Source organism: Nothoprocta perdicaria, unplaced genomic scaffold (assembly GCF_003342845.1).
Source record: "Nothoprocta perdicaria isolate Ctin4 unplaced genomic scaffold, notPer1 scaffold_19, whole genome shotgun sequence".
In the NCBI taxonomy this organism is placed as follows: domain Eukaryota; kingdom Metazoa; phylum Chordata; class Aves; order Tinamiformes; family Tinamidae; genus Nothoprocta; species Nothoprocta perdicaria.
Window position 1 is genome coordinate 2,673,311 of NW_020455093.1, and position 69,497 is coordinate 2,742,807.

General features: G+C 39.0%; 1 protein-coding gene across 1 annotated transcript; it reads left to right on the plus strand.

Moving 5' to 3' along the window:
- Positions 1–2,403: 2,403 nt before the first annotated feature.
- Positions 2,404–48,039, plus strand: NOL10 (nucleolar protein 10). Its single transcript, XM_026037097.1, has 21 exons — positions 2,404–2,483; positions 3,535–3,580; positions 4,331–4,429; positions 5,175–5,252; positions 6,810–6,847; positions 9,847–9,983; positions 10,710–10,775; positions 12,209–12,269; positions 12,767–12,852; positions 13,209–13,287; positions 14,339–14,488; positions 16,944–17,010; positions 21,072–21,124; positions 34,559–34,685; positions 35,702–35,781; positions 35,905–36,003; positions 36,844–36,933; positions 38,762–38,935; positions 39,315–39,562; positions 44,532–44,634; positions 47,610–48,039. Exons 1-21 carry the CDS (start codon positions 2,418–2,420, stop codon positions 47,727–47,729), a joined length of 2,067 nt encoding a protein of 688 aa, XP_025892882.1. The 5' UTR covers positions 2,404–2,417; the 3' UTR covers positions 47,730–48,039.
- Positions 48,040–69,497: the final 21,458 nt, after the last annotated feature.

The window sequence follows — 69,497 nt, forward strand, 5'->3', positions numbered from 1 at the left end:
ATCACCACCCTCTGAGCTCTGGCATCTAGCCAGCCCTCGAATTGATGGCCTGTTATCTTCTGGAGGGAAACAATCATATGATTTTAGACAGTACATAAACCTCTGCACAATACGTAGAGTTCTACAGATGGCACAGCAGCAGGCTGAGAAATCTTTGTAGAAAAGTTGGAAATTCAGAATGGCACTATCCTGAAGGGACATTGTGTGCATCCGCTGTCATGAGAGCTCATAAAGTTTATTTCCAGTTTGCTTGTCACTACATCATTTCACAGCACTACATTATGTATTTCACAAGGAATTATGATTCATTATGTATGAAATACATATTAAATACATATACATAATACATATATGTATACATATTATGTATTTCAAAAGATGTATTTTACAGTGCATGCAGTAAATTGACACTATTGAAAGTAAGAAAAAGCATACAAAATAATCTGATGTTAGTTGAAACTATTTCATAGCACACCCATTCATAATTAGTACTCCTAACTGTTCATCTACACTAACTCCAATGGAAAACCTGAAAGCATTTGCTTACTACATGCCATTAAGAATCATAGTATCCCTGAAGCTAAAAGATGGTCCAACATTCAAGCAAAAACCTGGTGTATCAGATACTGATTTTTGAACTCATCCGCAAGAGTAAGTGGAACAGGCAGATTTAGTATCTCAAGTTATCTGGTTTGAAATCTTTTCTCTTACAATTTTCAAAGAAATCTCACATGTGAGAATGACAAGGCTTGGATTTATCAACTTTGCCTGAGAACTGAACTAGGTAAAAAGAACAAGAAATTTCAGTTTCAAGCACCTTGAAACCTTTTGCTTCCTGCGGTCTAGCAAAAACAAACCTCTGAATTCTGCCCCTCTTCTTTTGCAGTGTGCTCATTGAAATGGGTCTGCAGAACGGACAAGAGGAACAAGAATTTTTGGGGCAAGCTCATGCAAAGAAAGTCACRTAGCTCTCCAACATGCCAGAATCCCCAGTGACTCTACCTCTGGGAAGGTATTCCTCTGGGAATTTCAGGAGTTCTCTGTAGCTTTAGTCCTCCCAACCCTGTCTAATGACTTTGGAGGAGCATCCTGCCTTCAGCTGCTGTTGCAGAAGGGTGATGCTTTTCTACAGATCTTGTGCCACACCAACCAACCCCATATAGATGTCCTGGATATCTTGGGGCACTGCAAATCCCATGAGGCACCTAYACGTGTGCAAGCAAAGTGAGCTTTAAACAATGTCTATTAACAACCAGCGAGGTGTGAGCAGCTAGTGCAACCTGCCCAAAGATTCAGTTCTACCCAATGCAGACATCTAGTGGCTAATGAGCTGCATTGCTCAGGCTTCATTAATTGCACTTAACTAAGGATGAGATTCAGAAGCTCCCTGAGCTTCTAGTGCCATTTGAGATGTCCTTGTGCATCCTAGCTGGCCTCCAGCTCGTGCTCCAGAAAGGAATGGGTTTTCCATAGGTTTGATGTCAACCCTGTCCAGGTGTCCAGGATGCCATAGCGCATCTCAAATGCCACTRGCYAGCGTGTATATTTAAGTGAATTACRCCTGCTGCCTCTGAACARGAGYTTAGGCTTCCAGCACCCATKTAGGCACATCTAGATCAGTTCAACCTCACAGGAATCCCAAGCTGTAAGACAGACTAATAAGAAATAAAGGATTTTTTTTTTCTAGTTGTGATATTGGTATGAACTTTTACTGCAGCACATCATCTGTGAAACACTGCGCTGATGTAAAATTTATTTTAAAGTTTCCATTTGCATCTTGTGCCAGAGTTGCATGTYGTGGGAATGAGAAACCCAGTCATGCCACTCACTGTTTCTCGACRGCATACACCTTTTGGTTAACATTTTTGATGCCATGGTTGTCATTCTTTTAAGCTAAAATCGAAACATTCTGATTTTTGCATCGTTTAAATGACGTTGCAAAGCAATAAACCTTCGCCTTGTCCCTCCTGTTTACTAAGAGGATCCCGTGAACCAAATCCTGGACTCGCCGATTTTCATGCATACGTAAAGTGACACCTGCCTCGATGACCTAGGGCCATTTGGAAGGGCAGTGCTAGCTACCTGGTGGGCAGAAAATTACGTTTATGTTTTAATGCTATTAAAAAAAAAAACAAAAAACAAAAAAAACAGTTTTATCCAAGAGGGAAGAGGGCCGCGGAGGGCATGGCTGCTCTCTTGCCGCCTTTCTCCACAAAGGGAACAAACCCGCCGCTCTCCCTGCGTTTCCGCACGTCGGGAGCCGCTGCCGTTCGGGASGGGTGCGGAGAACGGGCGTTTTTCCCGCATCCAGAGGGGTTGGGGAAGCGGCGCCCTCCTGGAGCGGCCTCCGGCCCGGAAGCGGCCTCGCCTGCCGCCTTCCGCTTCCCGGGCGGCAGGAAGGGGCGCGCGGCGCCGCCATGCAGGTCTCCAGCCTCAACGAGGTCAAGATCTACAGCCTGAGCGCCGGCAGGAGCCTGCCCGAGGTGAGGCCCGCGGCGGCGCCCGCCGCGCCCGGCCCGAGCCCCGAGCCCGAGCCCGAGCCCGCGCCGCGAAGGGGCCGCGGGGATCCCGCCTCCTTCCCCCCAGGAATTCCCACCGCCCCGGGAAGGGTCCCCGGGAATCGGCGGGCGCTGGAGCGTGTCCCGTCGCTCGCTGCCCTGCCACGGGGCGCGGGCTGCGCCGCTTGTCCGGCCGTGCTCGGGTCTCCGCAGCAGAGATCTCAGAAAGCCGGGGCGCTCCTGACACGTTGCTCCTTCAGGATCCCGGTTCCTTCCTTACCCAGATGGCTGCAGGGTTGTAGCTCCTGGGGCTTTGAGCAGGGTGGCACAGCCCAGCCGGACACCCGGTGCTTTGGCATTTGCCAGCCACGGGTTTCACAGAATCACGGAATGGTTGAGCCTGGAAGGAACCCCTAGGGATCATCCAGTCCAACCCCCTGCGCCAGCAGGGACACCCGGGGCACAGGGCGGCATCCAGGTGGGTTTGGAAGATCTCCAGAGAAGGAGACTCCACAGTCTCCCTGGACAAACTCCCTGAGTTTGCGGTTGCTCTGCTGGCCGCTTTGCTGCTCCTCTCTATAACCGGCTGCCAAACGCTGGAGCTGGTGCTGGGTGTTGAGCTGATGCTGCAGCCAAGCCTGGGGCGGCTTACAAAGCCATTCTCCCTGACTTAGTGTTGTACGTGTTATATATAACTACATATATAACTATATATGACTAAAACAGTTACAAAAAATTAGCAATGCTGCTTGCATATCCCTCTGCCCATGTATATTGCATTTATCTTTAGCACGAGGGTAGTTACAATACAGGCACTCAGGAACTCAAAAGAAGTAAACCATTGTTTTAAAATGTAAAATTGCTAAACTTACTAAAGGGATTATTAGTGTAATTAATGCAAAGAAAAAAAACAACAAGGTACCTGCAGATCCTGAATTTCTTATACTTTTAAGTTTGATGAGTTTTAAGCAATTGTCTAGTTTCTTTATGTGTAATAAACCTAATATTGATGATCATTGTCCTTTATTTCTTTCAGTGGCTCTCAGACAGGAAGAAAAGAGCTTTACAGAAGAAAGATGTCGGTGAGTTGTCCCATTGTGTACTCCTTAATAATGCACAGTTATCTGTTTACAACATGAAAGTTCAAAACATTTACAAACACTACAAAAACCCCCAAACTTCTTTTAAAAGAAGTTCAGTCATATCTATCATATTTTGATAGTTAAAAAGAAATAAGCTCTGGAAACCATACTTGAACTTCCTGTAAACTTAATGTAAATAGACTATTACCAATAGGCAGTATTGGGATTGTAGATTGAACAAAGGGTGGGTGATGGGTACGTTTCATGTATATTTTATGATGAAGCCTGACTGCAGATTCCCCAGGGTGTATTCTGCTGTGTTTAGAGCAGTGCAAGAACATCATTTTAGTCTAAGCTTGTTTTGAAGAATAAAGAATGTCCATTTAAGTGTCATAAGTGCGATATAGAAATACTCGTCCAACTAAAATTATAAAGAGATAACAGGGTGATGTGGTGTAATACACAGCCTCTCAGTTCTACAAAAAGCGTGATACATGTTTGCTAATAAAGTATATAATAATGTGTTATATATTTACTACCTCAGAATAGACAAAGTCTGCATAGAGGTGGCCAACTTCTCAGGGTTAACAGACTTGTTAATCTGTGCATAGCATATCTTAATTGTACATGTAGAAGACGAAGACTAACTTTCTGTATTCAGTTAATTCAGTGTACTTCATAAAAAATCCTTACACTTCTTGATTGATACAGTGCTATCTGTATATAAAAAACTTTTTTTTTTTTTAATAGATATTCGTAGAAGAATTGAACTTATTCAGGACTTTGAGATGCCCACAATTAGCACCAAGATTAAGGTGTCCAGAGATGGGCAGTACATTATGGCAGTTGGTGAGTTAACTAAACATCTCTCTATAGAAAAGGCTGAAAATCCTGGAAAATCTTGATCGCAGAAGACCTTACTATTTAAGGTAGATTTGATAGAGTTTGTTTTTTAAATGTTTTTAAAGTTTGACTCCACTGCTATGATATAATAAAACCAGTATCTTGATATTTTGATACTGTGCTGAAACATTTGTGTTCAGAATATAGACATCCTTCTTTTTAGGATACAGTTAAAAACTAAATTCCTAACGGTTTCATTTTTGTGCATGTGTGTGTATTTTATTTTTTTATATATATATAAAATTTCTGAGCATTATTATTTGTTTATTGTTTTAAAGGTCAACAGATAATACTACATTTTGTAATTACTGAGGCAGGCTACAAACCTAAATACTTTGTAGTTGGATTTGTTACCATGAGAAGACTTAAACTTTCAAGCTTACTTTAAGATATTAATACATTTTAAATAATGTATCCAGTAATTACAAAAAGTAAGAAGAGAACCTACCTGTGTCTAGGGAGAGGACTTGCAGGCATGAAAACCCAAAGAGTCTTTAAGTTTAGTTACAGAGAGGCCTGTTTTCCCAGACACAGGGATTTTGGTAATTCTGTTGTTTTCTAAGGTCAGAGTTCTTGTGGTTGAAATACAGTCTGTATTTGTGAAACTTGGTAAAACTTGCCCAAAAACATGCTCTGGGGCTATCTCTTTGTTTAATTTTTTATTAAGAATCTTTTCTTTTCTTTCTTTCAGGAACTTACAAGCCAAGGATCCGCTGCTTTGATACCTATCAGTTATCCCAGAAGTTTGAGAGGTGCTTAGATTCTGAAGGTTAGTACAAGCAGAGTGCTTGCTACCTCTCCTATAAAACTCAGTCTCAACTAAAACACGTTTCCCTCCCTGTGTTGAGGTGGGTCACGATGTATCAGGAAGTTGGGAACAACACAGGAATCTAGAGAAAGATGACCCTTTTTTTTTGCTGCTGCTGTTATTTCTTCTCTTGGAGTTGAATGAGGAAGGCAGCATTCACTTTGAGGTGGTAGACATGGCATTTGCGGAGTGAAGGTGGCCAGAGACCACAGCTCTGAAGAATGCTCTGTGTGATGTCTAGGAGGCTGCAAGTTTTCTCTTCCTTCTGCAAAATTCTGAGGTAGAGGAATGCAGTGTGGTGGTTGCACCATCATTGCTTCAGTGAATTCTCATTGTTTTTCTGTTGGAGCCCAAGCTACCTTGGTGAGTTGGTGAGTTACAGGTACAAGAGAATTCCCCTCCTCCCTCCCCCTATATAAATATATATATAAGCAATATATATATATAAAAAAATATATATGATGTATATATATATGTATATGAGCAATCTGAACAGTGAGTGAGCTGCTATGGCAGCTGCTGTGGATCCTGGCTTTAGGAGGCGTAGATTTGCGCAAGATTTTCCTTTTCAGGAGCAAAGCAGTGAGAGATGAGTAGAGAGTGGCAGAAGTCTTAAGTCATTATAGAAAAATGAAGCTGTGGTCTAGCTGCCATGTGTGCAAAACTGTGGAATAAAAACAAAAATTGAAAAYAACTGAATTAAGTCATGAAAAAGAGAGGCAAGTGTAGTGATGTTTTCTTGTATTACACCCGAGTACTACGTATAATCATGTAGGCCTGGTTTTAGAAGACCAAAAGCCATTATAATGGTGAATGCRTGCTGATATATGTGAACTGAAAGCTATTTTTTTAAAAACTGCCATCTCACTGGACTGTAGAGGTGTGTTTACTTTCAAATTAGCGTAGAGTCACTTCATGTAACTTCAAATAAGGTCACTCGTTCAAATGCAGACAGTTTAGCTGAGGCAGCTACCCAAATCAGTTAAGCCAGCTGAAGTGCAGTTCATTCCAATCTGTGTAGATAATAACTTTCCAATCATGATTATTGACTTCTTGCAACTTTTTATTTCTGTGGAAGTGCTGACACTTTAGAAAGTTAGCATAGATTAACTCTTTTTTTTATTATTATTTTTTAAATCAACCTTTGTGCCTTGTCAAAGATTCATGGACCACACACAAACTGAAGACACGATTGGGTTGGACCTTCCTTTGAGCACGTAAATAGGTGGCTCAGCACCGTGTTGAGGAAAATGTCAAATGTACAAGAATGATAAAAAGATTACAAGATGCTTCAATATGTTTCTGAAGTTTTAGAAAAGTACTTACTGTTTTGAAGCAAATGAAGTTATATAATTAAAGATTTTATCACAGTGGCTGCGTGATGCATTGACACCTGTGGGGAATACTTACATGGCTAAAGGATAACGTGAATGTAAATGTTTTCAGGATTTATGCCAATGTTTGCAAATAAGTTTGCTTGCCTAGCTGACTTAAACCTTATTTTGCTCTCTCCTCTAGTGGTTACATTTGAGATTTTATCAGATGATTACTCAAAGGTATGTTTAATGTTCTCAATGTATAAATGAGCAAATGTGTTTCATGTGTATATTAAAATGCATTTTCATATATGGTTAAGGCAGTCAATCACAACTTTTGGAACAGCAAAATAAAAAAAAAGGGGGGTAGTCAACATTTTTATACCTTCAAAATGTTGTTTGTTTTCTTTGCTTCTTTGTGCTATAATTTGCCTTACCACTTCTCAAGTCTTTTGTCTGTAAAAGAGGAAAAAGTTCAGATAATGTTCTGTTCTATGAAAAAAAAATGTTAAAAGCAGAACTAATCATTCTTTTTTGTGGTAATATATAATCACAGTCACTTGTGACAGTAGTCCAGATGCACAAGAGTTGAAAGGTGGGGTAACTACAACTAAGTAAATAGCTTCGTTTGGCGGGGTTGCTGTAGTCAAAAGGATCTAAGCGTGTGAATGAGGCAAAAATAATATAGAGAAGTATATTTTATTTTGTAAGCTACTGTAACTAGAGAAAACAGTTAAGTTCTCTAGGCCCATGAGCTTTTCTTCAGGTCTGATGCTGATCCCTCTTGCAATTCTGCAGAGGACCTGAAGAAAAGTTCTGTGCTTGAAAGCTGATCTGCTTTCTCCAGCTGCAACGATTAGTGTAAAATAAATAAATAAAAACTCCTTTCTATAAACCATCTGATGAATCAAGGTATTATGTGCCAATAAAATATGAAAATTACTTAAGTAATTTTTCTGATTTAATTGGGAAAACTTTCAGAAATATTTTGGAGGTRAATGTTTGCTTAAATACTCTTCTGAGGTGAGACCTTTGCATTTCTACTGTGAGTTTGTGTTAACAAATTTCCAAGTTGTTAGAGATATTATCGTCCAGTTTCCTAGGTCTGGCCTTTTCAAAATTCCYTCTTGAGTTTTCTAAGCATGTGTGGGAATACAAGTAGCAGGCAGCGCTGATGATGCCTTAGAATGGTTTCCAACCTGTCTGCTTGTCTGTGGGACAATATTTTGTGTTGTAAAGACCAAACAGTTATGTGGGTGAGAAACGTATGTTCACAGATCTGTTTCTGACTAGCTTCTAGCAAGTCTTGTGCCTGTCTTGAGCTAAAATTGGTACTGCATTCCAGCCTGGAGCCCTAGTTTGGCAATTTAACTCAAACTTATTTTCAATTTTATTTTCCAAAAGTGTACCAAATAGTTAGAAAGAAAACTGTTTTCAAGTAGTTGTTTTATTGATGTCTTAAGCATGATTAAAAAGGGACAATGTTTGAGAAATTACACTTAAAACACTTAAAAATTGGAAAGAGAGGTTATTTATGGTTATTTCAGGGAACATATTGTTGACTCATATTCAGATTGTCATCCACAGTCCCAGTTAAGCATCTGAGCTTTCCTAGTTGAAGACTGCAAAAAGGCTGAAGTTTTTTTTCTTCCTCATCATTCTGCAGAAACACATGGGTTTCCACCTAGTGACTTTAGCCACACAGCAAAAGTCTTTTTGCTTTTGCTTCCCAAACGTTCTAGTTTCCTCTAGTGACCAGAATTAATATAATAGGAAGGAAAAACAAATACAGGTTCCATTGAACTTTGTCTGATGATAACAAAAGAAAATATAAATGTCTTTAATTCCAATACCTTAGGGTGTGAAGAAAGCAAGAGCAGAGTGAGTCTGCTCATTTCTCACTGAAAATGAGAAATGCATCATTCTCACTGAGTCTTTTCCTGGTAACAGTTTTTTGGTGGCTTGCTGTTAGTTTGCTAGCAGACTTGATACTGTTATTTAAATTAAATATGATTTACTTTTGTGCTCTTGGAGTTTATTTAGCTTCTGTACTGCACAAAGCTGCAGAGATTTCTTCCTTTGTGGTGACCTAGTAGGTACAGCAGAGAAAATATTTGGTCTGAATGTTGGTTTAAGGAAATAAGTAAAAAAAACTTTGCTTCTTTTAGACCTGCAATTAAAAGTACAAAGGTGTGAGGCCCACAGTTGATTGTTTTTCATATACAACCCAGAGAACAGTTGTGGCTGGAAGCAATARCTGGAGAGCAGCAGGGTTGGATGGAGCAGGTTGCCCAGAACTGCTTAGGTTTTAAGTATCTCTGAGGATAGAGACTCTACAGCTTATCCAAAGAGCCTGTCCCAGCATTCAGCCATCCTCACAGTGATGAGTGTTAGTGTTCAGGAGTGGTGCTAACATCACCCATGCAGCTGCATTTGTATTCCAGTGTGAAACAGGTTACCCTTCTGAAAGAAAATACTCCACTTTGTTTCAGATCTCAGGAGGGCCTACCAGTTAATAACAGAGTTGTAGAATTATAATAATAGGGTAGATTTAGAATAAAAAGAGTATTAGAATGATAGAATAGATAAGATTTAACTAAGAGGAGATTTGGTGATAACTTTTTAGGAAGTGGTAATACAATTAGCACTTCTTTCATTTCCCGTGAAGGAAAAATACGTGGGTTTATGTACAAAGGTACAAGAATGAAAACCACAGTGGTACTTGTTCTTCCTTGGAATTCTTATCATTGTTAGCAATGCTAACAGTATAGTCCAGCAGTTGGGATTTATTTATTTTTTTAATCTTAACTGTGCACCAAGTGTGTGAAGACATAGGGGTTATATCTATTCTAAACTAAACTAGCACCTATTCTGTCCTAAGCTACATAAAGATGAGGCTCAGCCAGCCTCAGGAGTTTCCTGTGGCTGCCCATATTATCTGCATCCTCCAGGTATGATTTTGGGCCAGGCTGACAGCTACTGCTTCTGGGTGAGAGTTAGTTTCAGGATATCGCRTAAACTTTAAGCTTGCATTCAATATTTATTAATGAAGTGTTTTGTCGTGGCTAGTGGAAATGACAAAGCACTTGTGAATCATTCCTACTAAACATGGTATTATTGACATGGACTCAATAACCTTGTGCAAGTTTGAAAAATCACGGGAGTTTCTGTTACAGCAGAACTTGATGGGATATTGCCGTTGTCTTAYGTATATTCGATTCCTTCTGCTTTGTTTTCAGATCGTCTTCTTGCAGTGTGACAGATTTGTGGAGTTTCATTCACAGCATGGTCACTACTACAGAACAAGAATACCAAAATTTGGTAGAGATTTTTCTTACCACTATCCATCCTGTGACCTGTATTTTGTAGCATCAAGGTATTGATCAAATGCATTATTTTGTTTCACTTGTGTTGGGAATGTTTTCCAGTAATAAAGTGAACATAAAAATACTGAAAAAGTCGAGAATACATTTTATTCCATTTTTTACTGGAATAAAATGGTATAAATTCCACATTCGTAATGGAGACTGGGAGGAGTAGAAAAGGTGAGAAATAGCGATTAACACAGTTTATTGTATCATTTAAGACTGTAACTCTTAAACCAGGTACATCATGTATTTGGAAACTTGTTATCAAAATTGCAATTCATTTTATTAAAAAAAAAAAAAGCTGAACATCTAAATAAGAAAAGATGACGTTTTCTGTCTCGGCCGGTGTTTCATTACTATTCAAATTTGATATACTGAGCACAATCACATATAATGAGTTTTTGAAGATGTAGAAAAAAATAGAACAGAGTCTTTAAGGTGTCAAACAAGTGATTCAAGATGTAAGGGAAATCAGAGCAAATTAAAAAAATCTTAAGAGAATTGATGCATCTTTTATCTGGAAAAGACTAACTGATATGTCATTGTAGTGCAGCTGTCCATATGTTTTGGTGAACATACACTTTTTTTGAAAGGTAGATTTAACTTATAAATTATATAGTTAGTCAATTTAAGCTTTTGACAAGAGTTTTCATGACTTCCCCTAATTTGTAACAATATTTTTTCAGCATTTGTAAGAGGAATTAGTCATTTTAGATGTTTCTTTTTCTTTGTAGCTCTGAAGTGTACAGGCTGAACCTGGAACAAGGAAGGTTTCTGAACTCCTTGCAGACTGAGGCTTCGTAAGTATTTTTAATGCATGACAGTTGTCTTTCCCACCAGGTGGAGCCAAACTTCTACCAGGCTCCCTCTGAGCATTGCATCTGAATACTGTCCATTGCAAGGTAGAGTTCAAAAAGGAACATACTCCGAGTTCTGTTTTATGTTCTGTCATTCTTTTCTTTTTTTTTAAAATATATTTTAATAGAGTTTTATATATTAAGCAATTTCAAAATTGCTTAGTATTAGACAATGAGTCTAATAACTTGGTCTTAAGAATGTTCCGTTAAACCTTTACCATTAATCGTCAATTCAATCATCATATATAGATCTACCCCAGGGGGGAACTTTCCCAGACATGCTGTTGTCCTTTTGTCTCTTCAAATAGTCTGAAGAGATTTTTCTGTCAACGCGTGTCTTAATTTGTTTGAAATATCTGTCAGAGCAGCTGCTGAGCTGCTTTTGTGTGTCGAGAGGACAGATTTACCTGGCTAAAGTGGTCAGTGGGTGGGTGATAGCAAATGCTCAGTGGGTAAGATGGCTTAGTAGCAATGTTTGGGCAGACACAACTAAAGCAGTTGAGCAGCAGCAGAGCAAAGAGGATAAGCCAGAAGTGGGAGAGTTGTGGTTCTTGTGGGAAATCTGAATCAGAGATGAGACTTGAAGATAGGAGAAGGCTGTAAGGCAGGAGAATGAGATGTGTTGTAGAATTAGAGGTAGCGGGCTCTGAAGGGCAGAAGTTGGGAGGCTTTGGAGTGAGTGGGTGTCTGGGCATAAGGAGCAGCCAATGCTTTACAAAAATAAATTTCTGTGCTCAGAAAGAGCTCTTGGGGATATATGAAGCTCCAAGGTGCACTGTTGAGTACAGGGTACTTCAGAGAGGAAGGGAATACAGGCTCTTGCTTAGAACATGGGGATTTCTGTAAGCTTTGCAGGATACAGAATGTGGAAGACCTTTTGACAAAATTGACTATACAGTGGAGGAGAGAGATGTGGCAAACCTTGATCATGGGGCTGGTGGGTATGGTCAGAGAATCCTTCACCCTGGAAGGAAGCCCGGGAGGTCTCTAGCCCTTTCTCCTGCTTGAAGCATGATCAGTGCTAACGCAGATGAGGTTGCCCAGGGCTTTTTCCAGGTGCTGCTAGAGGACTCCAAGGGTTCCACCACCTTTCAGAGCAACCTGCTCCGGTGTTGAATTATCCTCCCGTGGAAAAATGTTATCTTTACATCCAGTCAGAGCATCCCCTGCTTCAGGTTCTGAGCTCTCTCTCTCATTCTCTTCTGAGCTTGGCTCCAGCTTCTTGGTACTCTTATCTTAGGTATCGGGAAGCTGCTATTAGGTGCTCCTTTGTTTCTTCAGGCTAAGCAGTACTGTTCATGGTACCAAAATCTTTTTAGTTATTCACATGCCAAGTCAATCTGAGGTCATCCAGCACGCTCCTTTTTCTGTTTTAGAGAGAATAATGTCTGTGACATAAATCCTACACACTTCTTGTTCGCTGCAGGGACAGCTGAGGTAAATGTTTGCATTTCTTTTTTATAAAAGCACTGTAATACTCACTTCTCTTTTGTATTATTTTGCGAAAAGATAAGAAATCATGACATATAGCTAATTATCTCACTTGTCCTTTTAAGTATTGAACCATTAAACAAGAAATCTGTTTTTAGAGTGTAATGTAGTTAAGGTTTCTGAGCTATATTGGTTGCTGAGATGCTTAAGATTTTGCAGAAGAAAGAGAAATTAAGATTGTCTTTCCTCAAAATACAAACATTGTAGAAATTAGCAAGTGTTTGCACCATATTAATATTGGGAAATTGGTACTAATAGTTTACTTTCAGATAACAGTTTTTAAAAATAYAAATGACATATGTAAAAATGGTATGGCATTATTAAAACAACTTATGTCAGCCTAGGAAATATGATTATATATGAAATCATAATTTTATTAAAACATTTTCAGAATACTATTTTTTTTTTGTATAAGCTCTAAATATATTTTCTTTACCATTTAGGGYAAGGTGGAATGCTGGGACCCTAGAACTAGAAATCGAGTTGGGTTGCTGGATTGTGCTTTAAGCACTGTGACAGCAGACACAGAGTGAGTAAAAATTACCTTTAGGAAGTGTGTCCTTCCTTTTTGAGAAGTTTTGYCTTTAGAAACAAATCCTATTTTGCATTAATATGGTCCGCAAATAATCTCATTGCTAGTGGGAATAAAGGGTTCATTGTGACTTTSATCTCTTAGTAATTGATCTGAATAAAAATGCTGGGTTTTCGACTATTTATACTACTACAAATTGTAAATATGAATAATACAGCTTTTTTGAAGAAGTGCAAGTGCATCTGAGCGATATCAGTAAGTCAATTTGCATTAATTATTTTAGCTATTTTATTTTTTAAATATTTACAACTTTTATTGAAATAATGTCTAATTATAATCATTATGCTTTGCAGGATAGATGGTTTGCCATCCATTTCAGCACTGAAATTTAATGGAGCTTTGAATATGGCTGTTGGAACATCTACTGGGCAGGTAGCTTTAACTTCCTGTGCAATAGATCTCAGGAGGTGCTATATTCTTGGGATTGTCAGCTTGTGCTTTGAGTACAAAATAAGATATACATTTTATGTGTAGCATAGTAGTAGTCATTTTTAAAGTGCAGGTTATTCTTAGCAAATGCTCTTATGGTTCAGAATACTGTAGGATTCAGCTTGAAGTCATCACAGAATCATACGATACAGTTTCAAATTCTGCAGTTTTCTTTTGACTCAGGAGTTAAGTATATGAGTGAGTTRCTGCTTTTTGTGACTCTGAGATATCAGTACCATCTCAGTGCTGCATAACTGCTCTCCTTTATCTTGCAGAAATGATTTTTACTACTTCTGGCCATATTAGGGGATTATTTCAATTAATTTATTYGTTTTTACCAGTCCATTTACAAAGTGAAGTACAAGGATTTTTTTTTTTTCCCTGTCTTGGATCTTTCATGAGGGTTAGAAAACTGCAGCTTGTTCAAGAGGAGATGCATACATAGGAGTTGTAGCTGTGGTGGTTTTAGGGCACATATGAGATGTGAGACCAGTTTTATTACAGAATGTATTTTGGGTATTGTAGGTAATTTTTGAGAGCAAAATGCAGGTTTCTGGAAAACGTGGTCATTTTCTTAATAATAATAAAGAAAACTCCACCTTTGTTGTACTGAGAGGATAATCACTGAATATAGAARGGCCTCTGAAAATGTAAATTTTGCAAGAGTAGTACAAGAATCTAGAAACTGTTAAATAAAATATATAAAGAGCCTTGAAAAGTACAAGTACTTTTTCAGTACAAATTGAAAAGACTCGGAAAGATATTTGGGCCTTAAGTTTGTTCTTTATTTTTCTAGATAGAAGCATGTTGCTGGTTAAAATAAATTGTAAACTGAACTGTTTTAATGAGCATTCTTCAGCTTTTAAAATTTTTGTTATATAAAACTYGTCATGTGTTTTAAGTAAAAATTCAGTTTTATTTAAATCATTAGTGGATAATTATTTTAGGTGATTTCCTCTTGATTTTAAGTGTAATCTGTGTTTTATTCTTCTAGGTTTTATTATATGATCTCAGGTCCAGTAACCCATTAATAGTCAAAGATCACCAGTACGGGCTGCCTATTAAGTCGATTCAGTTTCAGCATCAGTTAGATTTGATTATCTCTGCAGATTCTCGAATCATTAAAATGTGGAACAAAGATACAGTAAGTGTTTTTGTTGTTGCATTTATATCTTTTATGTTCATTTTTCTCTTCCTGTTCAGTTTTAACTTAAATAATGAAGCTTGAATTCAGTGTAGGATTTTTTTTTTAATGTGCTCTAATTTTCACWGGATTTTGTCCTAACTAAACAAACCAACATCTGAAAAGGTCCCCAGCAGTCTGTCAGGTGCACTATCTTGTTTCTTTAATGTTTTGTTAAGCATCTGCCTAAGAAGGTTTTAAAAACAGAAAGCAGTATCTTAGCCATTGCCATGGTTTATACATGGTTCCTCGCAGTGTGCTTGAACACAACCATTTCTGATTTTTTGATCCAATTTCCTACTCAAAAAAAGGGATAACTTCAYGGCTAGGTTAGTTTGTAAGCTATTAAAATCGGATACTGCTTGTTTCCACAGAAAAATATTTCAATCCTACATCAAAATTACAATRTGTATTACACATGTTGTAATAATTAATTATTTTGTATTAGACAATATCTTACCCTTGTCCTTTGCCCCCGGAGATGAAGTTGAGCTTTCCAATTATGAACATTTTGTTGTTGTTATCGTTGTTATATGGTGCTTTTTTTTTTTTACATCAGKGCATCTGGCACAGAATTTGCTAACCCATAGATCTGTGGTAACACCACTGTAGTTTGGTTTGGTTTAAGGGGCTGTCTTTAGTCATTATATTCCTCCTAAAAAATAATATGCTTTATCCTATATCTGTGCTTTTCTAGATTATAATAAAATATATCAAGAGCAGTTAATTTAAAGGTTTTTTTCTGACATCTCAAGCAGCTCTTTTCTGTTGTCGTGCCTCTTCATGAACTTTCAATAGCCTCTTTTATTTTTTGTGTGTGTGATTTCAGTTTTTTTGCAAGCTCCTCTGCAGTTACTTTCCATTGTCTGAAAGGGCAAATAAATTAATGGCTATTATTTAAACCATCTGCAGCAGCCTCTCTCTCCATTTTCCTGAGGTATACGTATTACCCTCAGAGAGGATTCACAGCTATAAGGTCTGTCAGGTGGCCTCTGCAGTGGGAAAAGGGAGGTTTTTTTGCTGCTGGAAGGCCCAGAGAGCTTTGGATGCTTTCCTGGCATGTGTTCCAGCTGGCTCCASCTCTGCCAGATGTTGGTTCCTGCCTATCTCTGGCCGGGCCCCAACTGCAGAGGCAGACTGGGGTGGAGAGCATCTGGCTTTGATACCAGAATAGCCCCATGCCGGGACGTGCCTTGGGGTGGGGAGCGAGCGCGAGGCGCTTTGTCTGCGAAGGCCGGCGTGGGGGAAGACTCCGATTAATCATCGGGGAGAGACCAGAGGTGGGTGGGGTGGCAGCACAGAGCTGCGAGGGGAAGGAAGGGCCCAGAAAGGTAGGTGGGATTGCTGCAGGGGAAGAAAAAAGAGGAACAGGATCAAAATTGACTCTGTTCCTGTCCCTCATTTAGAGCTGTGTCGACATGTACACTCACGCTTCAGGATCTGCGGCCCGCTTCTTAGAGCCTCTTCTTTTACTGGCTGTCTTCTGTGTTGGCATATGAGAGCACCTGTATTTTGTCTGGGTTTTTCAGACTCTGTTCCAATTCTTACTTTTTTTTGAGAATGTTGTTTCCTGCTTTTTACTTTTTCTTAAATACTGTAACAACTACAATTTCATCTTTCTAAGTTAGGTACAGATGAGGGCGTTTATTCAAACCTCTATAATCAGAGAATCACAGAMTGGTTGAGGTTGGAAGGGACCCCTAGAGACCATCTAGTCCAACCCCCTGCTCCAGCAGGGACACCCGGAGCACGGGGCACAGGGCGGCATCCAGGCGGGTTTGGAAGATCTCCAGAGAAGGAGACTCCACARCCTCYCTGGGCAGCCTGTTCCASKGCTCTGTCACCCTCACAGGAAAGAAGTTCTTCCTCACATGGAGATGAAGATAATGTTGAGATATTGAGCTTATAAGCTCAAACTCAGTAAAGTCAGGTGAAGTGCTGTGCTGTGTTTTTATGTAGACATGAGCAGATAGGAGGACGCAACCTGCAGAGGCAAATTCCAGTGGCAGCCTATCATTTCAGCTAGCATGCTTACCAAAAATGAAACAATTCAGCCTTGGACATAACGGTGTCTGTACCTCCAGTGAGCCGGGACCTTACCCTGCTTCCACAAAATAAGGCAGCAGCTGTTTGTTGCAGTCGATACAAGCTGATGAGARCAGAGCTGCTGGAGCAGAAGCAGTGGCAGAGCAAGTGCAGGTCTCACTGTGCCTTGCTCTGTCTTCAGTAACATGTAGGCTACACCTCTGTGTAAGGGACCTGATCAATGACAAAATACAGTGTTGAATTCCCTATACTTATCCATCTTTGTTCCATATTTCGTAGCTCCTATAAGGTTATTTTTAACATTCAGTTGTACTGCATTTAATTATATTGTTTGAATTCTTTGTAATACGTTTTCTTACTACTATTTCAGGGGAAGATATTTACTTCAATGGAGCCAGAACATGATATCAATGATGTCTGTCTTTATCCAAATTCAGGTACATTAGATAATACCAAGTTCAAAAGAAAAAGCTAATGTTACCCAAAGATGTAATCTTTTTTTCTTATTTGGGTGTACAGATTAGGTCCACTTTCTTCCTTATGTTAGATTTGGAACAAAGGGGTTGCTTCTCAGTGTCACTGCTTTCTCTGCATCTGTGTTAAATCTCTTTGTAGTTAAGAGCTACCGTGCTGTCAGCTGAATGATCAACTAGTTTTGCCTCTTCAAATCTCTTGAGCCTTCATAAGAATATAATTTTTGACTTTTTTTTCTGGTCGCAGTCCCAAATGAATCATAGCTTGCTTTCTAGATATACTAAAAACATCTTTATTAACAAGGTTGCAAAATTCTACAAGTGTTTACAAATATTTGATTTTCTTGGTTTAAGTATAGAACTTCTTGTGCCCTCATGCAACAGGTTTTAACTTTCCCCCTTTGCCTTCAGTTCCTTCATTGTTAGCTAGTATATGCCACCTAATTCCCACATGGAAAGCAGCACCGTAAAAGATGCAAGTTCTCTAGAATGGCACATGACAAAATTCTTAATCCTGGGCATGCCTGTGTTGCAAACTCTGCACTTTTCTCAATTTTAGATAGAGGTAGTTGTGAAGAGAGTGACTTAGGCTTTAGGTTATACTAGCTCCTGAAAATCCGGATTGCAGATAACTAAGGTTGAGATTTCTAGCAAGTTGCAACTTATCTTGGCTTTTCTGCCAAGTTCAGTTAAGAATGTGTCCTTTATTTCCTGCAAGATGATTATTTAAATACAGTGCTCTCCTGAGAGGGTGGGCATTTCTGAGCTCATGCTGTAGCAGAATTTTAAGGGTCTATAAGATCTAGCTGAAAAAAAATATAAAATCATTTCCACGTTGCTCAGGGTTAACCCCTCTGAAACAGAATGGTGTTTGACTGCATTTGGACCAGGTTAACTGAGCCTTCAAAAAGGTTTGCCTTTTCAATGCCTTTTCATTGATGTCCCCTATACTTGACTTTTTTTYCCCGGGTCAGAGCAATGAGTCAAAGTCGGGCAGAATATGGACTCTGTGGCATGAGACTGGGGGTACGTGTTGCCTGTCCTGTCCTCCGTGTACTTAATTAATGAGTCAATTCACGGATATTTGAGAATAGCTGTGATAACAACGTGGGCTCTGCGGTGGTGGGTAGCTGAGGTTGCCAAACCTGGTCTTGTCTCTTCCATAGCCTCTCCAGGGAGAGGTCATTAGAGTGAATTGTCCCTAGAACCTCATCCAGGCTTCACCTCCRAGGAGCTAACTGATTTGATCCAAAAGAGAGCCCCAAGGTTGGTTAACATCCCCACCATGATGATCATTAAGGACCATGACGAGGAGTGACAAGCAGCTAAGTAGTTTATCAGTGACAAAAATGTAAGATGGCCAGCATTACTTTATCCTCATTCCCAAATTGAATAACTAAATCCCTAAAAATCAGGAACTAATTTCCAGTTGTGGGAACTGGGAAATTCAGACTCGCCCGAGCACTGGTGCAGTTATGAACACACTCCCTTTGGTCACTGAACAGATTCCAAGAGATCCTTGCCCAGGCTGTACTCCTAATGCTTCCTGCAGAACTGCTGCTCTCAAATCCATTACCCTAATAGCATGGTTATGCTTCACTTAAAACTAGTGTTTGCTGTTCATAGGACAAGATGCTCTAATGTTTTATGTCATTGATGTGGGCAAAGTTTAGACTTTTAGTAAGAAACACATGTTTTGATTCAAGCTGGAGGAAAATAATTTCAGAAATCTCATGAAAAACAGGGCCTTGAATTCACATTTAGAATATTTCATTTAGGGGAATTATTGTGTAGTTCATGCAGATATTTTACTTTTTCATTTTACATTTATAATTTTGCGGTAAGAGTTGTAATAGTCTAATTTCATTTTAAAATGACAATGATAGCTGCTACTTCATATTAATTCCAGCCCTTTCTGCAGAAAAAAAAGTCTTTTGCATGTGCTGTAATGAAATACTTCAATGCTGCATTGTCAGAATTATAAAAGAATAACAGAATAGAAAACAGAAGCTACATTGAAACATAAAATATTGTGAAGTATTTATGGTAAACTGTTGGTCAGTTTAATGTGAAAAATGTACTCTTAAATTGAAAAGATTTTTTTTTAATAATTTTACCAACTAGCTTCAGAGCTACTAACTTTCATAGGAAGCAACCCTTGTGCGTCATTGACCAAAGTACTTGATGACCAGGTTTATTGCATCTCTTAAAGTAATTATGGGCCTCTTTCTTCTTAATTACACATGCACAGAATAGGGTCAGGGAGAAAAGTTTTGCCATTATTGAGTAACCTTGACTCAACTTGAGTTAAGTTCTATAATACAAATGAAACCTAAGAGCATTTTAGCAGCAGTGAGTAGAAAATTACGTTTCTTCTGTTGCAGTTATTGTAGAAATATTWAAAAGTTTTCCTTTCTTTAAAGCTATTTCTCTTATTTAATACTGCTCCATGGTTATCCCCTTAAACTGGTAATTCCACAGTGTATACTACTTTCCTAAGTTGGTCCTATTCAAATCTCTTCTCTGGAAAATAAGAGTTGTCATTTATTTCTCTCTGAACTGTCTTGCAAGTGATCCATGTAGACTGTTTAGTAGTAGGTGGAAGGCTCTGGAAGATGAGGCTTTCCTTCGTTACCATCTTTGAGGCACCTGCACAATTAATTTCCAATATTTTATCTCTAGTGGTTTTTATTCAGTCAATAGAGAAATTCCCATTCTCTTGTGGTGGTCATGAACATACTGAGGTGTTCAGGGAGCTCTTAATTCATGAAATATATGCTGTAAATTCTTGCTTTTTTTCCTTAAACTGCTGCCTGCAAACCTTTATGGATTTGTATTTTAGCCTTAGTTTGCTGACTAAGCTTTCACMAATTTCTTGCTTTGCCAAGAAAGAAAGCCCCCCCTTTTTTTTTTCTTTTTCCAACATTGAGAGTCCAGCTGCATTGTATGTTTTTAATAAAAGGATTAGGTAGGAAGGATTACCCCACCCAAGTTAATTGCGTTCCTCTAGTTGGGTGTAAATTATATTTCTCCCCTCTGGGTGTGTGGTAATTGACCCCATTATTCATAGTCTCAGTAGCATAAGTTACAGTACTTTTAATCAGAAAGTTATCTAACTTGATTGCTGCTCTTCTTCTTTTTTTTTTTGCTCTATCTTCTTGTAATAAATGATGTTCAACTATATAGAAAATTCAAAATTGAGACAGGCATAAAGTATATGCCAGCCAAATGTCMTTACTGTCTTCTCACATAGAAGGAAATGAAGAATAAATCTCATTTTGAAGTTATCCTATGATATTGTATATTTTCCATGAATTCGTTATTTCTACAGTAGTTTTTATATTCAAATTATTTTTAGCCATTACCCACAGTATCTTATTTCTGTAAGAATAGGTATTTCAAGTTTTCTATGTGCCCCAATTTGTTAATATCAATGGTATTGTTATATTTGAAGCCACAAAATCCTGTCTCTCATTTTATGTTGGAAGGATATCCTTGGCTTCCCCAAATGAAATATATAGAAATATGTAAACTGTGGTATAATTTATGACCTTGTTTAGAATATATGTGTGTGTATTTAAAAACAAAGCAAAACACAACCTTATATTATTAATACCAGCTTATATCTGGGGTTTTAAGAGCATTACTACCTGGATTTGCTCTAAACAGTAATACGGGGTGAACTATTTAAATTTRTGAAAACTGGCAGTCTGCAGTTGTCAGAATTAAGTGTCTCTTTAAGCAGTCGTGACCAGCTATTAAGTTGCAGGGCAAAAGGCAGAAATAAATAAATAAACAAACAAACAAAAAGCTTCATTGAGTGCTGTCATACCTTCCTTTCCCGTTTTTCTTAAATGATGCTGTAAGCCCAGCTTGGTTTGGTTTGTCTTTGAAATGAATTTGAAATGAATTTGAAGTGAACATAGGAATCTACTTCATCAGAATTAAATGCCTCAAGTGTATGTATTAAAAAGTGAAGTTATCCTCTTATGACCAATATTTTTACTTTGGAAATCTCTTTTTAGGAATGCTAATGACTGCCAATGAAGCCCCTAAAATGAATATCTATTATATGCCAGTAAGTAATACAAATTAACTCTGTGGAATTCTCAGTACTGATAAGCAAAGGTATTGCTGTTTTAAAATTGTCAATGGTTTGGTACTGCTAAAATGTTCATGTTGGAAAACGATTTCTGTAAATTCACATTTATATTCTCTGACTTMTCATGATAAAGATAGTTACCCATAATTTATTCATATAACATTATTAAACATTATTTAATGAATTTATGAATTTAATGAAACGTTATTTAATGAATTTATTCATGTAACATTATTAAAAGCAATGTTTAATCTTGCCTTTTGTTACCAGTTCCAAACCTGGCTAGTGGCAACAGGAAGCGTGGAGCTTCTTTGTGCTAGTTGTTGATTAGTTGAGCAAAAAGGAATGATTAAGTAGGACCCATGTAGTTTATTATCAAGATAATTTTGCTTTGCTATGAACGATTTTATTAATGTATTTAGTACTTAGCATATATGACATAGTCATGGCACTTGGCATTCTTCTGTCATAACAGAGAAAAATACTGTTGTGTGGCTTCAGGTGTGATTCCTAGCCGTGCCTTCTGCTCAATATCCTGCTTGAGTGAAACCTTTTCACTTGGGAAAATGCTCACTTGGAAAGCTCAATTACACGCTCACCTTTGAGGACTGGTTTTAGGGAGACAACAGCAGGACACCCTGGTGGTGTTTGTGTGGGGAATTGCCCRGAAACACCTACACCTTTTGTTTTTGACCATGCAGGACATGCAGTAGGATTTTTGGCCTGGTAGGATGTAAATACTTGGGTATGTATGAGAATGGTATATGCAGAAGGCCACATTGGGCTCTGAAAATAAGTATGTTTTTCCTTAAGTGGTTTTATTCACATTCTGGACATTTCTTTTTAACATTTGAATTGTGGTTTGTATCAACTGTTACAAAATCTGAATTCAGATGAAGAATTTTAATTTATTTATTTTAATTTTTTCTTCCTGTATGGTTTTGATTTCACATATGTCTTGTAGATGTCCAGGCATAACCACATACTTTCAGAACAGTGTTATAGCACTGATGATATTTGCATGCATTACTAGATTTTTGCATTCTAAAAGTGCAAAATTTTATGCTAAAGCTCTTTTTGTATGTCRGGTTACTTTCCAGCTGTAAATTGATGACTTCCAGCCATCATAAATTTTACTAGCTAGTACAGTTACACACTTGGGATGCCAAACGAGGGAGRAATGAGAGCAGTGTTTTTGCATTTAAGGACAAATGTTATCTATGGTTAGAGATTGAAAACTTTCTATTTACTATTTTCTGTTTACTTTCTCTTTTTAAAGAGGTTTAAAAAGTAGGTCTTGGGTATTTTAGCTATCTTCTTTTTAATTAATGGGTTAGAGAATAGAGACTTTTATACTTTCCAAGTCTATCCATTATGTAGAATTTGAATAGACTGCTTATTACTGAATTGAAATAATTCRGAGGAAAAGAAGCATTCCTGCTGTCACAAAGAGGAGGATCCAGCATCTCTCTGAAAACAGAGACTTTTTTTGTGTATGAGGTGCATGAAGTGTGGATTTTACAGCTATTAAAAATATGATGCATTAGAGATGCACATCCAACATGGTGACCCAGCCCCAAATTGCTTGACCATCCCTGGCAATCAGCGTTTGTTAGAACATCCTCTAGCTGGTATGGGCTTTGCTAGTACTCAAAGTTAACCTGAAACACAATTACTTTTTACTGTCTTGAATTTATTGTCGTAGAATACTCTGTAAATACTGAATTCATGTTTCTGAAGTCAAATATATAAATTTTAGCCAATAATCATCACTTCATGGTAGATTTCAGACTATACTTAGGTATTAGCTGTGAACTAAAGTATTGTTTAATAGGGACTAGTATTTGTTTATAGGGACTAGTATTTGTTTATTGTTTAATAGGGACTAGTATTTGTTTATAGGGACTAGTATTTGTTTATTGTTTAATAGGGACTAGACAGACAAGAATGAAAGGGCTGGTACAGTTGTGTAATTGAAGACTTTCTTATTGTACTTCCTAAAAATGAAGCATGTAGCAACTAAATCTATTTTATTGCCTTTTTTTTTCTTTTTTTTTAATGTCTCTTCTAAATGAAGAAAATATGAAATGGAGAAGTTATGTCAGCCTTTAGCTGCTCCAGAGTGTTTGTTATTAAGAAGAACTCAGTGTCTTGTTGTTACAGTTTCATTTCTTGATCTTTGGGGCTGGTTGTTTGAGCTCAGGGATACACATCTGTCCTTTGGTTTGTGTGTTAGGAGGTATTAAGACATGTTTCCTTCCTGTCCTTGGAGCGCTGAGCAATATCCTTGCACAGACAAAGATTAGTTTAGTTTTTTTGGGTCTTTGGAATAAAACTCTGAAGACATAGTAATTCTGCACTGCTCGACCTCTTTTCATGGCCAATTTTTCTGGTTTTTATTGTATATATTTCTTCAGGAGTTAGGATTCCTTTTTCCCAGTAACTAGTTTGATTTTCTCTTGGTTTGTTTGCTTTGAGATAAACATGAATGCTACTTAAGACATGTCCTCTCGTTTTGAGATGATGACAAGAATTATGTTGTTATCCTTTAATTCCACAACAGCCTAAATGCCCGAGGGAAATGCTACTAATACAGTGGACAGTCTACTTGGAACTTTTGGAAGTAGTTTTGTGTATCGTGGCCAAAGAGGATCCATTCAGCTGTCCCAGCCCCTTATTGCGCTAGCAAATTACTGCACATTTTAAAAAGCCTTTATTGGAACAACTACAAGGAAATATCATGGCAGAGGTTGAGGAGGATACTTCAGATTTCTAATAGAGGCTGCTGTGCTCTAGCCKTTCTTATTAATAAAATGGAAGAAAAATCCTCAGAAGAAGAGGTGCAAAGAAGTAGAGTCTTTCTGAGCAATAAACCTGAGCTATGCTGCCTCTTGGGGGGTTTTATTACAATAGGACTAATATGGTGGGGCTGATATGGTGACATGGTCCTCACCTAGGAGGGCCTCATGTTGGGCCTGCTCAGAGGATGGGCGCCCTGGGCTCACATCTCGCTCCAGCATCCCTCTAGATGCGGCTATTCTCTCCACTGCCAATCGCAAAGCCAAATTTCCATGGCAAAACTCAAGAATCAGCCTCTTGAACTTTGAGATTATAAAAAAAATTACAAGTATCGTAATGTTGTCTGCAAATGAAATGGCACTGCAGACTTTTCAGCTAGGTATGTGTGACATTTGAGACTAGGAATGTCTGAGAGCGCTGTGCTTGTCCTAAAAGAAATTCTTAACAGTTGTGCCCTTTATGTGCAGAGCCTTTAGCAGAGGGAAAAGGAAGGTGATTTTTGGTTTCCTAGAAAGGTCAGGCAGGCTTGGTTTTGAACGACAACAAAATTCCSTGTGCAGGGAATGAATAAAAGCCGAGCAGAGTCTCGCCGTTAAGACGAAGCACTTGTTTCACGTAGGTAACATCTTGAGTGGCTTCGCTTGGAGACTTCGCATTCGTTCTGTTCCGTGGCCTTTGCTGAGGGCAGGCTCCTCTGACGGAGGTTGGGCCTCTTGCCAGCAGCTAACAGTTACCGCGCAGTTTATGCAAACGCTTGGAAGCCGCTCGGTGCCAGCTGGCTCGTGGGCCCCCCGCTTTGATGTGYGCCTCGGGAAGGCCGGGATGAAGGCCCTGTGTGCCCTGGGAGGCTTGTCAGCCTCCTGACTCAGGAGCGGGGGTGACTCAACAGCGCAGCCGGGCCTGGGCCCAAGGAGGGAGGAGAGGAGGGAGCGTCGCTGACACACGGCTGGACACGGACATCAGCCACGTGGTGCAGTCTAGACTGTTGGCTTCCTGAACATCACAGTGTTCTGTTTTGTCCTGCAGGCTGTACAGAAGAAATTCCTAAATTACCCTCTGGATGCTTCAGGTGGAAAGCGGGGAGAATAGATACTCTTTACCCTGAGTTTTTGCTACTGGTTTTTAACACAGACATTTCAAGGCAGTTGTCTCCTTTGTGGRACTTAAAACTTTGGGCTGCGTACTGGAACTGAAACTTGCTCTCTTCATGAGGCTGTTAGAAGAGGAGAGCAATTAAGAGTGTAATTAATTGAGTGTAATACTCCATTTCTGGTTTTTTTTTTATTTTTTATTTATTTATTTTTTTTACTTTCCTGCAGTCTTGGCAGAAAACTCCCTGTTGGGGCTAGAAGCAATGTACTTTCTGGTGTAGAGAAGATATTAAGTTCTTTAAGAAAAAATAAATCCTGGAGCGTCTCTGGCTTCTTTTCAGGTGGTTTTGGAAAATCATTTGATAGCCTAGCACTCTCTTAGTTCAGGGTTGTTGGAGTTGGAAATAGTTCAAGGGCAAATATTTCTTGCCCACTCAGTAATTCAGTTTCTCCAAGAATATCTTTATAATGGGTCTGGTTTCTAATACAATGCCTACTTCAGATATGTGGATTCTTTTATTGCTAGAAGTATTTTGAACTTTATTCTTTCCAAATTGGGTGGCTTTTTGACAAAACCAAGCTTTCCTGATGCTTATTCCTCTTAGATAATCTAAAATAGCATGTATTATCTCCCCCCTCCTTTTTTTTTGAAATACTCTACTAATCTAATTACTTTGTCATCAACATTCCTCAGTATTCATTCTTAGGAAAGTGGTGCCAATTTTTCCTTAGTTACCTGAAAAAAAAAATCAGATTAAGACACCAAATTCTATCAGGTTGTATGTTTTCACTTAGTGCCCTGTGCTGACATCAGTGCAAGTTAATACTTTTGTTCATTCCCTTTATTTCTTTTTTTTGATACTGGTTTGGAACTGGTGAATTAAAGCTGAGCATGTTTTGGTCGGATTGTAGGCTTCTGGGTTAGCTGCTTCGGAATCTGCTTGTTACTGAGTTGGCTGGAGTTGTGTTTACAGATAGAAAAAAGCATTTATCTGAAATAGTTTCATGTTTTGGTCAGTCTGGTGATTGACTGCTGTGAGTAGTTCTGTACAAGAGGTTGCAGTCATCATATAGCTGTCACTGTACATCACGTCGTTTGCTGCTTAAAGGTTTTTTTCTATTTGGTGTTGTTCTAATCACTAGCCTCTGTGATCAAAGCGTTTCAGAATAGTTTTATCAATCTAAGATTTTCTCAGTCATTCTTTTGTTATTTTRGAATCTATTCATTGTCTTTTTTTTTCTCCTTCCCTCCTCGGGTCTCCATATACTGAAGAAAAATTTAGACAAAACACCTCCTCACATGTTTATATTTAATGCAGTTAAGGCCAATGTTGTCAATATTCATCTCTCATACAGATATTTTATGGGTGCGTTCGAAGTTGCAGCAAGATCTTCTGACCTGATTTAGGGGTTCTGCATGGTAAAAGATGTAGAGCAAACAGTGCAAGTCTTGCTGTGTTTGTCACTGATGTTTTGACAAGAACAGAACAAATTGATGTTATCCTGCGAGATTTTAATTCTTCTAGGATGTTTTCAAGTCTTCTGATTGATGGTATTAGGTCAATCTGGAATTAATGCTACTGCAGCTGTCGTCTTGAAGATCGTGTGATGAAGCTGAGTTGCGTAAATATAGTATAGAAAAGTGTTTTGTTTTTCCTTAGGAAAAATCATGGTAAAATTTCTGTTTGAAAATGTAGGACACAGAATGGTAAATGTTGCTTTTAACCTTACCATTGCTTGCTTAGAGAACCGGGAAATGGTTGGAAAGCAGAGATCTTACAAAGTAGCACGTTATAATGGTTCTTCCAAGGCCAGCCGTGTTAAAAGGAAAATATTTCCCTTAATAAAAAGACACCTGAGCTGGTCTTTGGCCATTGAGTTAATTACAAGCTTTAGTGCATCATTCCTTCTAGAACTGTGTTTTCTGTCCACAATGTGCTGATCTTTTCCACAGGAGTTTGTGAAACAATATAAGGGTGGATGTCAGGTGCATGATGCATTGCCTATCTTACAGTATTAAGCGTAGGAAAAAAAGTTGTTTATCTTGACAAACAGAAATGGGAACTTCCTAGTTTTAACCTAAACACTTTCAAACTGAAATGTAACACATTGGGCTTATTCCCAACAAAGGATATCCTGCATTTCCCAGGCACCGGTCCAGAGCCCCACTTCTCTCACACATGCACAGAAGGAAAGCCTCAACGTGTGATAATGAGGAAACAATTTCTAATCTTCCTGTAAAACTCTTTAGATTTTTTTTGTGCTTATTATGTAGTAGTTCAACATCCCTTATAAAATCTGAAAGCATAAGAGCCCTCTTATTGCTTATAGGGATAATACTGTGGCTATACAAAAAGACAGCACCGTGCTGACAGTTAAGCTCATATTTCCTTATAGTTAACTGTAGATGATCTGTCAGCCTGCAATAAGGACTATTTTTTTACCTTCTTAATTAGAAAAGGCAAAACATGTGCACATTCTCTCTGTGAGCTACTCTCAGGCAAGTTATGGTGTCGTTATATCTCAGAAACAGGAGTAGCAGGTGACTTGGTGACATATCTGTGTTATCATCTTCTGTGTTGTGCGCATTTGTGAGCCAAATGTGTTGTCAGTAATGACTGCGTCTGGCTTAGAAAATAGCCAAATAAAAGAGGTTTCCTACCCAGAATAGTTTCACAAGTTATATAAAATTTCTTTTAGCTAAAAGTATGCTCTGAAAAGAGTTGATTGATTTATGCTGAAGGTATCTTCATTATCTGTCTATGTCCGATATTCCCTGACATTTGTTGCTTTTTCTTCCTGTGTGTTGTCTGTCAGTTTGCAAAGAGCAAACCATGGTAGTCAGTTGTTAGAAAATCACCTATTCTTAGATTTCCAATAGAATTTCGGTTGCACAAAATAGCAGAAAGAGTTGGATTTGGCATTTCTGATGCTTTTATGTCTGTAGCATCCCTCAAATTTCCCTAAAACACAAGTCGTGCTTTGAACTCCAGTGCAGTAAGTTTTGTTTTCTTAAATTTAAGGACCTTCGTGCTATAACATTTTACTTAGCATCTGGCTTGTATTGCAAGAGCCCCGTTGTTCCTGGTCACAAGTCATCACACAGTGCAACAGTGGGAAAGTTTCCTATGGCATCAGAGAAAAGGGCAAGATGAATTCCCTTTTCTATCTTATTTTTCATTCCCCTTGTTAATTTAGATTGCAGGCAGAGGCTCTTACATATATATTAAAATCAATGTTATAGGGCTATTGATGAAAGCATCAGACTCCTTAACTCTTAGTGTCCCTGCTGGGAAGTCAGAGGTGACTTGTGAGAAGTCCCCTCTCTTTCCCCCCTGTAGTCAGGGGGAGAATTATTCTGTTAACTTTATTTATGGTTTAAAGAGTATTTGTTTTTTTTTTTCTGGAAAAAAAAATATTTGTTGTTCCTATCCTGGAGGGCGTTTTTTTCCAGTTCTGTAAACCACGGGACCAGTATTTTCYTCAAAGATGGTGACTTCGCCAGGAAGACACTCCTAGTAAGTCAGAACAGACTTGTGACAGAATAATTTATGTGAGATCAGATCAGACGTGTGACTGGCAAATTTATGTGAGATCACACGATCTGAGGTTAAAAAAAAAAAACTAAAAAGCCAAAAAGCTTAGAAGTACAAAAGGAAGTACTTGCTATCTGATAAATACCAGGGCAAAAGATGTGGTATCTTATTCCTAGATGATGTCTGCAAGTTTCTGCAGCAGTCTCTTTTTCCTTTTTTCCTTTTTTTTAATCTTTTTTCATTTAACCCTGGAAAGATATTTAAAGCAAGGTTTCCTTAGTTATATTCTTTAAGAAATATAACCATCAAATCTTTGATTTGGCTGTCCATATCTAAATCCATTGTATAATGAATAGTAGAAAAACCAGCCTTTGTCAGCTGAGTGAATCTGGCAAAAATGTCAGGATGTACTGGAGTTAGGATGAGAGAGTGAGACAGCGAGAGTGCCGTTTGATTTATAGAATGAGTGTGTAGGCTTAAAACCAAATGCAGTGCTGTTTTCAGCAGCATACTCATAAAGAAAAATGTCCAAAATGTCTCCCTTGGTCATAGTTGTGTTCCACTGAGCTCCTTGATTGCAGTGGAAGTTCAGTTGGCATCAAAGCCTTGAGCCTACAGGGTATAATGTAGGATGAATGGAAGCATGAAGCTGAAAAATGTAATTATATGGGAGATTTGTGTGAAGTTTATTCCTAAAACCAATTTCATTTCGTGAATTTTAAAAACTATTCAATAAATTAAATGGGAAATACTCATGAGATTAACAGAGGGGAATTGAAGTTGATTTTAGAGATTCTGTAGGGGAAAAAGTAGATTTGAAAGGAATGGAMGTTGTTTTGAGGACCTTACAAGGAAAGGGAAACATATACTGCACATGGTGATGTAACAAGATAACATCATCCCAAGGCTCCTTTCTAACACTTTGTAATCTCTTAGGGTCCTTCAGGTTCTTGACCAGAAACCCAAAACCTTGGAAACAAGAATGGAGGTCAAGTTTGTGATGATGACAAGTTAGAATTGGTACATTTGCTCTTTGAGAGTTACCAGTTACACTTGGTGTCAACTTCTTGTCTTGCTTTTTGAATGCATCTAGTGGTAACCTTTCAAAATAATTTCATATTGAGATCCGTCTCGCTAATTCTTAAAATTAGTGAACAAAACATTTAAGCCAGTACTCTTAAAATGAATAGCAATTAATTACTCATGTAATTGCATTAATTAAACTTGGCTATGCAATTAGGGAGCTAATTATATTGAAAAGCAATTGTACGTTTCAATCACTGTCCACACCCTTGGAATCACCCAGCTGCTTCTCCTTTCCCTCTCCTTAAGTGGCCTGATTAAAGCTGCGGATATACATGCGTAGATGTGGAACTGCTTTTACCAAAAAGTGTGTCATGTTCAAGACTTACAATGACTTTTAGTGTGTCATTTCAATTAAAAGAAAAAAAAATCACCCAAAATATGAATATTTCAGTATTATTTGTCTCCTACCTACAGCTGTGTATGTTGTGCTRTTACTGGGATTTCACATGAAAATGTACATACACACACACCCCCTATACATATATTTTCTTTAAACAAATTTCTCTCTCTCTCTCTCTCTATATATATATATGTATGTATGTATAATCTTTATTGAAGTGTCTTGTGCTTTTTTCCCTAATGGGAACAGAGGAATGGAGGAGCTTTCTTGTCATGCAGTCCAGCCCTGACTTACCACAGGCAATGAAGCTGTAATCTCTTTTGTGAATATATCAGATTGAATCTCAAAATTATTTGTTTCTTCCTCATAATCTTTATTATAAGACTGTTGCAGATTCACATTCCTCTGTTTTAGCTAATTTTCTAATTTACAGGGCCAGTGTGAAGACTTTTCATGCAGTTATGCCTGTGCAAGCATCATTGTTTCAGAGTTGTCCTGGTAGCCTTTCACTGTATGTGTGTGTTTGCATTTATATATCTAGGATCTATATCTGTCTATATACCTAGAGTTATTCTATATCATAACAGTGACCTTATACTTCACTGTTGTGAGGTCAGTATCGATTCTGTTTACTTTTTCAAGGCAGTTGGTTTTTCCTGAGATATTTTGATCCTTCGTYGTYGTTGTTGTTGTTTTTTGTTTTGGACAGGTTGTCATCAGCAGGTTTGATTGGCATTATTCTATGTGACAGCCATTAGTGAAAATATTTAATGCAATATAGCTGAGTGTAACTTGCAGCCTTCTTTCYATGCAGTAATTTTTCTTTCAGCATGAGCTTTCTCTTTAGCCATTCCCTTACTTGCCTTACTGTTGTTAAAGATTCTCATCTCAGCTAGTGCTTTTACATGAATTACTCTATTCAGAGCTTTGCTGAAGTCCTTATAGGTATGCTGCTTTTAATCACTATTATTCAAATGTGATGTTTTTTAAAACAAATATAGTTACCATTTTTGCTACCTTGTTTAAGCTCTGTAGCGAATACCACAACAAGCAATTTGAAAACTTTTGAAAGGAAGCTTTCCCCTTAAAATAATGTCACACAAGAGTAATGGCATAACATTACATGTGTTATGGTTGGACTCGATGGTCTTGCAGGTCTCTTCCAGCCATAATGGTTCTATGATTCCGTGAACAGTTTTCTTCCCTGCTTGATTTCAGTCGTGTCACTGTTGCTGTGGTCCTTGGTGGTGTTGTCTTACAGCGTTAATTCCTGCAAAGCTGCACGGTGGCAAGGAGACAGCCAATACTTTTGCTTTATAAAGCCTCTGGAAGCCCTTAAGTGTTTTTGTTGAATGATGTGGCCRCATTCATTAAGTTGGTCTCCTCTCCCAGTGGAATTCATGCAAATATTATCTAATTATTTTTCTAATCTGATTTATGCTGCCTGTAAATGTTTTGCATTTTTAAAATTGCTAAAATAGATCAATAGAGGTTGGGAGGGATTCCGGCTATTTTAGTCTTAATGTATTTTTGAAATTTTCATGTAGCCTAACAGTTACTGTAGCCTTGTATGAGGTCTTGAAGAGGCTTAAAATTTAATATCCTGAAAAATATCTTTTGGAACATGTTTTGGCTCCTTCACAAGCACAGAGCATAACCAGTCGATTTGCTTGGGTAGAATTGTTCCCTTAAGCCTTCAAACAAATACTTAATGGTACACATCTTCCCCTGCATTCAAATAGTTTCATTTAAATCTTGTGACATTTGTCTCTACAAGCTGCTGAGCATCCTGAGCTGCTTGAAATTGTTCCCAGAATTACATGCTTAATATTAGTTAGGATTTCTGTGGCTTTCTGTGGCTCAAGTGACTCTGTGAAGCTGGCTGTCAAACTGTTGAATGGCATTTAGAAAAGCGAGTGCTGTGTGTGGAGTGTTCCAGATGGAAGATAAGGAACATCTGTTGTGGTTTGGAAATAATACCTAGCCTGTCCTAGAATACCATTAATTTTGGGGGGAATTAAGAGTGATGACAATATGATATATTCTCCAGAAGTCCTCAAGACTTCTTTAATTCATAATAAGTACAGAATATCTCAGGGTTGTGTCGTGTGAGGTTTATAGTGATACTCATTGAAATATCTTKTAAAACAGAGGAGCTTGAAGCTGTTTTAAGGTTAGTCTTGCTCTTCAGAGCTGCCTGTGCCACCTGCCCTGGGGGACCTGCTTGAGCAGGGCCATGGACTGGATGGTCTCCAAAGGTCCTCAGCATCCTCAGCGATTCCATCCTTCTGTAATAATGTAAATGTAATAATGTAAATGTGATAGTGTGTCAAAGGCAATGGCAGGAGCTCGCTGCGAGGCCTGTGGAACAGGAGCCTTGTGGTGGGAGCCTCCTCTGGAGGGAGGAGAGGGCCCTGTCCCGACGGATCCTTGTGCCTGGTGGGACCTGCTGGCCACCAAGTCGTGCCGAGCAGTGGCTGGGCAGCCCCTGACACCTTGGGGTATTCCTGCCTTTTGATGGTGTCTAGGGGGGCATTTCCAGTCACTTAACAGCAGAGATGCCACAAAACAACCCTTGCCCTCTGGTGGATCCCTCAGGTCAGGGATTTCTGTCTTTTTTGAAGGTTCTTGTGTTATGCCAGGGCATCTCTGGTTGGTGGTAGGTGAGAGAAGAGCGCCAATACTGCACAAAGCTGTAAAGAAATACACTTGCAGGAGAAGGAAATTTCTTGCTTGTGTCTTTTTTATTCTTTTCTTCCTGCTTTGTCTGCTCTTATTTGCCTTTTTCGTTTTTAAATTTCCTCCTTTCACTTTAGSCTCAAAAATGTTCTGTTTTAATGCCTGCAGCAAGAATCCAAAGGTTTCCTGAAATAGGTAGACAGGCAGTTTCAGTGGGTTAGGAAACATGAAAACTAATAAAATTTACGCGAACATCTCTGTAGGGCTTTCCTTGTCAGGTTATATGAGAAATAATGGTTGACATTCCTTTTTTTCCTGGTATTTTGTCACTGTTTTTTTAGACCTGTTATCTTGTTTCCCTCTTGTTTTCTATGACCTGATTCTTCAACTTGCTACAYAGATTATATTGAATAATCAGGTGTTTTAGCTTGTGATTCATGACAGRTGATGTTTCATAGAGCTTGATGTACAGGGATATCTGCAGTTTAGCAGCAGATTTTCTTGTTTCTGAGACTTCTTGCTTAGTTATCCCTTTAAAGATTTACACCAAACAGGATCACASTGGGCATTACCCAGAGTATCTAATGTGCTCTGTGTGAAGCCTGAAGAGATACTGTCATAGAAATGGAAGTGAAGAAAAGGGTTAATTGAAGTGATAGAGACCTTCACATAATGTGTCAGTAAGATGGTATAAAGGAAAACTTTTGTTTAATCCATGAGTCAAGGATTCTCTAATCTCATTTCTAACAATCTTCAGACAAATTAGATGACAAGAGAAGTTTTGTTTATTTAATAAACACACTGTTTTCTAAAAGACGTACATTTTTATCAAAAACCAGAGTATAGTTAAACTGAAGAGAAGATCTTCCCTCCACCCCAATCACCTTTTAACAGTCTTATAATGAAATACAGGTTAGTGATTTATTAAATAGCTTGGAAAAAATGAGATGTAATGTAGTTGGTCAGCATTCTTGTTAATATTAATTTTGGCATTTAGCTTTGAAAGAAAAGAATTTTAGGGCAATAGCTGAATAATTTAAAATCTAAATGGAGACAAAAAATGTCTAACTGAAGTGATGGCATGAAGTCAGTCAATATTGTGTAGTCCTTAAAGTGGATTAGACGGGAAAATTTATTTAATTGATTAAATATGTAACTTTTTTTTTGTCAATGACATAGTTCTTTCCTTGAGAGCTCTTAACTAAATGGAATAAAATAGGCAGCACTGTAAAAAAGAATGACCTGGTGCCATTTTTGAGCTGCTATGGTTCTCAGCTATGATTGAAATGTTTTGAACTTTTTGAAAATTCTAAAACTATTTTGCCTTTTGTTTGGGAGTTAACTTGGAGAGCTTAGAGGAAGCATTATCTCTTCATACCGTATGTGCTTTTCCTTGAATAAAAATACAAAATATTTACATGGTGTTTTCTTTTAATGAAGAGTTAAGTAGGACAGAATAGGATTTAACATGATTGTTTAGTGAGCTAATGAGCTCAAGATCCAGCTGTACTTGGCAGATTATTTTTGATATCTAGTGCCGTTAGTATAGTTCGTAATTGTATCTATAATATTTGGTTCTGGGGGTAACTTTTAATAAATTAATCAGACCTGAAACAGCTAAACATGAAGCCTCTATATATTTGGCCTCAAATAAATGACCTAAATTAAAATAATCCYTTCATAATTTATAATACTCTTTATTGGTAATGTAAACAGTATGATTAATTGTACTTAGTAACTGCTGTTGTTCTCAAGGTACGTTTGTTTGCAGAAGGATTTGTGTATTATTTGTGTATTATCAGTATACAGTAGCTGTGAGGCTCACTATAGTTTTCTGGGTAAGAGGATACAATTTTATAATCTTCTTTTGTGTCCACAGGTTTTAGGRCCTGCCCCCAAATGGTGTTCCTTCCTGGACAATTTGACTGAAGAGCTGGAAGAGAATCCAGAGAGCACAGTTTATGATGATTACAAATTTGTTACCAGAAAAGACCTTGAAAACTTAGGTAAGACAGTTGAATCTCCTCTTTAATTGTCATCTTTGTTCAGTTTGAAATCATTCGTATGAGTAAGTTCAGATGTGACGTGTTAATAAGGAGTGTGGAGACTCTTAGAAATKATTATCAGTAGATTTCTACCAGACCTCTTGGTTATTAATATATCAGACTAATGGCTTTACATTCTGGTCCATATCCAGTTTAAGAGTAGATGTTTGTGTTTCTCACATTTGTATCCCAAGGAGAAATTTTTATTAGTATTTTTATTTTTTAATTTTTATATTTTTACTATTAACTGGAGTACTCTTGTTTTGGAATATACAGATCGATTGACTCCCAGAAAAAATTAAAACTCTCTCTCTAGAGCTTTGCTCTCTGACTGCACAGAGTTAGCTGTTTTTTTGCTTATAAAGTTTGTTTATTCTTATTTTCTGGAGATCTCTGGTCTATAAAAAAAAATAAATCTCAGCAGAAAGCTTCTCTTTTTCTCAGTTTTGGAATTTTGTAAAGATATATGGAATGAAAATCTGAGAAAACTTAAGTATATTAATTTTTGCTTATTTTAGGCCTAGGGTGACAGTTTTATGATCTGATGTGGTACTATATTTCTTTCAACATGTTGATTCTTCAAAGACAGCGACCCCAGGCAAAACTCTTTAATTAAAAGCAGCTCTGTACCACACTAAAAAAGTGATAGTCGAAAGTGTGGACTTTCAAAAAAGTTCTCTCAAATATTTCCTTCTAAACTTTCTTTAGTGGGCAGCTTTAGAAAGTGCACTTAACATGGATTATGACAGGAAAAAAAGGCCCGTAATGCTCTGAAGTAGCTCATATTTCTTGCTGGCCTAACCGATTTTCTTGTGGTTTTACTCTGTCTTGATGTAATAGATGTGACTGTTGGAGAGACTAATGTGCTGTGCTGGTRGGGCTTGTTTGTCTTGGATCGAGCAAGTGAAGCGACTTGGTTGAAAGAGGAGTTCTTCATRTATCAAAGTGCTTTGAAATCCTCTGTACTTTCTTCCCAGGCCTTGCTCATCTCATTGGGTCGTCGTTACTCCGAGCGTACATGCACGGCTTTTTTATGGACATAAGGCTTTACCATAAGGTAAATAAGGCTGCTGCTTGTAAATTTTGGCTTTTAACGATAAAATATTTATGCTGKTTTTTTTTCAAGTTGAGGACTGTCTCTTGCATTAGTTGTACTTTACTTTGTTCTGTGTGATTAAAGGCAAAAATGATGGCGAACCCGTTTGCTTATGAAGAATACAGAAGAGAGAAAATAAGACAGAAAATAGAAGAGACGCGGGCACAGAGGGTTCAACTAAAGGTAAATGCTCTTTCCAGTGAGTAAGCCTCTGGAGAGAGATAAGCATTCATAAAGAGTATTACACTATCTCAGAGATGTAATTACTGGGATTAGATTCTATTTATCCTCAGATAATGCAAAGTAGAGTTTGTTTTTAATTTTTTTTGAATAGAAGTGTAAAATTTCAGTGCTTATGAATCTTACAAATGAGAAAAGGTGATATTAAACAATCGGAAAGAGCTGTCATCACATTTGAACAGATAACCCAGTGATAAAATTTGTAGTGTCTGCTTCTGTCATTAAACCACATGACTTAGGCYGTTAAAATAGAATATTCCAAAAAAGACATATAAAATATTGTTATGAGTCTCTCTGTTTTTATGTAGTAGCTTTCTAAATTCAACTTGTACAACAGTTAAGGAAAAATAAATGCTTTCAAAGTACCATACCTAATGCCTTAACAAGGGAAGGACAGTGCAGAAGCTCTGTGCAAGTTTTCTCCAAATCTTACTAGTACTTGGGAATGTTCTAAGTGAACCAAGGAGCCCTTGCTCCTTGTAATGGTTGCAATAGTGAATGAGAACTGTCTTTTCTCAGTATGATGTGCTTTGCATCAGCTACTAAAATATCCACTTGGATTTTCTGTTTATCTCTAGGAAGATCACTGTTTTGGCGTACTCTCTGCTTTTTTTCTTAATCCAATAGATAACCATTTGATAAATTGTTATCTATTGTGATCTGTTATCTTATATGGTGTAAATAATTTTCTTTTTAAAAAATCAGTTTTGGAGGTAGAGCCTATAAGACCTTTTTTTGTGCATGAAAGGATAATATATTGATAAATTGCTTTTACTTCATCAGAAACTTCCTAAAGTGAATAAAGAGCTTGCACTCAAACTGATTGAAGAAGAAGAGGAGGAGCAGCAAGCTGCTAGGAAAAGGAAACAAAAGGTGAGCTTTAGCTTTGGAGGGAACACGGAGATAGGAATGCTTACAGTGATTGATTATTGTCATCTGGCCTAAAAGATTMAAATTACCATTGTTTCTTATCTCTCTAGACAGCTTATTCTGGCAGGAGGACTTCACTGTAGTTGAGGAACCAAAAATGCCATGTAGTAACTTTTTCATCTATATAATGGTGAAATACTCACTGTGAAGATGATGTGGGCTTCACAGGAATCCAGAAGCTGGCCAAGTGCAGCATCAGTAACAAAGCTGTCAAAAAAACCCCACCTTCTTTTTCATTTGRTAGTATTTTTGGTGGTAACTACAAGAAGATAGGCATTTCCTCTAGAAATGAAGAGCAGGCAGTTGCCCAGAWTAACATTGCAGTGTAACTGCCTTTCTTTGTACACATGAAGTCCATTTTTATTAAATGTAGTTAACACTTTACTAAGTAGTCAAAATGGTTCGCTCTTATGCAACAACTGATAATAGTTGATATTGACAGTAACCCATTTTTATTCAAGATCTTATATAAAAGGAAAAAACAAATCTTAGTATCYGATAGGAGAGAGACACATATCAGAAATGTGCTAGTCAGTCTCTGTAAATCAGCAGAAAGTTCTGTTGTGTTGCATAGATGCCATTTGTAGGGGCTTATGCAYACACTAATAAAACATTCATGAAATAGGAAGCAAGAGAGGCATTAACTTTGTGAAGCACCTAGTGAAACCTTGTGTGTTATAGCTGAGGTGATGGCAGGAACTGGTGAAGAAGTGGTGGGGATAAATGCTTAGATACAAACTTTTGAAGCCCCTATTACAAAGGAAATATGCATTCAATAAACAGGCAAAARGGGAAGAAAAAGTATTTAGGAAAATGGATTGTATTTTTAAGTGGTTAAAAGGAGTACTTTAAAATATATTCTAATTATTTTCCTGAAAGAGCATTAAGAGTCTTAGGAAAAGCAATATATTTGAGGTATGGGACTTTTTTTTTTTTCAAATAAAACTACAAGTCACACATTTGCAACACCTTTTATAGTTGAGATTTACAAATATTCTTTTCCATATCTTTTTTTTTGCCCCTTATTAGATAGCTATAGAAATTTAATATTGGGAAGGAATAAATGTGCTTAAGCTTGGCAATTTTGACAGGCAAGCTTTCTATGATAAAAACCAATGTAGACGGTGATTTTAAAATAACAGCTTATTCATGTAAGTTTGAACACTGCCCAATCCAGCAGTGGCATAATTTATATTGACTTAATTTTTTTTTTAACCGTAACAAAATGGCATTTCCAATGCTTTTTGTGAACACAGCATAGAAAAGATGTATAAGATATACTGAAACACTTGCTCTTAAGTATTTACACCAAAAAAATAGTAATGATGTATAAAGATGTGTTTTACCCTAGTAATTTGTTTTATATGGATATTTGTAAGGATATTCACTTTGGAGGTTCTATAGTGTAGCTAATGGGTTTCAGTGCATTGCCAGATTAGCTGGCTGAATATATGAGAAACATTAATTCACAAATAGTAGTAATAGTGTATTTAAACTGTCTGGAATGTTCATAAGAAAGCATCATGCCTACAGATAGTTTAAAATGATAGATACTTGATTCGTGAAGGCAATAAAACATAATTGGAATAAATGACTTTTATGTAACCTAGGAGGAGAAAGCAACTGGCATTTCCCATACTGTTTGTGGCTTTTGTTTAATTAAGCAGGTGAATGACCCGCTTGATTTAGCAATTGAATGACCTTTGATTTAGCAATTTTAGAATTTTGTCATACTAACTAAATACTAACTCATACTTTGCTTTCTTTTCAGAATCTGCCTAGTCTTCTCAAAGATGATCGTTTTAAGGTCATGTTTGAGAACCCAGATTTCCAAGTAGATGAACAGAGTGAAGAATTTAGGCTGCTTAACCCACTTGTTTCTAAAATAAGTGAGAAAAGAAAGAAGAAACTAAAGATCTTAGCGGAAAAGGAAGCACAAGAGCAGGTAAGATGTTTTCTTTTAGGAAAAATCTATAGTTTTTAATTTTATTTCCAATGTTCAGACTTCTTACCCCAGAAAGAAAAAAGGAAAGAAGTTAAAAAAAAAAATCTATCAGCTACAGTGATTAGGTATAAATAATGTTATCACAGTTTGTGTTCAGATGCGAATGATATGTCTGTGTAAATATAGGTTAGAAAAGCATGTAATGTGTAGGTGGAGATAATTTTATAATCTGTGTTCGGCTTCATTTGCTGCTAGTGCTTCTTGCAAATTAACTTCTCTTCAACTATTTTTATGTAAAGCTGTCACGTAGTCTTTGCAAGAATGGTTTGAAAAGCAAATTAGTTGATGATTTCTTATTTTAAACTGTTTTTGTGTACAGGAAGAGGAAGAAGAGCCAGAAGGAAAACCGAGTGATGCAGAAAGTTCTGAGAGTTCAGATGATGAAAAAGGCTGGGTTGAAGAGGTCAGGAAACAGCGGAAACTTCTACGCCAAGAGGAAAAAGTAAAACGGCAGGAAAGGTTCAAGGAGGATCAGCAGACACTACTGAAACCTCAATTTTTTGAGATTAAAGAGGGAGAGGAATTCAGAAGCTTCAAAGACTCTGCCAAAAAACAAAAATTAATGAAGTAAGACTAATGTTTTTATTTTAATAGGAGTGGGGGTGGGTATYTATCAAGCATTTCTCTACCATGCAGGTCAATGGTATTTCATTAGTTTGCTTGATARTCTTGAAAATGCTTGTTAGTAAAGCCACATCTGGTGATTCGGGGTATAACTTAGAGACACAATTAAAGTTTTGTTTTCTAGTTAAACAAGTAGGATATTTAYACTTAGGATATTTTATACTTGGTGCTGGTGAACTGCTGCTCACAGGAGTAATACCTCTAGTGCATCATAAAGGCAGTGGTAGCCTGGGTCTCTCTGCTCTGGTCTTCCAAAAAACAGGAATACAGCATCATTTGTCACTACTTCGTGGGTTACAATCCAGGGTGATAGAAGAAAAATCTTATGCCMTTGGTATTTTTACAGCATCCATAAACTTTTGACAAAATATGCTTTCCCTTTGTCGTCAGGAGTCACCGTTTCTATTTTTGCAATACTAACCATCAACTTTGCATTTTCCGTTTCTATTTTTGCAATACTAACCATCAATTTTGCATTTTATCTAATTTTTTGCATTTCACTTTTATTCTTTTTATAGAAAGGTGTTCACTTTTATTAAATTGTTGGTAATCTGAACTAGATGGGTACTATATAAAGAACACATTTATCTTGTAGACCTACAAACTACAGGACTTGTGAGTATTAAGCACCTCAAATAGATCTATTTTTTTTTTCCAGAGGTGAGTTTAAGCCCTTCGGAAGTTGAGATTTAATAGTTTTTTATTACCTGGATAGTAGACACCAATATTAAAGACTTCAGAAGCAATAGCTTTGAAGTTCTTGCAAAATACGGATACAAAGCAGAATTTTAACCAATACTAGAAACCCATTGCTTCACTAGATGGATCCAGTAGTAGCTGTTAGCCTTTTATTTAGAATTAAATGATACACTGAAAGAAAAAAAGATGAATAGTACATATATAGTGAGGCTGATTTCTTTGTGTCAGTAATGAYTGACTGCGGGATACCTTTGAATCAATCTAGCTGTTACATGATTGATACCTTTCAAAGTAACTTAAGGAAACATTTGATAAAAATTAGCCCCTTTGAACATATATTTTTTTTTAAYGGAATTGTATCAAATGTTTTCTAAGTACAACTTATATGCTGATTCCGTGATAACCTATGATTTACATGTTATACATATAAAATCTCTTTAAATATAATAGTAGCTAGTATATATCTTGCCCTTTTGTGGGGAGAGAGACTATATCTTCTATATCTTTAGGTTCACTGCCAACACTGTGCAGATAGTGTAATATTTTGCAAGGTCTGTGCATAGTTAGAGGGGATTCATRTTAGGTGCCTGAGAAACATACAGAGAAGATGTAGCATCACAATTGAAAATAAAATTGCAGATGGAATAGGGCATCAAAAATGGATGTGGCAGTTACATCCTTTATGTTTGTCTATGATTTACCTTCATTGAATCATTTTTTCCTAATTTTCCTTTTGTCTGAACACTAATTKCCATCCTTGCTGATCCCATTTGTGCTCATCCAGACATTATTTAGAATAAGTAGTTTGATATTCCTCAAATTCTTGGAACAAATTTTACAATTAGCAGCTGGTATCTGTTTCTAATCCTGCGTAACTGATACGATTCYGCAGTCATAATTAGCCAACATTGTGAGATGATTTGTTTTTGTTAATAAGCATTTTTACCCACTAGAATTTTATGGAGAAAATAACTAAATATGTTTTCTGCTGGCCTTATTCAGTGATAAGCAGTCAGCATTAAAGCAATTAATTCAATTAATGTACTGAAATTGGAAAGACTGTAGTGGCATGTACAATCTGGTGAGCCTGGCATGTTTGTCTTTGATTTGATTTATCCAAGCTATGGAATGATGTCTGTGACCAATATAATTAAGTACCTTAATACCTTCACTATGCACTTAATGGCTAGGTGGTTTTTTTTTTTTTCTTCCTCTAATCATATAATGTTCTACCTGAGGAAACAGTTTATGACTTATATAATACTGGGTGTTTCCTTTGACATGTTCCTGACTCAGCACAGTTCCAAGCCCAACTTTTAAAGCAGTGGTGCCTACTATAAATTTATTAGTAGACCAGCAGTCTACACATTTTTTTTTGTACAGGGGAGCTGCAAAAATAAGTGCAGCACATGCCTTGTCCTAAGTCTTCTCTGCAGTCCATTTTCTGCTCTCACACTGCTCTGCTTACACAGGAAAACCTGCTGCAGGTGTTAGTAAAGATGTAAAACTTAGTTTTCTTTGTTTACTTACTGTGGTTCCTTACATAACTTAAAAGAAACACATAAAAGGAAAGGGTTCTTAAAAGGAAAGGGCTTTTATCGGTTACTAAGAGGTCTTTGATTTTGTGGGTGTGCCTTTAAAATGTTTGTTATTAGAGTGTATCAAAACTGAGATCAATAGTAATGATAAAGTATATCAGTCAATACATATATTCCATGAGATGGTCAGAAAAATTAAAAAAAAAAAAAATCAAAAGTATTGCTGACATTTCTAGGTACAGATAATGTAAAACAAAAGATAAAGTCCTAAAAAGTGCTCTTGTCCTTATTAGGAGGAAGAAAAGTGCCCAGACATTTTTTTTTAACTATAGGACAGGGGCAGCATTTTCAATAAGAATTTTAATTGATATTTCTAATCGTTTTATTGAGGATGCTAAAGAGAAAAAAATGTTTTAAAGTATATATTTGTATAGCACAGTATGTGCAATTCGCTACCATTTGGGGTTGCATATGTCCAGATCAATACAGCCTTATCTTCATTTATTCAGTAAAGTTGCAATCCCAAACCATTTTTCTAATATCTCCTCATTTTAATTTTTCTCCTGACCAAAGCAGTACCCAGGCAGTCATGCTAAATAATTGCTGGGTAGTAGCCATATTTCTCCAATTCATTTTCAAAGGGGAGAAAAATGGAACTTCACTTGAATGTAGAAATCCCACCACAATGTCAGTGACTGATCTGCTGCCATGGTTAGCTCTAAGGCTTAGCTTGTCTTCCCGATTCACACAAGTTTTTACATGTACTCAATGAAAAATATACTACAGAAAAGATACAATCAAAGTACCTAGTCATGAGAAATAAAGCAATTCTCCACAGTGATTTCTATTTTTGTTATCAGAAGAGTCTTTGTTACATAAACGGCTCATTATCCAAAATTCAGCAGATTTCATGCATAGGGCACGAGCTGTGAACCCTGCATGCATGGAAATTCTGCGGCCATGAGGGGCTACTTGTCATACTCATTGCTGCTGCTTTTTACAATGATTCTTTTCCCACCCTTCATAAAAGTAACTTGCAAAAATGCAGGTACTCACATCCTATTAACRCAAACACTATGAAATTTGACAAAAAAAAGTAGTCTTCTAACCCTCTTCAAAAAGATCTAATAGGGTATACTAATAGCAATATCTCAAATTGGGAAAAAGATATTTACAGATATGAAAATCTTCCAAGTTCATCACAGTAAGTTTGTCTTCCTAATGGCCTGGTTGTGCAAGCCATGTTGTTCTCATCACAACCTACTTCACAGAATCACAGACTGGTTGAGGTTGGAAGGGACCTCTAGAGATCATCTAGTCCAACCCCCTGCTCACGCAGGGACACCCAGAGCACGGGGCACAGGGCRGCATCCAGGCGGGTTTGGAAGATCTCCAGAGCAGGAGACTCCACAGCCTCCCTGGGCAGCCTGTTCCAGGGCTCTGACACCCACGCAGGAAAGAAGTTCCTCCTCAACATGGAGATGGAACTGCCTGTGTTACAACTTGTACCCATTGTCCCTTSTCCTGTCACTGGCCGCGCAAGGAAGGCCGTAGGCCCAGCCTGTCAGCGAAGGGCCTGTCACGTTAGGAGTCCCGGGCGYGCCTAGCGGGGCTGGCTGGAGCAAGTCGCACCACTCGCCATATGGGAGGAAACAGGGKGCCTTTCTGCTCCTCAGCTCCTCCAGTTAGCACCCTTGCTTCCTGAAGTCACCAGTGGTGATGTTAAATATTGGCTTGTAACCTGGAACCAGTGAGATGTGCTTGTGTGTGGGGGCATTAATCATGGAATCACAGAATGGTTGAGGTTGAAAGGGATCTCCAGAGGTCATCCTGTCCAACCCCTCTGCTCCAGSAGGGAATTAAGTTCCAGTGGAGCTGAAAGTAGCTTCTGTTTCAGACATTTTCACCCATTTCATCTCTTTCATTCCTAGCTCCTGCGTAGACAAATGGTAGAGTTCAGTGCCTGAGGACAGCGTGTGCRCAGGAGAGCTTAGAGAAGCTGTCGAGCACCACGTTGTTGTTGGCATATGCTCATGTAAAGCTCTTACAGGGTTGAGATCTGTCTTGTTTATCAGATTCAATCCTTTGCACTATTCTGCTTTTGTTTTTAAGCTATTTGCATTACACTGTTGCAGGCTCAGTGTAAAAGYGATCATTTGTAATTGGATTAAGTAGCTTATCTCTTTCAGTGAAGTGATGCATTCTGTGATGAATTAATGGAAAGTATGTTCAGGATTATTTCCTTCCCTTAAGATTAAAGGGAAGACTTCAGAAATAAAAGTTTTCAAGCAAACTGGATACATCTGGCTTTTAAATACTTATWTTTTTATTTGTGGCATGTACCTACAAGTGCAGCGAAAATATATATAACTTTGGCGTTTTGTAGACTACTATTGCAATGGAAGGACAAGATTTCTTTCTAACATCAGGCCTGATGCCTTTTTAAAAGAAAAAACAAGAATCTTTGCATAAAATTTAAAAATGGCTTTACTGTAAGTAGTGTCTGGAGGGAATGACTTGAGCTTGCATTTCTTTCCTGTTTATAGAATGTTTATTTTTGAGTTATGGCATTTGAGGGTTTCTGAGAATCGGAGGTAAGTTTTGACTGCATTATCACTCTTTATTATAGTAATAAGATGGCAAGAATAGGAACTAATGTTAATTATTCTCTGCAGGAAAACTCTTGGAGATCGTTTAAAGCTTGAAGAAAAACTTGGCACRCTCAGTGTGTCTGATACCACAGTAGGCAGCAAGCAGGCAACATTCAAATTAAAAAAGGTGAGCTATATACGCATAATTTTTTTAAGATAATATACAAGTAACTTGAGTTTTTGCATGAAAGAACAGGAACCTTAAAACCGTCAAACAAATGTCCCTCTTCATTTCTTTATAAGCTGCCARCTCTTCTGCCTCTTGCCAAGAGAGCGAAAGCCTCCGGTCGTACTCTCTGTTTATGCCCTTATAACTCAGGCAGCACTCATAAAAAGAGTTACTTTCCACTGGAAAATGCTGCCTTCTCTCTTTTAATGGTTTATTTTTGGAGGTGTACCATTAGAGGCGTGTGACCTTACCTGACATCTGTGCCAGGACTGCTCAGCCCTTGGTTCGCAGGTCTAAACGCGATCAGGACGCTGGAGGTGACAGCCTTTCTCTTGGCTTATAGTGGTGCTGAGTCTCAGCATGACAAAAACRCATCTCAGAACCGCCTCTGTCACCAAACGTCTGTAACACAGGGCCCGGGAATGAGTCCCGGTCCTGTTCGACCTGCCACATCCCATTTGGTCTGTAGTTGAATTCTGCCTATCTTTCCCATAGGGTTTTTATTTCCTGTTGYAAGGGATTTTGTAGATCCTAATGTAGGTGTAGTGTGCCTGCATTTCCTAGATTTGTGGCATGCTTAGGGATTATTTTGCTAGAAAAAAATGTCTTAGAACTGAAGCAAGGACATATTGTAAAAGCTGAAGATCCATCTTCATTCTTCAGATTCTTTACCTGACAAAAGATACTTCAGTTAARACTGTTTTTTTCTCAGGTAAACCTGTCTTCTCTGATGCATCTCACCTTATCATGGGTCAAATACTCTTGTATCACAAAAACAAAACTACGCTACCATCAGGAGAATGTTTAGGTAGCTATTGTATCATAGTGTGCACTTGGGCACACTTAAATAAAAACCTTAAATAAGCAAATTTGTTGGAATACTTCTCTRCATTTTTGACATGCTTGTTTTCTCTGTTCGTATGTCCTTCTTCATCTATTTTTGATTCCTGTAATTCAGGAATCAAAAATCTGTTGACTGTGGAATAAGCCTCAGATGCCACCGCTGTCGCCATTTGAGGGCATTTACCAGTGTTAGTTAATGCCTTGCACCTGATTTTAAATGGGCTTTGCAGGGCTCCTTAAAACATAGTCTTTTCTTTTTTTTCATTTTCTCCCATGAACAGAATAACAAAATAAGCCTTAGAAGGCTTCTCTCAGACAGTTTGCTGGGTATGTGACGTCCCAAGAAACGGAGCAGGGGGAGCTAGAAAGAATTYGTGCCATAGAGTCCACTCACTTATGACACTTCTTTTTTTTCTGAAATGATGAAGACTATGGAGTTAGCCATACGAGAAGTAATTTAGTATTGATCCGGTCATAATTAACAACTACTCTGGGAAGCCATGCCTTTAAAGTGCAGGTTTAAGTAGCAGGATTTGGGTTGTGATTCCATAAGATTGGTAACATTTGACCTTGTAGATCAGTGGAATTGAGGCTGAATGTGGCCATTGACTTGTTGTGGCCATTGACAACTTGTTGGCTGTTGTGTTAAAGGTTCTCCAGGTGCCCAGTAGCCACTGGCAGGTCCAGTGCTACARTTGTCATTGATATTTCAGTTCTCAGGGGGCTTCATTGTGGCACCTCAGTCTTGCATCCTGRTTTTCATTTTCAGCTTCCTTTATCGTAGCAATAGATACAAGAAAACAGCAAGTTTTCTAAACTACCTAAAAGAACTATTTTATTACAAAATAAAGTCTTTGATACAAATCAATTTTCTGTATGCTAACTGTAACAGTAAACATGAAACTAAGAAATGTTGCTCAAGGCTGTTCTAGGTGAAGCCTAGAGACAGCAAGGAACTGCTTGCATTTTTATGTAGCATGTTTCTTGATCCCTACTTGCAGGGAAAACGARCCAATAAATTTCAACCAAGTCTACAGATCATTAAATATTATTACCATGATACAGGTATGAGTTTACTGCTGCATTTGTTAAATTGATTCATATCTCACCTCAGCACGAATTCTGTCCATGCACACAAATCTCTAGCTCAGGTTCAAATTATAGTTTTCATGGGTGGTTTAGGGAGAGATGGGCTTGTGCTTAAGTGCTGCAGATACAGATTTAGCATTATTAGTGGCAGGCTTAGAGGCTTTCCCAGCACTGGGAATGCAGCTGTTTGAGTTACAGTAATTCTGTCTCTGTTAACCCAGTCATCTTTTGCTACTGTYTTGAAGTCACTCTAATTTCTGGACTCTTTTGTAGCACAGACACTTGCATGAGCTTGGCTAGTTCGAGGCCACTAGTTCCAATTTAGGCGTAGTTTGAAAACAAGCTTTAGTCTAACAAAGAAGACAAYGTTTTATGGCTTTGGATGCCCTTTCATCTGTGTAGTATGTAAATGAAACCCTTTCAATGGATTTTTGATGAAGAGGAAAAACATTAATGGAAGATGTACCACATTAGCAGAGATTTTTAATCATTTTCACATGGAAAATCTAGAGCTGTAAACAGCATGTCAGATACTTCCAGCGCTTTCAGGAAACCCTTCTGTTTCAATGAAATTAGCTGATTGCCCTTTCCATCTTTTTAAAATGCAGCTGTGCAAATATTAAATATGATAATACTTTTGAACCARGATAGGAAATAAGTAATCTCAGATTGCTCAGTGGCCATGAATGGTAGTACCTAGAGATAGCCAGAGTCCGTGGGTGCAGTTTAAGACTAATACTGTGTGAGAACACTTACAGTAACTTTTCCACATATATAGAGATACTTGAATTGGAGGTTTTTAGGTAAGTTTGCAAGAATATGAGTAGAATAAAATACCTCGTTGTAAACTTGTATGCTCAAACTACTGCATCAGTCCCTTCCCACAGTTTTAGATCTGGCTGTTCATACTGCTTGGTGCTCTGGAACTCTTCTAACTTTTAATACTGGTATCATTTTTTGAAGTTTGGAGTTCTAATTCATGTCTATGTTTAATATTCCAGTCAGAGCAGCAAAAGAAGCAACAGGAAGCAGAGAAGCAGCATCGTCAAGAGAGAAAAACGCTCCGGCGTTCTGCTGGCCACCTCAAGAGCAAGCGTGGAAGAGGGCAACGTTTTCATTGATTTACGTTACTTTTTTTAAGAAACTGCTTTTCTTATATTTTTTCACTTGAAAAGGGGACTTCACAGTACAAATGTATTTGTATTTTGTTAAAGTGATGGACASAGAAATCTGGCCTTGCTAAGCCCTCTATTAGCTTTTGAAAAGCATACGAAAATGTAAGTATTGGAAAAGGACATTGTGAGTATAATGTATTGGTTGTATCTGTGCAGAAGGCATCGGCAGCTGGTTATTGTGTAACCTGGATGGTCTATATAAGAATTTGTCTATACAACAAGGCTGCTTGTCTTTTTTTTATCATAAGCAGTGAGTTTTTGCTTTCTGAAATGTTCTTCATTTATGACAGATGGAAGATTTCCTGGCAGGGTGTTGTACAGCTGTGTTTTTGAAAAACTGACTTGGGCTTAATGTTCTTCGGCTGCCCCTCTAGCCAAGAGGATGTTAAAAAGATAAAAATAAAGGTCTTGAGAGCAGTGGAGAATGGCAAACTTGCATGGTTGTGAGTCACCCTATAAGGAAATCTCTCTGGCGACACTGATGCACACCAGGGAACCTAAGAAGGATAATCTCATTAAGCTTCAGGTTGGTGAACTTTGCCTTACTGAGAATCCTTGGATCCTGGTTTATCACAGGTAAGAAAGCTGTGATTCAGTAGGTATCATGTATCAGGCTATAGACCCAACAAAGTAAAGCCAGAAAAGTAGTCTCCATTTCTTCAAAGTTAGTTTAGTCAAATAACTTGAGAAACTTAAACCTGTGCTGAGGAAATTACAGATTATTTTGTATGTCATCTTTTTGATTAGCAACAGAATGCTTGTTGCTAAGCGGGATACAGCATCTCTTGTTGGTTTTTATCTTGCAAGACCTTTCTTTACATAGATAGTCCACTGCATAGACAAAGGAATTAATTTTACCTTTGATCCTAAAGGAACTTTGTTACTGCTTTTTAAAGAGCTTTATAAATTGCCTTTTTGCAAAATCCAAAAATCTCTGAACTTTGGACCCAGCAAGAGTCAATGAACCCCCTCCACCCTGTAAATTTGCATTGAGACTTGAAAATTAAATGTTCTGCTATGTGAACTAGAGAATCTATTAGTATGGTCAGGTCTCTTATACAATACTTAACTTTTTTTTTCCCATTAATTACTAAAACACTACAATTATTATTTGTTTACTGTTGAATCAAACTACTAAAGAAAACCTTATTTTTTAGCTAAGTCTGATGTCTTATGATTAAGGTTTACTTTTTAATCARTAGATTAATTGGGCACACATTTTTTTTTCTTCTAATTTAATTTTATCTGATTCCTTGCCTCTGGTTTTAATTACATTGTTTCCCTAAATTTAAAAATCCCTTTTGCACATGATATTTCCTTCTTTGAAGTATACATTGTGATCAAGTCCCCTCTAAGCGTCAGCATTCCGCTAAAGGACAAGAATTCTCTGTGCCGTRGAGGTTTTTTTTCTTCAGCTTTCACATCTCTGTATTGTGTGTGAACTCGATGCACTTTCTGTGTAACACGGAACTACGAGTATTTCAGAGTCAATCCTACCTGTGCCTTATATCAACAAGCGTCATCATTACTTCCCTTTAGTCACCAAGAAACTCTAATGCAACGTGGTTGCCCCAGGGTGTCCCTCTTTTTTGGAATCTTGTCTTTTGGTGACTTTAAGCTTCTGAAATCCAAGTGAAATGACAAGTTGGAGTATGTGCTGGTGCAGCGGTTCCGTCTTCCCTCTGGAGCATTGTGCTATCGTTGGGAAATTAGCTGCATACAATTCAGCTCTGTTCATATAAATGGCTGTACTGAACTTGTGGAAATTAATTGTGGAAACTTGCCACGGCTCCAGTTGATACGGGAAGAGTTAATCACAGAATGGTTGAGGTTGGAAGGGCCCTCTAGGGATCATCGAGTCCAACCCCCTGCTCCAGCAGGGACACCCAGAGCACGGGGCACAGGGCGGCATCCGGGCGGGTTKGGAAGATCCCCAGAGAAGGAGACTCCACAACCTCCCTGGGCAGCCTGTTCCAAAGGATTAAGGATTAGTTGTATAGAACTAGTACCCTAAGAATGGGGATTTGGAGATGCTTTCCTGTAAATATGTCACTTTTTTATATGCAATATGTATAAAAATGTGTGTATGTGAGAGGTCACAGACGGCACGTGTGAATGAGAGCACACTGGGTATTCTTGGGCTTCGTATACTGATCTTCACCACTTGTGATGCCCCCCTTCAAGCAGAGAGGCCGTGCTTCGTGTTTGAACTCCTCACCACGCTTGTCTTGGCTCAGGAGCACCCGCTTTGTGGATGGTTCTTCATTCAGCAGCTTCTTCATGTGTGTGCTTAGTTGCTCGAGGCTTGCAAGAGGCCGTGATGGAAGGAGAGGAGTTGCCTAAGATGAAGAATGGGCAGAGGTCAATATAATCTCCATCTCAATATAATCTCCATGGCTGAAATCATACTCTCCTGGGTAACCAGTGAACCAATGTGGGCTTTGAAAAAGCAGATTTAACCAGTAACAGATCTCTGCCAAAGGTGATTCTGGGCTGCTGATATATTCCTGAAGGAAGTACATATTTTAATGCATGCAGGTGAACATGTCTCTCAAATAGAAAGACAGGGTATAATATAAAAATTAGTAAATTAATTGAGCTAATATTTAACCTAAGGCTACTTTTTCCCATGACCTAATTTAGGAATTTAGAGGTTTTGATGCCAGCTGCGGGTTAGAATTGGTGATATCCAGAAAAGTGAATTTCCTGGCCTTGGTCTGACTACAGAGTGTTTGAAAGAGGGCACTGCGCTACATATTTTCCTCCCTTCAGGGAGGAGAAGTGTTAGGCGTTTGCGTTTTAGTCACAGCGTTAGGCCCGGCTCAGGGTGTCCAACACTTCAGCTCTGGAATAGAGCTAGGCTGTTGTCCGTAGGCAGTGSCAAGCTGCCCGACAGGCATCCGAGCCCAGGACCATCCTGTGAGATGTGGTAACAGGCCCTTGGCAGCCTTGTTTGAAGGGTGAAGGGGGCAGAGGAGCGGGCTGCTCTGCAGGGCATGGGCAGCCGGGAGCTGAGGGTGGCAACGAGACCGTGACCTCTGCAGCCGGGGCTGCTGAGCTCAGTGTCCAAACAAGAGCAGCGCAGACCTGGTGGCAACAGCAACGAGGTTCAGCCAGCAGAACCACRAGGTTCAGCCGTGACGAGCCTTTGTGTTGTATGGACACTGAGGTGAGCATGAACTGGAAGCACCAATTTCAAGAGGAGTTATATGAAAAGAGGCAACATTTTTTTTTTTCAGAATGTTCCATCCCTGTTTTTTTCTTTACATTCATTTGCTCTATCCGGGGAAGGGATTACATTTGAATCCCAGAAGGAAAGATGAGGCAAACCTTCAAGTCTGGAAGACTGATGAAAAGAAAGATGATGTCTTTAAATACCCCTTGCAGTGTCAGAGCAAACATCTGCAGGAATTGCACAGCTGTAGTGAAGTGTGGCTTAAGGCAGGGCAATGGATTACACAACTCCAGAGGGCCTCTCAAGGCCAGTGGTTCTCTGCTTGGTTGTAGGACATAAGGAATAAACATGGAGCATTAACTGACTGGAGTAACTTTYCCATTTTGTCCCACCCCTCAGCTGAACCACTCACTGCTTTTAACTTTTTTTTTTTTTTTAAATCTCATTTCATACAGTTTAAATACTATTTTGGCTTGTTTTCGTAGCTAATACATTTTGTCTGTTCTTGGGAAGTATGGGCTTTATATGCTGAATGAAAGCACATAAATCTGTTAATAAGGTTTGGCTCATGATGATTATCTCTGTATTTCAAAGACCATTTTACTCAACAACAGMCTCTGATGAACATGAAGTAGTTCTATTGTATCACTGAAAGGAACAATTTATAGCCTGCAAAAAAGTAACCAGATTTAGCAAACTCTTATGCAACCTGCTTACACAGCTTAAACRAAAAGAATCCCAGCATTTCAAAAACACTGTAGTTGGATAAACGTAAACCTTTTAATTTTCTTAAGTGCATTTTTAAGTCATTTTATCTATAAAACTGGGTATTTTAAATTTCCACACCCCTTCCCCAGACCTATAATTTAGGTGCTCGCTCTCTGCCCYGTCCCTGTCTTGATGGCTGTACTTGTTTTTAAACTGCATTTTATCTTCCTTCCTCTTTCAGTTTGGCCCAGATCGTTGATCCACAAGGAGCTTAGTGGGGTATTCCTGTTGATAGTGTGTATGGTGATAGAGGAAGGGAAGCTTCAAACCATCTGGTGGTTTTTAATTCTCTTATTTCTTTGATTTCATATGTGATGTCTTAGAAGCATTCACAATATTCTGCATTTCCACTTGGAAATCCATATTGTTGAGCATCCTGTGGTATTGACTATAGTACTGGTTTGCGTGCTCTAGCATAATCAGAGGTAAGGAAGCTAATTTATATATAGGTGAATGAAAACTGCAATGACTGTGAATCATCTGTAGTGCTTGTAGTTTAAATTCAAAAATGTACCTATCTGTTGCTGACTTTGCTTTTCAAGATTTCATGGTCTAATCTTTTCTGTGTTGGTGTTTTCAGACTTCAGTGCATTTGCGAGGAGTGTAGATCAATCCTGAAGGCGGCTGCTGTTCAGAACGCCATCACTGCAGAGATACAGTGCTGCAGTTACCCTGATAGCTCTAACTGAATGCTACTATCACAGAATCACAGACTGGCTGAGGTTGGAAGGGACCTCTTSAGATCATCTAGTCCAACCCCCTRCTCCAGCAGGGATGCCCAGAGCACGGGGCACAGGGCGGCATCCAGGTGGGTTTGGAAGATCTCCAGAGAAGGAGACTCCACARCCTCCCTGGGCAGCCTGTTCCAGGGCTCTGGCACCCTCACGGGAAAGAAGTTCCTCCTCACATGGAGATGGAACTGCCTGTGTTTCAACTTACACCCATTACCCCTTGTCCTGTCATTGGCCCCCACTGAGAAGAGCTTGGCCCCTTCCTCCCTACATTCTATGTATTCACATTTCCTATGTGAATACAGTCATTTTGTATAAAGAACAAGTCTGAGTTCAAGACACTATTTTTCCCTGTGTGGACCTGGTTTACAAATGACGTTTGGGTCAGCTTACCTATGAAAGTAAGTCCTTGTTCTCATTTAATGCTCCCTTGAGTGGGGCAAATGTGAAAATCCCATTTCCTCTTTAAGGAGAAAACTAGGCAGTTGAAGTGGGAAATACCAGCCCAGCCCTAATCAAAATTTATACTCCCAATTCCTGGAACCACCCTTCCCTTCCCTACAGCGCTTTCTGCCAAAGCTCTTCTGTCTCTCGTACTTATTATCTCCAGTTTTAACATCTGGCTATTTCTTGTGAGATGCTTATCTCCGTATTCCTTTTTCTTTTTTTTTTTTTTTTTTTTTTTTTTTTTTTCTGGCACATGCCAGGGCTATAGCACAAATTTGTGCAAATTTAGCAAAGCCAGCGAGCGCTGAAACGGTGGTAACAGATGGGCTGCAAATAGGCACACCTTGAGCAGAATGGGTTTGTGTGAAACGCGAGCTCTGTGGGGCTGTGACATCAAAGCACTTGGTGGGGGTTGGAGAGCTGGCAAGTGAGCTGGTGTGAGTCACTGGGGACAGGTGGAGGAATGCATGTCATCCTAACCAGGAACGAAAACCCACGGGCAGCACTCGGTGTGCTTCTGAACACTGCTAGAGCCCTAGCTTAGCAAGGGCCTGTGTGCTTTGGGTGGGTTGTTTTTCTTAATTTTGTTAAGAATTTTACTGTTGCATTAGTAGAAATGGGCCCAGGTCTAGGAGCATTATGTGTAGCTCCATAAAAAGTGACGCATTCGGAAATACGTAACAATGATATATCATCTTAATTCAGTAAKGAATTCAGTGGCAATAACATCTATCTGCATTTCTCTGGTAAATGTACTTGGTTACATATTTTGTCCTTTGAAATGCCTAAATTTAACATCACCAGCTAAATGCCTAGTGGTGTTGTGGTCATTACCTGGAGGGATGTAGCCTTATGCAAATAGCAATGTAGTGAAAAGTAATTATCTTTTCTATTAAGACTTTGCTCTTCTAAACTGAATCAAGAGGAACATTCATGACACTCCCATCATAGCTGCTAGGTTTTTCTCCTCTCACACATGTAAACAGCATATTGCCCAACAAGACTGTGAGACAGTAACACTTTAATGTGAGGCAATATTTTTAAACAGATCTCCACAACAAATACATATCCTCTGTCTAAGAYATTTTAGGCAGGTTACAACAACTTTCTTTTGCACAATGCCATGGTAACAACATTACTGCAGTTTAAAAACTAATGGAAGTATAGATGATGATGTTCCAATTCTTAGGCCTGGGCCTGATCCTATTTAGTAGTATAGACACGGCAAAAGAACCTCTGCACACTGCTGGTGACTAGTATTGAAAGTACTGGTAAGCTTAGTAGAATGTATTTTTAGGAGGAATTTAGGCACAATTTGGGAATTTGGGAGACAGTTCTTGCTTTGCTGTGCAGTCTTAGACGCTATGGGAGGTTCTGGTCCAAACTGAAAGAACACGAAAACCTCTCAAGAGCTGAGAGGCAGCGTGTGAGGACCCACGAGGCTATTTTAGGCATTCAAGAAGCAGTTGACCTGCCTGGAATGGTGGGAATGAAAGCTGACTTCAGTGGTGGCATTTGGATACATGTGAGGGCTGAACTGCCAACTTATGGCCGGGTATTTACTGTGACCGAAGGAACAAAGATTTTGCTCGTGAGTGGAGAGAACTTCAGTGTAACTAGGGACGAAATAACCAAAAAATCACTTGCTCTCTTTCCCTCTCTCCATTTCTSCCTTGTTTTTCCAGAAGAGAAATGATTGAACAATTACCTCACTTAACACACATTATTTTCCCTTGCTTCTGAAGATCAGGGGACGCAGAAGTCCTTCCTTTGCACCACTTCCCATAGGTCATGGCTTCCCATAAGATTAGAAGATTTTCTTGTGGAAGAAGATATTTTTTGAAAGAGTGACAGTCTAGCTAGATAGTCGGTGAAGCAGCTGAGGAAGAAGAAAGAGAGGAGAGATGGAAAATCATGTGGGATCTGGCCAAAAAGTTTCTCTTAAAACAGTTGGCAACAGGGAAAAAAGGAAGAGTCTATCAATGGAAAGGGCAAATTTTCAAGAGCTGAAACAAATCTGTTCTGGTTTGGGGTTTTTAGTGAAGACTTCTTTAACTTTTAACTCTTTTAGCTCCATCTTCTCCTAGAAGGAAGAATCCTGTCCTGACCTGCTCCAGTTCCTTGCACTTGACTGTTTTTAAAATACTGTCTTCCTCCAGACACCATAACAAGGATATTAGAGCTAGTCAGATGGAAACAAAGAGTGATGTCTTTTAAATGTCTTTAAACTTTTTTTCTTTCTTTTTTTTTTTTTTTTTCCCTTTTTCTCCTATCATATCTGAATTACCTGATCAGAAGACTTAGCTTGGGGAGGGCCTGTGTGGAACAGCAGGGTGAGGTGCCTGCAGCTTGTGACCACTGCAGCACCAAGCTGTCTGAAACCTTGCTGTCTTCTGTTCCTTTTGGAGAGACATAAAGTGACAAGCAGCAGCYATCAGCAACAGGTTGTCCAGTCTACTTTCAGCTCACCAAAAAGTGGCTTTCGCTAATACTATTCACAAGGCAAGGTAGCTATAGGTACTTCGATAGACAACCTCATCAGTTCTTCAGGTTGCCTTGAGCTGTTTTGACCAAATGCCTCAAGAAATTTCTATACTAAGTATAGGGTATGAAAATTACCGATGCCAATGCTTTTTCTTCATGTAGTTGGGATTTGGTAACAACTAATAAAGGCTAAGTAGAAATAATTTCTTAAACAGAGGAAGTTTTGCAGCCTCTGCGGCAATAGTACATTGGGCTTTCTATGCATTATTTCAGTTACATCCATCTCATCATGTCAATTGATTCATTTTAGGGCATCATGACATAAACCAGGTTAAAGAAACAGATGGGCTTAAGAACTTAGCATTGCATGAGATACTTGTACAATGAACTTTTACTTAGGTTGTGTAATTCCCATAGATCAAAGTTTCTGCCTCTTAGCTATGGCATTTCTTCAGACTGGCACATTCGGGCTTGCTTAGAGTTCAGAGGTGTTTGAACCTAAAATGCAGGTTTATTGTTCACAACACCAAAATCTTTAATACAAGGCTATCCTAAGAACTTAACAACACTGATTCTTCTAATCTTCCCTTCTCTACATCAGATTCTCTGAGTGTTCTGCTTGCTCTTTCTTCAAAGTCTTCAAATATCTCTTGCATTTTGGGTCCAACATGCCTAGAAATCTTTGCTGTTTCAGAAAAGTACCATGTGTTCCCTGTACAGGGCCTAGGCAATATTTGTCATTACTTRCCTAAAAAGCAATAGAACTTGCTCTTCGTAGCATGGTTTATTTTCTCACATAAATATTAAGACTATGTTAAACAAAGATGAAGGTTAAACAAAGCTGGCAAATGGTTTCAGTTAAAGAAGGACTTGGCCCTAAGGTAGAATGACAGAAACAAGGGAGTACAATGATTCTAAGGATTCAGGGTCAGATTCTCAAAGTGAATGATGYAAACACCTGAACATGGAACAAAAAAATAATTGAAATCTCGTCTACTAGTTCTGTCTGGACACCTTTTTTCATGTGCATTTCAATCCCTAAAAGAAAGAAATTTTATTAAGGCAATTTCCTCCTCTAATTTTGCTAGAAAGGCAAGATACCACAAGAACTAGATACTATGACCATGTTCCAAATCCATAGAACAGGCGACCTGCACAACCCGTCTGTAGCTTAGGTTGACTAGCACATGATTGTTGTGAAAGATGGACTTTTCTCTAAATTAAAAGTTCTACCTAGGGTACATAACTAAGCTGCCCAAAGGCAGCGAATTAACTCGAACGACCAGTATTTAATTTGTATTGGCTCTCGCGGTTGCTGCTTACATTAATCGCAAAGATTCCAATTGCGCAGGATGAACTATTACTGAATCACTTCTTAGATTTATTAGGCATTAGCCTTCTTTCATCCCACAGGCAGGGCTTTGAACTACTACTGAATAATTTCTCAATTCCTTTTCTTCAGGCCTTTATTCTGCCTGACGGTCTTGCCTTTTCCACCTACACAGCCTCCAAAGAACAGGGTCAATCCTGACATCTTGATGCGGGCCACACTCTCGCTGACATCAAAGGAGTTTTGCCTGTTTTGAGATGGTTTTAGACATACTTACTGGGACAGTTACAAGGTTCTGTCTGGCTCACCATTGTTTGTTGGTTTGGGTGGTTCTGGTGGGAAGAGTGGAGAGGAAGGAGTGTATCATATATTGGGAAAATGGCTGTTTAGGTGTTTTGATGTAAACTGAGTTTAATAGTTCTCTTGGTTGCTGCCTTCTCTGATGAGGATGGATGTGCAGAGGAGTCTGTGGTTCCCACTTGATGGCAGTGGCCCAAGGTGGATTGTGCTCAAGACTAGCAGGGTCCTACCTATAAGCTGCCCACCTCCTCAGGGAATCAGAACTGCCACGTGCTCTTCATAGACATCATGGGTGCCCTGAGTGACTTCTGCTTCACACCCCTTCCCTGTGCATGTGCTAGGGTGGGTCTCAGGAGAGGAGGAGAGGAGGACTGTGCTTTGGAAGAACAACAACAAAGTTTCACAGTTCACCGAGTAGTTCTGTCAGAGTGTTGTCCTTACTGGCTGACAAGGGAAGAAGCTGAAATTTCACACTTTTTCTTATACACTTTTACCTCTTTGCTTTAGTTTCCTGTCTGTATGGCACATCACACATCATGCCTTCCAAGGCAGGAGAGGTTGGAAAACACTATTAAGGCTCTAAAATTGTTGCTAGAAGGCAATGGAGGGGGGWAAAAATTAACACATCCTCATGCATATATTCCACTCTTCCTATCATCAAACACTACTGTATGTATATACGATGAGGATRCTGTCCATTTAATGGTTGTCCCCAGCCTTGATCAAGCTAGCTGTAATTGATTCCCACATGACCATCTCCAGTGCAGGCTTCCTATCATGTTTGCAAGGGGATTCTTGTTAACACAACACAGACCATTTTGGGCCCTGAGCCACTGCTCGTGCTATTAGGCTGATATTTTTATGGGAATTATTTATTAGTGGTTAAATGCAAATGTGTTCTACCTGTACAGAAGGCAGAAAGAGAAGGTACATTTCCTGCTCCTTGCAATTTATGATCTAGTTAGAGACAGTATTTCTGCCCAAAACTTCTGTGCTCTGATTACTGTTATCAAGGATTTAAGACAAATACATACTTTTCTCTGGAAATATGCAATTTAGAAAGAAAAAAATACATAAATATAGATAGATATATGTTTAAAATTCAGTCTACTGATATCTTCTCCTGTTTTACCTCTGGTAYACTAATGGAGAGCCACAGAGTCTACTTTCTGTGTGCTTTCTTTTGCTACTGAAATGCTGTGCATCCTGTTTGCAAARGCATTTCCAACTGTATTCCATAACAGTTTAGGTCTTAAATGCCTTGATGGATAGGCTTCATACAGGCTGTCACTGTACAGCAGGTTTTTTATCTGTAGGTGATCACACAGGGTTTTTTTCATGGTTATAGGARCAGAAAAGGGTAATAGCATTGAGCATTGAGGTCAAGAGTGCTTAGGAAGACAGGAGAACCCTGTAGATATTTACAGATTCAGACGAGTTGGTATTTCAGGCTTGCAGTGACCCTTTCAAAAGCTCTAGTAAAACTTTTCTTTGAGCRGTGAATAGCTATGGTGCAGCTCACATCCGCCTAGAGATGTGTCACTTGTTTCTACAGCTGCAGCTTCTACCTGAAAATTGCTAAGCTGTCAACATTACTCATCTCAGGGACTTTCTAGGATGTGGTTTCTTTGTATTTAGTGATCGGCAGTGTGTTTAGTTCCATCTTCTCCTTCAGTTCCCCCATGAAGACTGTTTGCACCTATGACATCCACTGCATGAACTGCCACTTCCTTCTGTTTGGGCTGAGCTTGGCTACTGTGGCTGCCCTTGGGTTTCTAGCTCTTCACTTTGAGGAAACAGTGAGGCACTCGATCCTTTTCCACCCTCTGTGTGACAACTGTCTTGATACTGAAGACTTTTTCTCAACTCCCCTTAAGTCTGATTTTTTTCTAGACTGAAGTCCTAAGTTATTCAGGCGCTCCTGCTACAGAAGCTCTCTCATATTTGGGATTTCTGGGGAAAGTCAGCAAACAATTTAGGGCATTTACCTTTTGAAAGAAAAGCTGTTAATAATGTATTCCTCTTTGGCTTGGGAAATGGGCTTGGTTTCTGTAGGTTGTTACAGGGAAAGAGGAAAGATGGAAAGATCTTCCTCTGGTTTGTAAGTTATTACAGGCAGAGAACAAAGGGTGAGGGAGCTCTTGTAAGTGATCTTGAAAGTTAAATAATCACATAGGAAATTAAAAAGTAAAGAAGGTACAAAAAGCTATAAGAGAATTGAGTAGAGCAGGATAGGAGACAAAATGGCAAAGTGTCACTGTGGGGTGCTGTGGCACGACAGTGGCATTTCARCTATGCAAAGTAATATAGACAGACAGGAAAATTCATTCAGTATGAGAGACACCACAGTGAGCTCTAACTGGTGATATCCTGAAAAGAGATCTTAAAGTYAACAGAGGAAGTTTTCTGAAAACGTTGATTCAGTGTTCAGCAATAGTCAAATGTTATTGGAAATGAGTAGGAAAGGAAGAGAAAAAATGGTAATGAAAACACCTAGTGGCCTGTATAAATCCTCAGGGCTCCTATACCACTACAAGAATTACATTTAGCTCTGAACACTTCCCTTTAGGAAAACGCATGGTATAATTAGAAAAGGCATTGAAGAAAAAAAAAATAAGATGCTACATGGAGATATTCCTCTCAAGTAGGGCTTAAATAATGGGGACTTTTGAGCTTTGGAATAAAGACAGTTTAACAGTGTATATATATGGTAATGCTCTATAAATTAGTTTAAATGGKGTGTAGAAGATTAGGAAACTATTATCGCTTCATAATGTAAGATCTAGGTGCCACCAAACAGAATTRTCCAGTTTTAAGACACACACACACAAAGTATATATACAGTACACACACACACAATATATATAACATACAGTGTAGAACTATCTTATGCTGTCATGGAGGCCAAATGTATGAACTAGTTCAAAAAGGATTGAGACACGCTCACAAGTCACAGAACTACACAGAATCAGAATGGTTGAGGTTGGAATGCACCCCTAGAGATCATCTAGTCCAAGCTCTGAGAACCAGGATGCCATGCCCAGCTCTGGAAATCCCTAAATTAGTAATTGCCAGAATCTGGGAGCAGATACTGAGAAAAACATTACTCTAGTTGTCTTGCTTCTTGTACCCTTCTTTATGCATTTGCTAYGGAGCAGATCACCTTGTTCACTGGGTATTTGTATGTTGCTGTGAAAATACCAAAGCACTGCAACAGTGTCTAGAAAGGCTGTGAAATTTCTGCCATTGAAGCTTAAGAGCTTCAGTCAGATGAGGGTAGGTATATTTTATCCTGCTTTAGAAGGGATTCAGGGACCTCTGAGCATCACCTTAGTCCACTATGATTCTGTAGAAACCAGGACTGGAAGCGGCTACTTCTCCATTTTCTGRCCTTTGTAATGTTATTGGGACATGAAAGAAAGTGGTCCTGGCTGCTAAAGGATAGAAATGCTAAAGCTAAAAGTAGGGCAGAGCTGGCAGACAGCACAATCTTCTCACTGTTACCATCACCACGGAGGCTGAAGTTGAATTACACATTGGAAGTACACTGGAGCAGACATGCCAGGATGTGACTCAAAAGCCAGACTAAGTCGTAAGCCAGGCCTGTAGGCAGTGGAGCCAAAGTCGTGTCAGTCTCTTGTGTTACAATCAGCCTTTCTAAAGAATGAAAGTGGCAGAACAAGGTTGCTGCAAGCCTCAGGAGGAAGAAATTGCAATCACTGAGCCTGTAGGTATGAGCTGCTGTTACAGCCTCACAGCAGAAGTGGTAAAGGCCCAGATGAAGCATCTAAGGAATAGTTTCACAATACATCTGACCCATCACCTTTCCATGGGAGCAAGGACAGACCTGGAACAGGCTTGTTTTTTCYGCATGTTGTGATATAATAGATGGCAATCTCTTCACTAGATACCCCCAGCAGATCTTCCTCTTGGCATGACTGTATTTCTGGACTTCATATTGCAGAGCCCTGGGGCCAGATGCTGTGTTAYGGTAGGGAGGGGAGTTGCTGCTTATGCTATTCAGGTGATTCCATGTGGAAGTTGCTCCTGACTAAGCTCTCTCCTACTCCCTCTCCACCAACTAAACCAATTACCCTTGTAGCACTGAAAATGGAAAACAATAGACTTGAAGTTATGGACTGTGCTGGGGAAAGAAGATGAACAAATTGGGAGTTATGTATTTGCAATTACAGAGGAGAGTTGAGGTCCTGAGTAACTCAAGGAATGTGGCAAGAACTGGCACTTGAGGACAACTACATGCAAGAAAAAAAGCATAAGAAAACAGARGAATGTATACAAAATCACTATCTTCTCTCTGAAATTCTCTTAAGATTTATATTAGCTGAGGCTTTTTTCTTTTTTCTTTTTTTTTTTTTTGGCGCTCCCCTGAGGACTTATTTTTGGACCGTCCGCTATTAACAGACATGTAGTTATTGCTGGAAGAAAACTGAACTGCTAGCTTTCTGTCCAGCTCATTAACCCGCAGTTCAGGAGACCAGAACTGTCTCTAACCACAAATACCCAAGCCTGGAAATCCCTGCTCAGAGGCAAAATAGATTCCAGGCCCTGGCTTGGCTATTGTGAAGAAACCTGAAGATTTGTTCCATGGCCACAGCACGCATGTTATGAACAGTCATCAAACAGTGTTCCATGGCTGCCATCCAAGTCCCAACTCGTAGTGTCTACCACATTTAAATAGGAGTAACAGCCAATCTCTGAACTACACACAAACCACTTCAGTATAATTCCATGAAGGTACGTTCTGCAAGTAATAATTGTGAACAGCTCCCTGCAGTCCATAACTGTTCTGCCTCCAAAATTTCTCCTCTTCCTACGTGGCAAAGTCTTTCCCTAACTCACTGGAAGCCGGAGCAACAAATGAAAATATCAGCAGCTTATTTTTAACTGTTGCTGACAACTTCTGAAATGATTAGAGAGCTTTTCTTATTGTTATTGCATTCATGAAATCCCAGCTTATCAGGGAAAATATAGAACATAAAGAATGTTGGTATGGAATATGACCTGTTTGGAAGAATGTGAGTTTGATTGCTAKTAGTCTTCAAGATGACATTTCTGTAACTCTGCTAGAAAAACAGGGCATGAAAGGATGTAAAACCTCAGTGCTGTTCCAAAAGTACTTTTGTATTTAACATAAAGAAACTGAAGGAATCATGTCTGTTTTAGCTAGATGCATCCTGGAACTAGTTGCAGGAGGGAGATGATGTGGCACCAGCCTATTGCTGTTGGAGTGTCCTAATTAGCCTCCAGCATTAGGGAAACGCTAAAGATTAAATCTCAATAACCTAAATAAGATCATCATCAGTGTTTATAGGGAGCAATTCTTTTGTTACTAAGTGCAGTTTTGGCCTGTCTGAGCTTTGAGTTAAATTCTGCATATTTTTCAGACAACACTTCTGAAGCAGTTGGGTAACACTCCAACAGTGGTGAAGACTAGTTTTCCCTTAATTCTCCCCACATCTGAGGAACACAGCTTTTGGAGAGAGGGCTCCCCTTATGCAGCAAGCAAGACTGGTAATAAAAAATTTTACACAAAATTTTATTTGAAAAAATATTTTTTTAAAAAAGATGGGACTTTAGAAACAAATCCTCTAGGAAGTGTTACCTGCTTGAGTCCAAATTAATATTTACATACTTTAGAGATTCTAGGACAACTTGGTCAGGTGAGGTTACTCAAAATAGTGGTAGTTGCTCAATAGGTAGTGACTAGCACACACACTGCTCAGAGGGAGGTATCAGCTCACTTACCTGGTCTGATATAGATGAGATGAGAAACCAGACCTCTATGAGGACTCTTCTCCCCATCAGTACCACCTCTGACAAATCTGCCAGATTGTCCCCGCACTGCCAGGCTGTTTAACACAGGCATTGGCTTTCCCTGCAACCAGGCCAAAACTGAATTTTCCGGTTTATTGAAATTAAATCAGTTAAAACATTTTCAGTTTCTGGCGCTCTCAAAATAATACTTACTCATTTCTCTGTTACACATAGTGAGCTCCTCATCTTTTTCCCTCCCCTGTAATAATTTGCGTGTCGCTACTCCTAGGATTTACTTAAGCAACTGCAGAGGATCCTGAAATGGCTTCTACTCTAACTTTGTCTCCAGCTGGAAACAATTATTGATTTGTCCAATTCTCACCACATATATTATTAAGATCAAAGGCAGACCTCGAAACATTAGCAACTAATTTCAGTGTTATAGTTCTAATAAAATAAAAGCGGGCCACTATTAGGCAACATCTCTTTTGTATGTGGTAACATCTTTGAATTCTGAGGTTTTCTTCCTTCCCAGATAGAATTAATCATAGTTGCAAGAATCTATGGATTATTGCTGCTTTTAAATTTGCAACAGGATGGCAGATGGGAGTAATTTGGGTACATCCCTGGCAGGAGCATGGCGAGAGGCAAAATAGTGTTAATAATTTGTTTTTTTCTTATACTAATAAAATTCTGAATTCAGTGTTAGAGGCTCTTTTTGCAAGGATCTCCTTTTATTACATAGCTTGGTAGCAGATATTAATTAATTCCTGTATCAATACAAGCAAGAGGAAAAGAGAGCACCACAGCTCATTCATCTGAACAGAAGATTTGGATAAGCACATGGAAGAGTTGCCAGGTTTCTGAATTAAGGGGCAATGAGGGTAGAAAGAATAAAGATACAGGGAAATAGAATTATCTCATTAATAGAGGAGACAGAGATAATTGAAAGTTATTGGCCTTTGCTACCTAGAAGATAAGAATAATTACTTCCTTTTTAAAGTAATTGTTTAGAGTCTACTTCCCCCACTTTCGTCTCCCCTATTCCCTCCTGGCAAAAATTACTATTTCAGATCATAGCTCAGGCAAAAAAAAGTATAGTGGACTCTTAGTCTAGACTGAGTGAGACCTGTGCTGCAAAACCCTCAGATGAGCCTTCAGGGCCACTAGTCCTGTACCCATTGCTAGTTTGGAAGCTCTGTGACTGCTGAAGGCTTCACGGAGAGCTTGCCAGACCCGTCCTGCTTAGCACATGCCTGGAGCTTACTCAGCACAGGAACACAGGGAGCTGCCAGTGCTTGTCCTGTGGGTGGCATTTTTCCCGTGAGGGTGATTGAGCACTGGGACAGGTTGCCCAGAGAGGCTGAGCAGTCTCCATCCTTGGAGATACTTGTAACTCAGCCAAGTATGGTCCTGGGCAACCTGGTCTAGTGACTCTGCTTGAATGGGGCAGGTATGCTCTAGGTGTGGCTACTTGAGCAGGAAGGTTGGACTAGATGATCTCTAGAGGTCCCTTCCAACCTTGAATATTCTGTGATTCTGTAGGACCAGATGATCTCCAGAGGTTGCTTCCAACTACAACCATATGTTCCATGGTCCCTGATCCTACCAGTCTGTCTTGGGACACTCTACAACCTATTTCTACTTCTTATATTTAGATATAAACAAGAAAGGATGCAGAAACCTGATTTACAGTAGGGCTCTGCTGTGGGGACCAGACAGCCCAGTACATGGACTGCAAAAAAAAAAAAAAAAAAAAAAAGAGTGGTATCTTCCTTGGTCTGGGCTGCATGACCATTAATTCCCTCTATACATATCACTTATGGTTGAGATTACCACCAGTTAGCATACACAGATGGGCAAACCAGCTCTGAAGAGACGAGTATGACTGAAAATGCCTCCTGTCTGGAGTCATTCCCTTGTGTAAAGTTGGAATTTGTACCTGAAGCCTCTCAGCAATCTTCTGTGCATTGAGGGAGAGGAAGAGGGCAGGTCCCCTGTTTGGTGAGCAGTGCCTCCAGGTTAGAAGCCTCAACTGGTGAGCACTGGTGAACACTGGTGAGCTGAGTCCCAGGCTCAGGCTGAGGCTGTTTGAACCTTAGCTGCACTTAAGAAGATAAGATCCTCTTAAGAGGATACTTAAGCAAGTATACTCAGGGCAAGGCTGGGATAGGGCTGGTTTCCTCCCAGGCACTGCCAGTAAAATTCACAGCCAGAGAGGAGCCTTTCCTTGTGGCTGTTGGATTGGATAGGACTGCCTCGGAGTGAGAGATATTTAAGAAAATATCATAATTCTCACCCAGGCCAAGGTGAGAAGCCTGGGTTGCTGGCTTCTGTTTTCTGATATGTGAGCTAACTTCTGGGCTGCTCTGCAGAAAAGCAGGTTAACATTTCCCCTGGATGCTGTTCTCTAATGCAATGAAATTGGCTATTGCTTTTTGGGCTGTCAGGGACCTGGATTGTGTGTAAGGCCTGAGCTCCAGCCAAACCTAGAGAACAGGACTTCCCAGGCTCCATAAGTGCTACCAACACTGTTAGTGAACCTCAAACAGCAGGAGGAAGGAGCAGTGTGTCCTGTGCTCAGCTTGGCCAAGGGAATTTTATTCCTAGGTATTTGCAGAAGGGAAAGACTCTACCCAGACAGTCTTTCTGGTGAAAGGCAAAGTTTACTGAATCTCTTAGTCACTTACATTTTGCTCTAAAGGAATGACTAGGTTTGGGTTACAGATGTCATCTTTACTGTGACGGTGTTATTTTCAATGCCAGGCCGTCACTAAATCACTTGATGGCACAATTCTCTTGGTCATCTGCCGGTGCTTGGCTTGCCGGATGGATGGATGGATGGATGGATGGATGGATGGATGGATCTCTTAAACTGGTCTTGTAGTTATGGATCTATGCACCTCACTATTCTAGCTCACAAACTGTCCCAATACAAACCCACCTGGGTTTAAGATAATTTACTATGTCATGAGCTGAATAGCTGAGGTACAGCTGTGAGTCCCATCTGTGTATATGTGCTACAAGATAAAGGGAATGGCTTGAACCACTGTGGCAAAATTTACCAGAGCTCCTCCGTCACAGCCCAAAGTTAAAAGGGGCCTTTTCCCATGTTGTTATGCCAGAAGAGATGATCACAAACAACTGGCTGTCACTGATCCACTCTGAAGTCCCAAGTTTTTGCAACACCACGATTTAAGTAGTTCCATCCCCAATTAACTTCATGGATACAGATTAACTGAACAGAGTCTCGATTGTCAGGACAACTTTGCAAAAGGGGTTGCATCTCAACATCTGCTCAGAGCCAGCAGTAAGTTGCCTGGTCTGGGCCAGCAAAGCCCGGTATCACAGAGAGTCTCTGCTCTGGTTTCCTCCATCTGCATTGCTTGGTGGTGAGGGGCCCTTCTTTCGTTTTATAGTGGGCAACAGAGGTGCAAATTGTTCTCCCATGATTAGACATCACCTTAGTTTGACCTTAAATCTACCAAAACTTTTATTTTTAAGATGAAATAATACATTGACTAATAATGTTAAATAATAATGTAATATCAATGAAATAATAATGTAAAATAGAAGGCTCTGGATATTTTCCTCTGCTTCACCACTACAACGTCATTGATTTAGTACGACCTACCGCAACAATGTTGTGTACACTGCGTAATAAGTACAATTCCAAACAGACTCACGMAGATTAATCTGAAAACAGATTTATGGCAACCTACTTCAACCTGTAAGAACCATTAGCTCACTTGTGCTGCTGATAGGTCTAGTAAGTTTGTGCTTGGCACACTTCAGAAGCAGGAAGGAAAGAGAGGATTTCTGTAGAATATAGGCCAGCTCGTCAACTGGTCAGTGAAGCTTTGCGAATTTGTGCCAGACAGGGGTTGGGCATGGATTCTGGCCGATGAAACACTACCTAGCCAAGATTTAGCGGCATCTGGCTAGATATTCTTTGCTTTCTAAGAGATTTGTTTTTACTCATCTCAAGTACTTTGCTCTTGGATCGGGTATTATCTGCCTACAAGTTTTCCTGACCACTTACGGTGAGGAATTTGCGTACATGCAGTCAGAGTAGATAAATCTCTTATAAAGAGATAATCATAATCTGTTTAATCAGCACATGGCAATAATCCTCCATAAATAGACTGACTGCATCAAGCCCTTTACTAGGTCAGTGTCTCCACTGGTCTTTTCTCTCTTCGCTTTGTTCYGCATCAGTTGTGTAGCAGGAGATGTCTTGGGCTGATCAGGACCTGACATGATCATGGGTGCACGCAGCAGCTGGTAGGATGCATACACACTATTTAGAGCTGACAGATCTGAGAAGAGCGTGTGAAGATGAGTAAGAGGAGTGCAAACATGACTTCGTTGTGATTTAGCACATGGCCAATTTAAAGGAATCCCACCTTGTGCCACTTTACTATTAAACAAGGATTTACACTGTGCTTGCTTGCTTTTCATTCCMTAGAAGACGATGATATTGCTAATAGAGCTGAAGTTCCAGTTATTGCTATTGCAATAACAATTCCAATAGAGGAGGGAATATCTTACTAGAGAAATGCCAGTGGTATTATCTGTCTGCAACCTCTTTTCCAGACCTACTAAACACTTGTTAAAAATTTTTGCACATTGTATAAAGAATATTTCTAAGCATGTACCTCTGKGTTTAGTGCATTGGATACCACATTGGAGGAACTCCAGATAAAACAAGCAACGCAAATGAGGTATGGGAAATTGGAAAGGCTGGTCTAAACTGCCAGTAAATATTATGATTTCAAACAGAGCACTGTAACTTCAAATTTGGAGCTGTCTGGACGGTTCAAGAAAGTGTGACTGGAAAGACCAGTGACTTGGGCTCCCTTGGGTTTGTCTCTGTTCAGAGAAGAGAGGACAATGTAACCTTTAACATTCGCTTTATTTCTTGATTTGCAGGTCAGCTTTGACAGGCCTGCATGCACTTGAAAAGATGACAAGCTGCGTCCAGTCCTGTGGATCTTACTCATGGGACTAGTCCTTACTCATCGAAGCGGCCCCCGCAAAGCCGGTGAGACTGCTCGTATGACTGAGCCTTCGGCACAAAGGCCTGTTCGTTCACATGGGGATCTGTTTGTTCTGCACGCCATAAAAACACGTAAAAATGCCTCTGGAAGACAGCAGGGATTTTACTGGTGTTCCCTCAAATGCGCTRAGGGTCACGAGGCTGCCTGGGACAGTCCTGGAGTACAGGACCATGCTGGCACCTCGGTGACAACGTGCCAGAAGCCAACATAGATGAGCATCCAGGCATAATATCTCTGTTTTCTCATCTCATACTGCAACCCCAGTAACTGTCCCAGAGCTGTGGCCTCATCTCTTATCTGTCTCTTTAAATGTTATAGCATTTATGTCATTTAAGTTGATTGAGGAAGGCAGYAAATTGTTCCTATTTGTGTGATGTGCTGGAAGGGACATTCTTTTATATCCTCCTTTTTTTCCCTCCTGAGAAAAATGTTGTCACCCTAAACTACAGAGCAGCTTGGCCTCAGGAAATGGGGCAATCTCTTATCCAGGCAGTCGAGGAGTGTAAAACTTTGTATTGGAATAGGTCCAGGTGACAAATGTAGAGATCCACACAACCCTGATGTTCATAAACATCCGTTTTAGCATGGCATCTTCATCAGCAGTGTCCTTGGCTGTGGCTACTGATACTGGTTGTGTTTTTGCTCCAAAGATTGATGTGTGTGGGTTACCCTGCTGCAAACAATGGTATATCCTGTGCTACAGCAATGTGAAGTGGTGGGACACACAAGAACTGGTAACCTCTTTTTTTGTCTCAGCTTCCTCTTAAATAYGAGCTTCCAGTTGGAAGGATGGTCTTACAGTGAGGACACTGGGTTGGTGGGACTTAATTTCAATTATAGTTTCAAAGGATGTTTCTTCTAAGGTTGATGTTTCTTCTAAGGTTTTTGAGAAAGTCATTCAAACTCTACCTTCTTTGGTTCCAATCTTGGAACAGCAGCAGTTTCCAATCTCAGACAGAAACAGAGCAGAAAAGTTAAAAATGGGAATTATTGTGAATTAACACAATCATGGGAGACTAATAAGTGTGAGAAAGACAGAAAGGCTGGTAGGCCATGCCACTCTGGTTGTGGTTGCTGGTGTTAAAGCTGTCGCACGGACATGAGTCCTCTGAGTTTGCAGGGGATGGGGTTGGTTGTTTTTCAAACATTTCCCACAAACACTTCAAATTCAGCCTTCTGTTGCTAGTGAGAGCTTATGAGAGAAAAATCTAAAGACAAAGTGACATTTTACCCAGCTGAGTATAACTTCTAAAAATCTGTATGCAGGCATGTTCACACCTGAATAAAGTCCCTCCTGAAGGTTGGTGTGAGGCTGCCACAACAATACATTTCTCTACCATTGCTATCACTGGCAGACTGATGTGGCATTTGCTGACCTATTTAAAAACATGCATTTTGAGAGAAACTATTCTCAGGAGCAGGCCTCTRTACTTGGATGTGGTAAGGAGTGCAAACTGATCAACTGATACATCCCTGCTGTCCTAATTCCATCAGTGAGGATGTTGTAATTGCACCTCTGAGAGTTGTTTGGCAGCCTTGGACTGCATTTGAATTTCATTGTGATTGATAGCTTTGACTGAGCTTTTCTCAGCCACGTTTTCACCCAAAGGAAGGTACTTCTAAGTGTGGATCTCCATCCTATTC